General features: G+C 36.2%; 2 protein-coding genes across 7 annotated transcripts; one reads left to right on the top strand and one right to left on the bottom strand.

The window, feature by feature from the left end:
- Window positions 1-33,368: 33,368 nt before the first annotated feature.
- LOC131149866 (protein FAR-RED IMPAIRED RESPONSE 1) lies at window positions 33,369-40,516 on the bottom strand. Of its 5 annotated transcripts, XM_058100650.1 has the most exons (10): window positions 40,375-40,516; window positions 40,066-40,235; window positions 39,304-39,403; window positions 35,231-37,425; window positions 35,074-35,130; window positions 34,722-34,790; window positions 34,540-34,614; window positions 34,368-34,445; window positions 34,221-34,265; window positions 33,369-34,130 (listed from the first exon to the last, which is right to left on the bottom strand). In XM_058100650.1, exons 4-10 carry the CDS (start codon window positions 37,340-37,342, stop codon window positions 34,074-34,076), a joined length of 2,493 nt encoding a protein of 830 aa, XP_057956633.1. In that variant the 5' UTR covers window positions 37,343-37,425; window positions 39,304-39,403; window positions 40,066-40,235; window positions 40,375-40,516; the 3' UTR covers window positions 33,369-34,073. The 5 variants fall into 5 exon arrangements, with proteins under 5 accessions (XP_057956633.1, XP_057956634.1, XP_057956635.1 ...); XM_058100651.1 differs by lacking the exon at window positions 39,304-39,403; XM_058100652.1 differs by lacking the exon at window positions 39,304-39,403 and having other exon boundaries at window positions 40,066-40,169.
- A 1,172-nt stretch (window positions 40,517-41,688) lies between these two features.
- Window positions 41,689-68,430, top strand: LOC131149865 (cleavage stimulating factor 64). 2 transcript variants are annotated; one of them, XM_058100647.1, is made up of 7 exons: window positions 41,689-41,946; window positions 42,072-42,149; window positions 54,069-54,107; window positions 54,210-54,785; window positions 54,888-54,980; window positions 67,785-67,964; window positions 68,070-68,430. In XM_058100647.1, exons 1-7 carry the CDS (start codon window positions 41,854-41,856, stop codon window positions 68,193-68,195), a joined length of 1,185 nt encoding a protein of 394 aa, XP_057956630.1. In that variant the 5' UTR covers window positions 41,689-41,853; the 3' UTR covers window positions 68,196-68,430. The 2 variants fall into 2 exon arrangements, with proteins under 2 accessions (XP_057956630.1, XP_057956629.1); XM_058100646.1 differs by having other exon boundaries at window positions 54,195-54,785.
- Window positions 68,431-72,089: the final 3,659 nt, after the last annotated feature.

Here is a 72,089-nt window from a genome sequence, read left to right as displayed (position 1 = left end):
AATCAATTCTAACCACCTTCTCTGTCTCATATTTAATTCCTTCTAAGTGAAGAAATACTTTAAATTCTCGTGGTCGGAAAAAATCTCACACTGCTTGCCATACAGATAATGCCTCCAAATTTTCAATGCGTGTACCACTGCAGCCAATTCAAGATCATGGGTAGGGTAGTTCTTTTCGTAATCTTTCAAATGTTTGGATGCATATGCCACTACCCTGTCATGCTGCATCAATACACAACCAAGTCCCTTCAAGGACGCATCACTGTAGATAGTATAACCCTCACCCCCAGACGGGATGATCAGTACTAGTGTTGTGACTAGCCTCTGCTTCGATTCCTGAAAACTCTACCCACAACTGTCATCCTATTCAAATCTGGCATTCTTCCTAGTTAGTCATTTCAGAGGCCCTGATAAAGCTGAGAATCCCTTAATGAAACGACGATAATATCCAGCTAACCCTAAGAAACTCCTGATCTCCTGGACATTCCTCGGTCTAGTCCAATTCACTACCGCATCAATCTTACTGAGATCCATAGAAATTCCATCTCCTAAGATAACATGCCCCAAAAACACAACTTTCTCGAGCCAAAAGTCACGTTTACTGAACTTTGCATACAACTTATTTTCCCTGAGCATCTGCAAGACTTACCTCAAATGCATCTCGTGCTCCTCATTGCTCCTCGAATAGACCAGTACATCATCAATAAAAACAACAACAAACTGGTCTAAAAATGAATGGAAGATCCTATTCATTAAATCCATAAATATCACAAGAGCATTTGTCAAACCAAATGGCATAACAAGGAACTCGTAATGCATATACCTAGTCTTGAAAGCTGTCTTCGATACGTCTTCTGCTCTCACCTTTACTTGATGGTAGCCTAATCTAAGGTCGATCTTAGAATACACCAGTGTACCCTAGAGCTGATTGAACAAGTCATCGATACGGGGTAGAGGATACTTGTTCTTGATGGTCACTTTATTAATCTCCCTATAATCTATGCACATCCTCATAGACACATCCTTCTTCTTCACGAATAACACTAGAGCTCCCCATGAAGATACACTAGGTTGTATAAAACCCTTATCAAGTAAATCCTGCAACTGATTCTTCAATTCTACTAACTCTACTAGCGTCAATCGATACGGTGCTTTAGAGATCGGTGCTGTACCTGGAAGTAGATCAATAGGAAAGTATATCTCACAATCAGGTGGCAAACCTGGCAATTCATCTGGGAACACATCTATAAATTCTTTCATTACTGGCATGTTAATAAGCTTCAATTCATTCGCCGACATTTCCTTCACAAAAGTCACAAATCCCTAACAACCACTTAGGAGTAGTCTCTTCACCTGAATGGCTGAGACCATCTGAGGTAGATACTGCACTCGTGACCCTATAAATCTGAATTCTAGTCTCTTGGAGGTCTGAATATCACTTCTCTTGCACGACAGTCTATATTGGAAAAATTAGCTGCAAGCCAATCCATGTTGAAAATAATATCAAACCCATGCATGTCCGGCACTACCAAATCAGAAAATAGAATCCTCCCCTGTACATCAACTGGACATCCACAAAGCACCCTACTACATCTCATTGCTGACCCGATCGGTGTAGCTACTAAGAATTCAACATCTAATGTCTGTGTTTCAACCCCACACAATTTAATACGCCCAGAAGATACGAACGAGTATGTGGCACCTGAATCAAATAGTGTAATAACTTTAAATAAAAACATATTAACCGTACCTATCACCACGTCACTGGCTGCCTCATCATCACCCGGTATCAGAGCAAAGACCCTAGCTAGAGCCATATTTCTCTGCTGGCCTCCACATGGCGCCTGGTAGCCTCCTCGAGCAAGTCTAGGAGCAGGAGCAGTACCAATCTGAGCCTGACAATCCCTCATCATATGCCCTAGCTCCCCATACTTGTAGCAAACACCTCGCCCAACATGACACTCCCCTAAGTGTCTCTTCCCGCAAGACGGGCAAGCTGGAGATGGTTGCACACCCTAGAAACCGCAATTCCCGATCTCCTGCCTCCGATCTCTGTAGTAGCCACCTCTCTTCCACAAACCACGACTGACTCCGTACTAGGAACCAGAAGGTGTGGATCTCTTCTTCTGTCTCTACTCCTCAGCCTCTAACCGCTTTCCAATCTCTGCTATAATGGCTTTATCCACTAGCTCAGCAAAATCCTGCAACTTCAGAATCGACACCTGCTAATAAATTTCTCTCCTCGTACCTCTCTCAAACTTCTGTACCTTATTTACTTCATTTGGTATAATGTACGGGGCGAAGCGAGATAATTCGATGAACCTCGCCACGTACTATTGTACGGTCTACCATCCCTGCTTCAGATTCAGGAACTTCTCTATCTTAGCTTCCCTGGACAAAGCTGAAAAATACCTGTTGAAGAATGTCTCCTTAAACCACTCCCATGTCATCTCCACAAGTACTGTCATCTACTGCTCTAAAAGTTTCACCGCCATCCACCACCTCTCGACCTCTCCAGTCAATCTGTAGGTAGCAAATAGCACCCTCTGCTCCTCTGAACACTGCAACACTACAAATATTTTCTCGATCTCCTACACCCAGTTTTTAGCGATTGAAGGATCTATTCCCCCCAAGAAAGTTGGAGGATTCATCTTTATAAATTTCTCTATCAAGCTATCGTGGCCTGCTGATGGACTACCTTGTTCCCTCGAGCTTCTAGCAATTTTGGTCATGACTTGCTGTGCCATGCTACATAAAACTGCATCTAAATCTCCACCTACAGTGCCTGAGGGTCCAGCACCTTCATTCCCACTAGCATGGGCACTACTACCACCAGGGTCCATCCTGAAAAACAAATAACTTAATGCAGAACCCCTTCACTATACATATCACCCAACCAATATAGTATATACTCCTAATTAATTCATCTCTCTTGATCTTAATTCAAGGTTCAATCCTATAACCTAGATACCCAACCCGAGGATAGTTTACCGTGACTTTCCTAAAATCGTCACCTCAGGAAAATCACACAAACCACCACAGAAGTCCTGCATCTAGACTACAAAACCAGACCTCAAATTTATTTATCCTATACTCTGGTATTATTATTGCTGCATTATAGAGTCTACAAAACCTAGTATCCTAGGCTCTGATACCAAACTGTAACGTCCTTCTTAATGTATCATATAATAATACGAATTTAATAAATAAGTCAACTAGAACTCGTGGGTAATGGGGACACCTGTCATTCACAGCGAAACCTACGCAACAATAAATGAAAAACATCATCATCATAATCACAAAAGATATAATACTAGAGTTAACTATAATCCATAAATATGGTATTTATATACATCTCCCAAAATACAAAACATATATGCATATCTAGGAACCCACAACACACATCTACTGTCCCTAGATCAAAACTTACCCTCCTAGCGGGGTAGTACTACTAACTCAATAGCGGCCTCGCCCCGCCAGTTCTTTTGGGTTTCCTGAAAATCATTTAATGTTCGGGGTGAGATACTTCTCAGTAATGGAAAATAAACTAAATACAGCTGTGTGGCAACATGAATATTTAATGATAATATAGATATACAATACATTCTTCATACCAGAAAACATTAATCATTTAATAATTGCACAAACGTATACCTTCATATTTTAATAAATCATACTAATCATAATTGTCTGGTATAGCTAATAATACTTAAAACATATCCAGCATGAATAGCAAGTTGATGTCATGTATTACCCCCCATGACGGGTTGTGCAGCCCGAAGGCGGGACCCAACAATGGCTGGCCAACCACTTCCGAGTTAAAAATGTATGTAAGTACGATGGACCCACCACACCCTAGTCCGGACTGCCAGGTGGACGTCTACAACTCTACACTAAAAGCCACATCGACTATCCATCTCCCACCCCCTCATGGGGTGGTTAGCACCAATCTAAACATAGATATCTGATCTACATAGTTATGATACCGTGCTCCTAAAACTGAACTAAACTAACATCAGGGTTTTGATAACATATAATACATGATAATATAGCGTTTAACATAAATAGATTGATAGCATTTTCTATAATTCCATAAATACGACCTCGCGCCAAACATTTCATAAATACGGTCTCGCGCTGAACATTTCGTAAATACGGCCTTGCGTCGAAATCATACGTAAAACACGGCCTCGCGCCGGCTATCAATCATGGCCTTGCATCGAATATCTCATACATATCATTCTAAATAATAAATCAATTGTCATATATTTTCAAAATCATAATGTACTATAGTATTTCATAATTCCTAAAAACATGTTTTACTCGTAAAATTTTCTATAACATAATACTTATTACATAAAATAATATTTGTAGTAACTGAGGAAAAATAAAATTTTAAAAAATAAAAATAATAATAATAATAATAATAATAAAATAAAATAAATTAATTAAATTAACAACTAAAATGAATAGTATGAGAAGGAAATATATATATATATATATATATATAGAAACATATATATATGTGTATGTATGTATATATATATATATATATATATAAATAAGTTATTATGATATATATAATATATATAAGTTAAAGGTATATATATACATATATATATATATATATATATATATAAAGTGGATCAAGCTTCTCCAAGAAGCTTTACTTTAATTAGTAATTATTATTATATTAATATATATATATATATATATATATATATATATATATGATTGCACAAGCTTCTCCAGGAAGCTTTCTTTAATTTTGAACAATTCTCCCTCTCTCTCCTCTCTTTCCTATGACTCTCTCTCTCTCTCTCTCTCTCTCTCTCTCTCTCTCTCTCTCTCTCTCTCTCTCTCTCTCTCTCTCTCTCTTTTTGATTTCGGGCCAGTTTCACGTCGGATTGACAAACCGAAGCCACCACGACGCTCCTGGCGAAGTTCTCTACAAATCTGCCGGAGCGAATCGTCAGGGAAACGAAATTGGATTTCATCCCAAATCCAGGGTAAGGTTTTATACTCAATATTTGGATTTTTGACAGTTGAAGAAAGTGATATACGCGTTGAAATATTAAAGTTTAATACTGGGAGTTTTCATTTCTAGGGGTGTTGATTGGGAACGTTGGGAATCATCCCTAAGTTGAGGTAAGGCTTTTTAAGCCGAATTTGACTTAGTGGTAGTTATACAAAATGTTGTATGTACGAAAATACTGAACTTTAATTCTACGAGTTTTCATTTTCCCGGTGTTGAGTTGAGAACCCTGCAGGTGCAAGGGAAATTTTCTTATGGGCATTTCAAGAATCAAGTAAGGGGATAAACTAAGTTAGTTTTATTTTGAGAAAATGTATGTATATATATATATATATATATATATATATATATATATATAGTTAGCATCTGATTTGCGGAAAATGTATATATATTTATATCTATGTTTTATATTTTCAAAATACTGTGAAAATGATCGTATGATTGAATATGTGAAAATCCGTTTGTGTGGCATGAGTATAAAATGTATGAAAAACTATTTTCTGGGAATGTGATTATGGCACGGGTTTTTATGATGGGAAAACCGGTGTACGGGCCGAGATATTTTTATATGTATATGTGATTTGCCGGCGTACGGGCCATGCTACGTGGATGAGATTTGTCAGCGTACGGGCTGTGCTATGTGATTTGCCGGCGTACGGGCCGAGTTATGATAAAATGTGTAATTCCGGCGTACGGGCCGATGATTTTCATGAAATATGTATATGTGAAAAATGATATGATTGATTTCATAATTATTGATATGAGATATCCATGTATCACAATTTTTAGTATATGTATATGATATCAGAACCTGGTTGGCTTGGTCTACGCTAGCACTTGCACGGCACCATTGCTATGTGTCCATGGTCCTCGTGATCATGATATCTGTGTTAACGCCGCTGTATGGAGTGGTGTGAGATTGGATGGTCGATATGGTTATTTTCAAGAAGTGAGTTGTTATCGCCCCAGGTGTACGGACCAGTCTGGGTAGACCCATCGGACCTATAGACTACTGTTTGACTTGGCAGTGGTCGGCCAACCATTGTTAGGTCCCGCCTTTGGGCCACACAACCTAGTCATGTGGGGGTAATACATGACAACAGTCAGCTAACCTACTAGGATTGTTTTATATTATTATTATTATAAGATGAGATATGTTATGAAAATGCAGTATGTTCTGCCATGTTTTGATTTATATATAAGTTTTCCTAGATTTGATAAATAGTACTGAATATGTTATGTATGATATATGTTGAACACAAAATACTCATGTTGCCACACACTAGTATTAGTTTATTTCCCTTACTGAGAGGTGTCTCACCCCTAAATTTTACAAACTTTTCAGGAGCCCCTAATAGGCAAGCGGGAAAAGCCCCGCTGACCTAGTGCTAGATATTTTTCCTTTTTGAAGGGTAAGATTCTTTTTGTAGGGACAGTTAGATTTTGTGGAAAATGTCCCTAAATATGATTTTTGGGATGTATATACTAGGATACGTGATTGTAGTAACTCTGGTGTTGTAATACACATTGTGATGTATGATATAATGGTATGTATATGATGTATGATATAATGGTATGTATCCCTGGTACCCATGGGTCTAGGTGGATTGTGACCTGCTGAGCTAGAATGTGAGATGTGTAGTATTGATTTTATGATGATATTATAATAATAAAAAAATATGTGAAAAATGAGCAGGTCGTGACAGCTTGGTATCAGAGCCTAGGTTGCTAGGTTCTGTAGACTTTTGAGTGCAGCAGTAACAATACCAGAGTTTAGGAAATGATTTGAGGTTTTGTTCTACAGTCTAGAGGCAGGACTTCCATAGTAGTTTCTGTGTTTTTCTTGGGGTGACAATTTCAGGGAAACCATAGTAAGCTATTGTCGGGTTGTGTTCCTAGAATGTAGGACTGGGGATTAGAAATGAGTTAGAAATGTTGAGATAAGTGGTGAGGATAGGTGGGTAAATTATGAGGATAGGATTACTAAATTGCAATTGCTATTTTCCAAGATGGATCCAGAAGGAAATAGTGCCCATGCGAGTGGCAGTGATGGAGCAGGACCATCAGGTGCAGCTGGAACCAACTCTAACGCGGTATTATGTAGCGTGGCTCAGCAGGTTATATCTGAGATTAATAGGAGTTTGAGGGAGCAGAGTGGTCCATCTGCAGGCCAGGGGTGCACTATAGAGAAGTTCACGAAGATGAATCCTCCAGCGTTCTCAGGCGGAGTTGATCCTATAGCCGCTGAGAACTAGATGTAGGAGACCGAGAAAATCTTGACTGTACTGCAGTGTACTGAGAAACAAAGGGTCCTCTTTTCCACCTATAGATTGACAGCAGAGGCTAAGAGGTGGTGGACTGCGATGAGACTATTGGAGCAGCAGAGGGTGACTCCAATAGCTATGACATGGGACCGGTTTAAAGATCTGTTCTTTGACAGGTATTTTCCAGCTACTGTGAGGGAGGCTAAGGTAGAAGAGTTCTTGAGTCTGAAGCAGGGACAGCTATCCGTCCAGCAGTATGCAGCACATTTTATCGAACTCTCTCGATTCGCCCCATACATTGTTCCTGATGAGGTGAAGAAGGCGAGGCAGTTTGAGAGAGGCTTGAGGCGGAGTATATTTAGGCAGGTGGTGGTGCTGCGGATCTAGGACTTTGCTAAGTTGGTCAACAGGGCGGCCTTGGCAGAGATTGGTGAGCGTCTTGATGCGGATGAGCAGGGACAGAGGAAGAGATCTGCATCTACAAGCCACCAGCAGGGTCACAGGCCGGGTCAGTGGAGAAGAGGTAATCATGGTAAAGGGCGGAGACTGGAGACTGGAGGATGCGAGGTGCAGACAGGGCAGGGTCCTCCAATTTTTTAGACTTATGGTAGGAGGCACTGGGGAAAGTGTCGAGCTGGTGGTGTAGTGTGCTACCGCTGCGATAGATCGGGACATATAGTGCGATATTGTCCTACCCCGCCAGATACAGCTCCAGTGTGTTATCGCTGTGGTAAATCGGGGCACATGGTACGAGACTGTCTACTCCACCAGATGCAGTTCTAGCTCCTAGACCATACGGGGGAGGTTATCAGGCGCCACATGGGGGCTAGTAGAGGAATACTGCTCCAGCCAGAGTGTTTACTTTGATGCCAGGTGAGGCTGAGACGGCGGGTGACGTGGTGACAGGTATGGTTGTTATGTTTTCTTTTAAAGTTATTGCATTATTTGATTCAGGAGCTACACACTCGTTTGTATCCTCGGGGTGTATTAAATTATGTGGGGCTGAAACATAACTATTAGATGTTAAATTGTTGGTATCTACACCGATTAGGTCAGTAGTAAGGTGTAATAGGGTGCTCTGAGGTTGTCTAGTTGATATTCAAGGGAAGGCTTTGTCTGCCGATTTGATAGTGCTGGACATGCACGGGTTTAATGTTATATTTGGCATGGATTGGCTAGTAGCTAATTTTTCCAGCATAGATTGTCGTGCACGAGAAGTGATATTCAGATCTCTGGGGAAAGCAGAATTTAAGTTTGTAGGGTCGCGAGTGCAATCCTCGCCTCAGCTCGTTTCAGCTATTCAGGCCAGGAGACTACTGTTGAGTGGTTGTCAGGGGTTTGTGGTTGTTGTGAAGGAGATGTTAGAGAATGAATTGAAACTTTCTAGCACGCCTGTAGTAAAAGAGTTTACAGATGTTTTTCCATACGAGTTACCAGGCTTGCCACCTGACCGTGACGTAGATTTTCTTATCGATCTACCTTCCGGTATAGCGTCGATTTCTAAAGTACCATATCGAATGGCGCCAGTAGAGTTGGTAGAATTGAAAAACCAGTTGCAAGATCTGCTTGATAAGGGCTTCATATGACCCAGTGTATCTCTGTGGGGAGCTCCTGTTCTATTTGTGAAGAAGAAGGACAGGACTATGAGGATGTGCATAGACTACAGGGAGATTAATAAAGTAACAATCAAGAACAAGTATCATCTACCCTTATCGAAGATTTGTTTGACCAGCTCCAGGGTACACGGGTGTATTCGAAGATTGACTTTAGATCCGGCTACCATCAGGTAAAGGTGAAAGCTGAAGACGTCTCAAAGACGGCCTTCAGGACCTAGTACGGGCATTACGAGTTTCTCGTTATGCCATTTGGATTGACGAATGCTCCTGCGCTATTTATGGACTTGATGAACAGAGTCTTCCACCGATACCTAGACCAATTTGTTGTTGTTTTTATTGATGATGTACTGGTCTATTCGAGGAGCTATGAGGAGCATGAGACACACTTGAGGCAGGTTTTGCAGACACTTCGGGAAAAGAAGTTGTACGCCAAGTCCAGTAAATGTGAATTTTGGCTGGAGAAGGTCGTGTTCTTGGGGTATGTTATCTTAGGAGATGGAATTTCTGTAGATCCCAGTAAAATCGAGGCGGTAGTGAATTGGGCTAGATCGAGAAATGTCCAGGAGATCAGGAGTTTCTTGGGGCTAGCTGGCTATTATCGCCGTTTCGTTGAGGGATTCTCAGCGTTGTCAGGACCTTTGACACGATTGACGAGGAGGAATGTCAGATTTGAGTGGGATGATAGCTATAAGCAGAGCTTTCAGGAGTTGAAACAGAGATTAGTCACAGCACCAGTATTGGTTATCCCGTCTGGGGTGAGGGGTATGTCATTTACAGTGATGCGTCCTTGAAGGGACTTGGCTGTGTAATGATGCAGCATGGTAGGGTAGTGGCGTATGCGTCAAGACAGCTGAAAGAACATGAGAAGAACTACCTTACACATGATCTTGAATTGGCTGCAATAGTACACACGTTGAAAATTTGGAGGCATTACCTATATGGCGAGCAGTGTGAGATTTTCTCCGACCACAAGAGCTTAAAGTATTTCTTCACGCAAAAGGAACTGAATATAAGACAGAGAAGGTGGTTGGAGCTAATTAAGGATTTTGATTGTACCATCAGTTATCACCCAGGGAAAGCAAACGTGGTAGCTGATGCGTTGAGCAGGAAATCCAGGGAGCCAGTGTTGGCGGCTATGGGGATCCAGCATCCGATCATGATGGATCTGGAGAGACTCGACATAGAATTAGTAGAGAGTGATCTCCCACTATGTATTGCTAGCCTAGTGGTACAGCCTACTCTGTAAAAAAGAATTAAAGCCACTCAAAAGGAAGATCCAGTATTAGCAGAGGTGATATACAGAGTGCAGATGGGTCAGGGGGAGGATTTCAGTATTGCAGATGACAGAGCTTTGCGGTTCTGTTCTAGATTATGCGTTCCTGCCGATACTGAGATCAGGAAGACTATTTTAGAAGAAGCTCATAGATCTTTGTATACCGTTCATCCTGGTAGTACGAAGATGTATAGAGACTTGCGTGAAACATTCTGGTGGAGTGGCATGAAGAGAGAAATCGCCGAGTATGTAGCCCCATGTTTGACGTACCAGCAGGTAAAGGCTGAGCACCAGAGACCGGTAGGGCAGTTGCAGCCGTTATTCGTCCCAGAGTGGAAGTGGGATCATATATCGATGGACTTTGTGTTAGGACTGCCGACGGCATTACATGGCCAGAATGCCATCTGGGTGATTGTTGACCGTTTGACTAAGACCGCTCACTTTATACCTATCAAGATCAACTACTCCCTCAGCCGTTTAGTGGAGATTTACATTCAATAGATTGTACGTTCTCATGGGGTACCAGTATCGATTGTGTCGGATAGAGACCCAGGATTTACATCACGATTTTGGAGGAGTTTGTAGGAGGCTCTGGGGTCTCAGTTATCGTTTAGTATGGCATTCCATCCTCAGTCAGATGGGCATACTGAGAGGACGATACAGATATTAGAGGACATGCTTAGAGCGTGTGTACTAGACTTTGGGGGTAGTTGGACTCAGTTCATGTCGCTAGTAGAGTTCACGTATAATAATAGTTATCAGTCTAGCATTGGCATGGCACCATTTGAGGCTCTGTACGGTAGGAGATGCCGCTCTCCTTTGTTTTGGGATGAAGTGGGTGAGCGGCGTGTTGTGGGGCCAGAGCTTGTGCAGCAAGCGCGTGATAAGGTTCGGCTTATCAGAGATAGGATTAGTGCAGCTCAGAGCTGATAGAAAAGTTACGCTGACTATCGCCGCAGGAATTTAGAGTTTGATGTGGGTGATCACGTATTTTTGAAGATAGCTCCAATGAAAGGGGTTATGCGCTTTGGGAAGAAGGGTAAACTTAGTCCTAGGTTTATCGGTCCATTTTAGATTCTAGGTAAAGTGGGACCAGTAGCTTATAGGCTAGCTTTACCTCCGGTGTTGTCCAGGATCCACGACGTATTCCATGTGGCTATGTTGAGGAAATACGTTCCAAATCCTTCTCATATCATCAGTTATGATGAGTTGGAGCTTAGTGATTCACTGGGATATGAGGAGGTACCAGTACAGATTCTAGATAGGAAAGTATAAGAGCTACGTAATAAGAAAATTCCTTAGGTAAAGGTTTTATGGAGGAATCATGGGGTAGAAGAGGTTTCTTGGGAATCCAATGAGCAGATGAGACAGAGATATCCGCGTCTATTCCAAGAAAGTTGATGGGATAAAATGCAAGTAGTTAGGTAGTTTCTTTTGCAGGTACATGTAATGGTTTAATTAGTGTAGTATTTTAGTTTTAGGAGAATGGTTTTCTTTTGTATATGTAATCTTCCAAGACTCGAAATGTAACCAAGGTATTCCTCCGCCATAAGTGAGGGTAGGTAATAAAATGAGTAGACCCTTTCTCCTAGTTAAAGGATGGCGAGTTATGGGAACAGTAAATTTCGAGGACGAAATTCTTTTAAGGGGGGAGGAATGTAGTAACCGGGGAAAAATAAAATTTTAAAAAAATAATAATAATAAAATAAAATTAATTAATTAAATTAACAAGTAAAATGAATAATATGATAAGGAAATATATATATATATATATATATTGAAACATATATATATATATATATATAAATAAGTTATTATGATATATATATAATATATATAAGTTAAAGGTATATATATATAAAGTGGTAGAAGCTTCTCCAAGAAGCTTTGCTTTAATTAGTAATTATTATTATATTAATATGTATATATGATTGCACAAGCTTCTCTAGGAAGCTTGCTTTAATTTTGAACAATTCTCTCTCTCTCTCTCTCTCTCTCTCTCTTCGATTTTGGGCCAGTTTTACGCCAGATCGAAAAATCGAAGCCACCACGACTCTCCTAGCGAAGTTCTCTGCAAATCTGTTGGAGCAGATTGTCAGGGAAACGAAGTTGGATTTCATCCCAAATCCAGGGTAAGGCTTTATACTCAATATTTGGATTTTTGACAGTTGAAGAAAGTGATATACGCGGTGAAATATTAAAGTTTAATACTGGGAGTTTTCGTTTCTAGGGGTGTTGATTGAGAATGTTGGGAATCATCCCTAAGTTGAGGCAAGACTTTTTAAATCGAATTTGACTTAGTAGTAGTTATACAAAATGTTGTACATACGAAAATATTGAACTTTAATTCTACGAGTTTTCATTTTTAGGGTGTTGAGTTGAAAACACTGTAGGTGCAGGGGAAATTTTCTTAGGGGCAGGTAAGGGGATAAACTAAGCTAGTTTTATTTTGAGAAAATGTATGTGTATATATATATAGTTAGCATCTGATTTGCGAAAAATGTATATATATTTATATATATGGTTTATATTTGCAAAATACTGTGAAAATGATCGTATGATTGAATATGTGAAAATACGTTTATGTGGCATGAGTATAACATGTATGAAAAACTGTTTTCTGGGAATGTGATTATGGCACGGGTTTTTATGATGGAAAAACCAGTGTACGGGCCGAGATATTTTTATATGTATATGTGATTTACCGGCGTACGGGTCGTACTATGTGGATGAGATTTGCCAGTGTACTAGTTGTGCTATGTGATTTGCCGGCGTATGGGCAGAGCTATGTGATTTGCCAGTGTACGGGCTGTGCTATATGATTTTCTAGTGTACGGGCTGAGCTATGTGATTTGCCAGCGTACGGCCTGTGTTATGTGATTTGCCAACGTACGGGCTGTGTTATGATAAAATTTGTAATTCCGGCATACGGGCCAATGATTTTCGTGAAATATGTATAAGTGAAAAATGATATGATTGATTTGATAATTATTGATATGAGATATCCATGTATCACGATTTTTAGTATATGTATATGATATCAGAACCTGGTTGGCTGGGTCTAGGCTAGCACTTGCACGGTACCATTGCTATGTGTCCATGGTCCTCGTGATCATGATATTTGTGTTAACGCCACTGTACGGAGTGGTGTGAGATTGGATGGTTGATGTGGTTATTTTCAAGAAGTGTGCTGTTATCGCCCCTGGTGTACGGACCAGTCTGGGTAGACCCATCGGACCTACAGACTACTGTTTGACTTGGCAGTGGTCGGCCAATCATTGTCAGGTCCCGCCTTCAAGCCACACAACCCAGCCATGTGGGGGTAATACATGATAACAGCCAGCTAACCTACTAGGATTGTTTTATGTTATTATTATTATGAGATGAGATATGTTATGAAAATGCAGTATGTTCTGCCATGTTTTGATTTATATATAAGTTTTCCCATATTTGATAAACAGTACTGAACATGTTATGTATGATATATGTTGAACACAGAATACTCATGTTGCCACACACTAGTATTAGTTTATTTCCCTTACTAAGAGGTGTCTCACCCCTAAATTTTATAAACTTTTCAAGAGCCCCTGATAGGCGAGCGAGAAAAGCCCCGCTGAGCTAGTACTAGATATTTTTCCTTTTTAAAGGATAAGATTCTTTTTGTAGGGACAGTTAGATTTTGTGGAAAATGTCCCTAGATATGATTTTTGGGATGTATATACTGGGATACAGTGATTGTAGTAACTCTGGTGTTGTAATACACATTGTGATGTATGATATGTTGGTATGTATATGATTATACATTTTCTGCTATATGTTCTTATGTATCCCTAGTACCCACGGGTCCAAGTGGATTATGACCTGCTGAGCTGGAATGTGAGATGTATGGTATTGATTTTATGATGATATTATTACAAAAAAAAATATGTGGAAAATGAGCAGGTCGTGATAATATTCATGCCACACAATGCTGAGTAAAATCATACATTTCATTCTAAAATTTCGTTTCCTATATAACAACAGTATTTTCCCAAATATACATTTTCTCAATAATATTCAAATATAACACATGCTTTCCTTAAAATTAATTTTCTGATAAATAATACTAATTTTCATGGAAAAATAACTGCTTTAGTTTATTCACTTACCTGGTACTGAAAAAAAACCCCTACAAATTCCACTCGTCCTGCACCCGCAGGGTTCCCCATTCAACACCTTGTATTCAACAATTCCCAGAACTAAGCTTCAGTATTTTCACATGAATATCATTTCCTATAACTATGAAAAGACCAAATTTGGCATAAAAAGTCTTACCTTAATTCAGGGATGAATTTCAACTCGCTTCCACCAATGATCCGCTCCGGAAGATTTGGAGAGAACTTCCCCAAGAGCGTCGTGGTGGCCTAAGATCGTCGATCCGGTGAACGACAGAGCCGAAATTGAAGAGAGAGGAAAGAGAAACTATAGGGAGGAGAGAGAGAGAGAGAGAGAGAGAGAGAGAGAGAGAGATTTTCTGATTTTCTACGTTAAAAATCCAAGTTTACACTATTTATAGAGCGGGATTCATTGATGAGACACGTCACCTCGTCGACGAGTCCCTAAAGAGTTTCATTGATGAAATTCAGAATTTCCAAAACCCTTCTCGGTATTTTCTCATCAACAAGACATACCCTCGTTGACGAGCCCAATTGCTGCATCGTCGATGAACGCGAAGCGTTCGTCGACGAAGCCTGCTGCACCCTCTTTTCTATTCCCATTTCTCTCTCCCTTAATTATTTTTTAAATACCATTACACTTCGGGTCATTACAAAGTGAACTTGGGGATCAAGTAAATTCATTTTATCAAGTCTATAAATAGCCTCAAGATCAATGATTTTAAACACCCAAGCATACTATTCAACTCTCAATCTCTCTCAATTGCTCTCATCATTCAAAGACTCTCTTACTACCATATTGTGCACGAATTCTACTTAGTATTGTTGACTTTCAATCACTAATCTTGTGCTTCAAATCTAAATCTTTCAATCATTGAAAGATTAATCAGTGATAAACTTCCTTGAGCTTCAATTTCAATTCCATATTGATTTACTTTGAAGTATATAGTTTTGAAATTGTACTAATAAGCTCTTTTGTGAGTATCTTGTGTACAAAATCTCTTGATTATTTTCTTATAGATTGTTGATGATTCCAAGATGTTGGGATCATTGGACCGAGTGAGGGGAATCTGTTGATTAAGGGGTAATCCCAAAAGGGTGGGGGTGAATTGGGTATTTTAAAATTCTTTGAATCTATTTATCACTTAATCCCTACTTGTATATTTAGTCCCTACAAATTCAATTTACTAATGAGTTCTTATTACCTAACTACTTGTGTGCAATGTTATTCAGCCTACACATTAAATACGAACAATTAAAATGTAGTATTGAAAATGAAGAGTAAAGGGAAGAGAGAAGACAAACACAGTTTTTACAAGGTTCAGCCAACTCAGTCTACGTCCTCGCCTTAAGTAACCACTCAAGGATTTCACTAAAATCCTTGTCCTTAAATTGGGATGGAGCTTCCCTTACAATCTACTACTTACAAGAGGTACAACTCCCTCTTACTCCGCTACTTACAAAAGATACAACTCTCTCCTCAAACACCGGTCCACACACCGAACTGTGAATACAACAGAATCTGTAAAAACACTCAAAAATGCTTCCAAACAAAAGCTCGTGAGTACAATTCAAATTCCTAATACTAATACATACGATTAAAACTTGTAGCTCAGAATGTATGAAACAATACAATCGTTTATGTATGATATGCTTCAACACACAATTCTATTTTTATCAAATATCCCAAAATGTTTGTATGAATCAATACTTTGGAGAAACTTAGGTTAAATCTTTAAATACAAAAATAGTTTTGAAGATTGCAAAGATTTGACACACACTTTGTCAAAACAATATTTCTCTCAAGAGTTCAATCTCAATGTGATCTTGGTAGTATTGCCTATATATATATATATATATATATATATATATATATATATATATATATATATGTATGTATCTATGTGATGAGAATACCAAGTATCAAATACTTAATATATGATTTTCAGAAAATATCCTTCAATATGTATAGATCTAGTTATGCACTTCTTAGGATATCTAAATAACTAGTTTAGAAGTAACCAAAAAATCACGTCTTTAAATTTGAACACACTTGAACGATTACTCTTTAAACAATGGTCAAATAAAAGCTTTCTCAAGTATTCAACTTGTCAAAAACAATCTTTATATGAATATGAAAAGACTCAATATCAAACTTCTCTAAAAGTATTCAATATCAGATGTTGATATGAGAATCTCTTGGAAAGAACTAAATGAATCAACCAAACCTCAATACCAAGATGAACGAAAGATGTACGAGTGAGATCCCTTTTGGTTTTCTGACTTGATTAGCACAAAGAAGATGAATATCGGTTGAAGTGCAGGCAATCGTATCACAATCAGCTCAAGTTTCTCAACAAGATGTGTTCTTCTCTTTTTGTGTGTGTTAACTTTTCACGTTTCTCTTTTCTCCTACGAACTAGGGTTTAGATATGAAGTATAAATAGTGTCTTACCCTTAGAATTGATCTCAACCGTTGGATCATAAGATAGCATGCATGTTTGCTCAATAAAAATTAGATTTTTAGTCTTTCCTGCAAGTTCAGATGACTGAGGTCAAGGGCCCAGACGACTGAAGTCATTTTTATCCTTCAAAAAAATAGCCTGGAGATAGAATCAGACAACCGAGGTCAAGGGTCAGACGACCGAAGTATCCAGTTTAGATGACCGAAGTCAAAGTTCATTCATCTGAAATGCTTCTGTCAATTTCTGTTTTTCACCCATAAATCTTCAGACGACTGAGCTTATTCTTCTAACGTCTGAGGAAATTCTTTAGTTAATCGAACTTAAAGTTCAGTCATCTAAAGTTCCCAATTTCTGCATATTTATTTTCCACTTCAAAAATTTGTTTTGCTTTCTTTCTTGGCTCTTTTATAAAAAAAATTTTTAGGGTTTTGACATTATTTCTAAGTCCATGAATGTCCCTAATGATGTTCATGAAATGCAAGAGTCCTAAAGACATTCTAAGGTATATGTTGAGCTTCAAATTAAATCATACGAAAATGTAAATACATGAGGTCTAAGTACCCTTTCCCAAGATGTTCTTGAACTTTGCCGCTTGCATCTTGATTCTCGTACTCTTTGAGTTCCATGGATCTTGCCAAGATATGTATGCTTTACTTTAAGGCTTCCATGACTCGTTATCCTTCCATGCATGCTTAATATGGTTCATATTCACAAACTCAATGCACATATCAAATACCAAGTGACTTGTCATTATCAAAACTGGATTGGACTCGTAGAGTCAACAATTCCCCCCCCCCCTTTTTGATGATGACAAATACACAAGCAAAAAATATATATAATGGGTTACGCCTGATAAGGCTCCCCCTCAATTAATGCATCAAATATTCAATGAATGACAATATGCTCATGTTCATACGCAAAGTGTTTAGCCTGAATCAAAATGAAATATGAAATATGCTCATAATGAATATGCTCCTGATGTTTCAACCATGACATCAACAACAGTTTCTCCCCCTTTGTATATCTCACCCTTTGCATAACATCAATAACAGTTTTTGCTCATTCTACTTTGCTTCTGATTTGTTTTTATTATTTTTGATCCCAATTTAGATGTTCTCTCCCCCTTTTGACATCAACGAAAAGGTGTATAATAATAAGACATGAATGGGCATACCTTTATGTTCTTTTCCCCTTTGAAATCTTAAAGTTTTAATCATGTTTAACCATTAGATTTTTAACAAACTTTACTTCTCCCCTTTTTACATCAACCATCCCCTTCGCTAATGCTTCTGTGAACAAATGTTGATTGATTTTATACCAAATTTGAATTAATGAGATACTAAAAGATGATTGATTTGACACCAAGTGATTACATCTTATGTGACATTGCTCCCCCTGAAGTATGCTATCTAATATAATTCTAAGCAATCTCTCGACTATGCATCAGGCCTAATTCACGCCTAATTTGGATAAACCTATCCTCCGCAAGTGGTTTCATGAATATATCTGCCCATTGTTCATCTATGCATACAAACTCAAGTGTCACATCCCCTTTTTGTACATGGTCACGAAGAAAATGATGTCGTATTTCTATATGCTTAGTTCGTGAATGTAATATTGGATTCTTTGAGATGTTTATTACACTTGTATTGTCAAATCTTATAGGGATTGTTTCATAACTTAATCCAAAATCCTTCAGTTGTTGCTTCATGTATAGCGTTTGAGCGTAACAACTACCTGCTGCTATGTATTCAACCTCAACTGTGGAAAAAACTACTGAATTTTGTTTTTTGGAAAACCTAGAGACTAAGGAATGTCCTAAGAAATGACAAGTACCACTAGTGCTCGTCCTATCCACTTTGCTACCCGAAAAATTGGCGTCTGAATAGTTGATAATCTCAAAAGATGTGTACTTAGGATACCATAATCCAATTTCCACGGTTCCTATTAGGTATCTAAGTATTCGTTTAACGGCTAACAAATGTGACTCTTTTGGTGCAGACTAAAATCTTGCGCACAAACATACGCTGAACATTATATCAGGTCTACTGACAGTCAGATATAATAAGCTACCTATCATTCCACAATATAGCTTGACATCTACTGGTATACCTTGTTCATCTTTGTCTAATTTCAATGAAGCGCTCATAGGTGTACCTAGTATTTTTCCATCTTCCATATTAAACTTTTTGAGTCGGTCTCTAATATACTTCGATTGATTTATGAATATTCCATGTTTTTCTTGTTTGATCTAAAGTCCTAGGAAGTAATTTAATACCCCCATCATGCTTATCTCCAATTCATTTTGCATGGTATTGGCAAATTCATTACATAATTCTTTATTCGTAGCGCCAAATATGATGTCATCTACATATACTTGCACTAGGAGAATATCATCTTTCTTAGACTTTATGAATAGGGTTGTATCTATCTTTCCTCTTATAAATCCATTTTGTAATAGAAAACCGCTTAGCCTTTCATACCAAGCTCTAGGAGCTTGCTTTAAACTGTACAAGGATTTTGTCAATTTATACACATGATCTGGATTCTTAAGGTTTTCAAAGCCTAGGGGTTGTTCTACACACATTTCTTCATTTATGTAGCCATTTAAAAATGTGCTTTTGACGTCCATTTGATATAACTTGAAATCCTTAAAAGCTGCATATTCTAAAATTATTCGAATGGCTTCCATTTTAGCTATAGGTGCAAAGGTTTCTTCAAAATCTATACCTTCTTCCTAGTTATATCCATGAGCTACTAATCTAGCCTTATTTCTCACAACTACTCCATGTTCATCTTTCTTATTCTTATATATCCATTTGATTCCTATGATTGACTTATCCTCAGGTCTGGGAACTAATGTCCATACTTTGTTTCTCTCAAATTGATTTAACTCTTCTTGCATGGACAACACCCATGATTCATCATCTATAGCTTTACTCACATTCTTAAGTTCTTCTTGAGATAGAAATGCAAAATGACTAATCATATTCCTAAGAGAGGATCGAGTGGCTACTCCACGTAATGGTTCACCTATTATTTGATCAATGGGACGATTCTTTATATATTTCCATTCTCTAGGTGGTTCATTAACCTTATGTTCAGTTTGATCAATTTCAATGGATGGTTCCTTAAGTTCATTCTTCTTTTCTGAATTATTCTCAATGGATAGTTCTTCAAATTCCTTGTTTAATTCAATTTTATTTTCATCAGTTCTTTTGGAGAAGGGATTTGTCTCATCGAACACTACATGAATAGATTCTATGACCGTCAATGTTTGTTTGTTATATACTCTATAGGCTTTACTATCTAATGCATACCCTAGAAAGATACCTTCATCAGATTTCACATCAAACTTTCCTAGGTGTTCATTGTCTCTAAGCACAAAACATTTACAGCCAAAGACGTGAAAATATGATATGTTTGGTCTATGGCCATTCCATAATTCGTGATTCTTATTAAGTGATGGTCTAATCAAAAATCTATTTAGAACATAGCAAGTGGTATTCACTGCCTCGACCTAGAAATACTTAGGTAGTTTATGTTCGTTAAGCATAGTAATGGCCATTTCTTGTAAGGACCTATTCTTCCATTCAACTATACCATTCTGTTGTGGTGTTCTAGGAGCTAAAAATTTATGGGCAAATCCTAATGAATTACAATAGTCTTCCATGCCTTGATTTTTAAATTCTCTACCCCTATCGCTTCTAATTTTAGTGATTGTATATCCTTTTTCATTTTGGATTTTCTTGCACAGGTTTATGAATTGTTCACATGCTTCATTTTTGTGCCCTAAGAATAATACCCATGTGAATCTTGAAAAATCATCAACTATGACAACGGCGTATGATTTTCCTCCTAAGCTCTGAATTGGGTTTGGACCAAATAAGTCTAAGTGTAGCATTTGGAGTGGCCTAGTAGTGGAGATTTCTTTCTTCTTCTTATAACTTGTTCTTGCTTGTTTTCATAGTTGGCATGCATCACAAATTTTATCTTTCACGAATTTAGTCTTAGGCAGTCCCTTAACTAATTATTTCTTAACAAGTTTTGAGATTAAATCCATGTTTGCGTGTCCTAGTCTCCTATGCCAAATCCAACTAATTTCATTCATAGTAGATAAGCATGTCACACTCTGTGAAGTTAAATTATCAAAGCTTGTGGTATATACGTTTTCATGACGCTTAGCAATGAACAATATCTTATTATCAATTTTTTATTCAACTATGCACTTGTCATGTTCAAAAGATACTTTGTAACCTTTATCACATATTTGGATTATGCTCAATAAGTTGTGATTTAAACCTTCAACTAATAAAACATTATCTATAATAAGTGAGAAATCATTACCGACTTTACCTACACCTGTGATCCTTCCCTTAGCATTATCTCTAAAAGTAACAAACCCTTCATCCTTGGGTGTGATGGATGTGAACTTCGCTTTATCCCCGATCATATGATGTGAACGTCCGCTATCCATATACCATTTTTATCTTTTGAGGATGCTGATCTTAAACATATCTCAAGGTCATCATATGCCATTAGACACAGATTGGCAACCTCATCATCGTTGGTTTCAGATTCTGAATAACTAGTGTTGTGTGTATCCCAACCGACTTTTAGCACCTTCTTCTTTTTCTTTGAGGCTTTCACTAGTTTAGGACACTCAGGCTTGATGTGTCCAATCTCTCTACAGTTATAGCATATTGGTGGATCCTCCTTCTTTTTCTTCATGCTAGACTCTCCTCTTTCCAATTTAGAGTTCCAGAATTTTTTGTTGAACTTCGTATTCTTTTTCAAGGACTTTACGAACTTATTTGTAAGCTAGGCCATCTCATCATCCGTTTTAGATTCACTTCCTTCACTTGAGTAGCTTGATGATGCCTAAAGTGCAGTGACCTTCTTCGCTTTGCTTTGCTCATTCTTTCTCTCACTTATTGCCAGCTCATAGGTGATAAGCGATCTAATGAGTTCGTCTGCCGACATCTCCTTGAGATTTCTCCCTTCTACTATTGCTATAACTTTCGCTTCCCACACTGGAGGTAATCCCCTAAGTATTTTCCTAATCAACTCATAAGTAAGGTAAGTTTTTCCAAGAGCATTTAAAGAGTTAATAATGTGTGTGAATCTAGTGTACATGGATTGAATAGATTCATCTACAGTCATCTTAAATGCTGCATATTCACTGGTGAGCATGTCTATCCTACTATCCTTGACTTCCTTAGTGCCTTCATATGTAACCTATAAATTTTCCTAAATTTCTTTAGCCGAGTTACATACCATTACTCTATTAAATTCATTGACATCTAATGCACATAAAAGCAAGTTCATGGCAGTAGCATTGATTTGTACTGATTTCCAATCTTCCTCTGTATACTCATCTTCAGTTGTAGGTACATTAATCTTATCAATTACTTTCATGGGAATATGATTACCCTTAGTCACTATTTTCCATAGCTTCCAATCTACGTTCAATAGATATATGCTCATCCTATGTTTCCAATAGGTGTAATTTACACCACAGAAAATGGGTGGTCTAGTGGATGAGTGTCCCTCACCGAATGGAGTTACATCGATATGTATCATGTGATATTTTTACAAATTGACTATTAAGTCTATGTAAACCCACTCTGATATCAAATGTTGATTAAGGTATAATCCCAAGTGGGGGGGTGAATTGGGTATTTTAAAATTCTTTGAATCTATTTACCACTTAATCCCTACTTGTATATTTAATCCCTACAAATTCAATTTACCAATGAGTTCTTATTACCCAATTACTTGTGTACAATGTTATTCAACCTACACATTCAATACGAACAATTTAAATGTAGTGCTGAAAGTAAAGAGTAAAGGGAAGAGAGAAGACAAACGCAGTTTTTATGAGGTTCAGCCAACTCGGCCGATGTCCACCCCTTGAGCAACCACTCAAGGATTTCACTAAAATCTCTAATCCTTAAATTGGGATGGAGCTTCCCTTACAATCTGCTACTTACAAGAGGTATAACTCCCTCCTATTCCGCTGCTTACAAGAGATACAACTCTCTCCTCAAATACCGGTTCACACACCGAACTGTGAATACAATAGAATCTATAAAAACACTAAAAAATGCTTCCAAACATAAGCTCGTGATTACATTTCAAATTCCTTATACATTAACATATGATTAAAACTTGAAGCTCAGAATGTATGAAACGATACAATTGTTTATATATGATATGCTTCAACACACAATTCTCTTTTTATCAAATCTCCCAAAATGTTTGTATGAATCAATACTTTGTAGAAACTTAGGTTAAATCTTTGAATACAAAAATAGTATTGAAGATTGCAAAGATTTGACACACACTTTGTCAAAACAATATTTCTCTCAAGAGTTCAATCTCAATGTGATCTTGGTAGTATTTGCCCATATATATATATATATATATATATATATATATATATATATATGTATGCATGTATCTATATGATGAGAATATCAAGTATCAAATACATAATATATGGTTTATAGAAAATATCCTTCAATATGTATAGATCTAGTTATGCACTTCTTAGGATATCTAATCAACTAGTTTAGAAGTAACCAAAAAATCACGTCTTTAACTTTGAACACACTTGAACGATTACTCTTTAAACAATGGCTAAATAAAAACTTTCTCAAGTGTTCAACTTTTCAAAAACAATCTTTATATGAATATGAAAAGACTCAATATCAAACTTCTCTAAAAGTATTCAATATCAGATGTTGATATGAGGATCTCTTGGAAAGAACTAAATGAATCAATTAAACCTCAATACCAAGTTGAACGAAAGATGTATGAGTGAGATCCCTTTTGGTTTTCTGAGTTGATTAGCACAAAGAAGATGAATATCGGTTGAAGTGCAGGTAATCGTATCACAATTAGCTCAAGTTTCTCAACAAGATGTGTTCTTCTCTTCTTTTGTATGTTAACTTTTCACGTTTCTCTTTTCTCCTACGTACTAGGGTTTAGATATGAAGTATAAATAGTTTCTTACCCTTAGAATTGATCTCAACCGTCAGATCCTAAGATAGTACGAGTGTTGGCTCAATAAAAATTAGATTTTTAATATTTCCCGCAAGTTCAGACGACTGAGGTCAAGGGCCAAACGACTGAAGTCATTTTTATCCTTCGAAAAAATAGCCTAGACACAGGGTCAAACGACCGAAGTGTCGAGTTCAGATGTTCGAAGTCAAGGTTCAGTCATCTGAGGTGCTTCTGCTAGTTTCTGTTTTTCACCCATAAATCTTCAGACGACTGAGTTTATTCTTTAGACATCTAAGGAAATTCTTCAGTCAACCGAACTTAAAGTTCAGTCATCTAAAGTTCCCAATTTCTTCATATTTACTTTCCAATTCAAAATTTTTTTTTGCTTTCTTTCTTGGCTCTTTTATAAAAACATTTTCCAGGGTTTTGACATTATTTCTAAGTCCATGAATGTCCCCTAATGATGTTCATGAAATGCAAAAGTCCTAAAGACATTCAAAGGTATATGTTGAGCCTCAAATTAAATCATAAGAAAATGTAAATACATGAAGTCTAAGTACCCATTCCCAAGATGTTTTTGAATTTTGCCGCTTGCATCTTGATTCTCGTACTCTTTGAGTTCCATGGATCTTGCCAAGATATGTATGTTTTACTTTAAGACTTCCATGACTTGTTATCCTTCTGTACATGCTTAATATGGTTCCTGTTCACAAACTCAATGCACATATCAAATACTAAGTGATTTTTCATCATCAAAACTGGATTGGACTCGTAGAGTCAACATAATCGCTTGGAGAGGGTGCTCTACCCTTAAGGAGGGAAAATTGTAAAAGGTTTGCTCCACTCAGAAAAGAGCATTCATAGTGGAATCCTTTGGTGGTATTAGCCAAAGGCGAGGACATAGGCTGGGGATAAGCCGAACCTCGTAAAAATGTGGTGTTCTTATTTCCCTATTCTTTTAAATTTTAGTACTTCATATATTGTGTGTGTATGTGCTAAGTGTAGGCTATAGGGCTCAAACAAAAAGAAGACTCTTAATTCAAAGAAAGTAAGTTTCAATTAACCGTTTGCAGAAACCCACAAGGGAGTACATTGGTTAATTTTAGGAAATCTTAATTAAGAGAAAATAATATAAATCAACTCAAAAACAGGACTTGCATAACAATTTATAAGGCTACTAAACAAACGCTGAAAGTGCACAACATGTTGCATCATTTTGGTTGGTTTGTGATTGGTTAAATTATTGTTTGTTTAATTGTTTGTGGTTTGTTTTAGTTGTGAATTGATTGGATGCTTAAGCTTTTTTGTGTACATCAAACAAGTAAGTAAAAAAATTGAAAAAGGAACTTAAAGTTTTAATAACCCAATTCACCCCCCTCTTGGGATCACTATTCCACTTTCAATGTATATATCTTAATGATTGGTTAAAATATGAAATTATTGGCTACACATGCAAGCTTTGAACTAAAAAGGAATGTGGTAATCTCTACTTGAGTGAGGCATCAATCTCCACAAAATCCACATCATTCCTCTAATTGGTTCAAAGTAAAGGTTGAGGGCTTAATTGGCTAAAATATCTGGAACCTTTCATTTCTGAGATGAATAACATAAATTCATTATTGCACAATATCTCAGAAGCTTGCTAAAGTAAAATCCATTTCCAAATGGACAAAGATAATTTCACTTGGTAAATAATTCTAAATGCTTAACCCATGCTTAAATATGAAAACCTTAAGTTAAGCATACTATGTCCATTGCATAAGACTAAGCTTTAGGAAATGAATCATATATTAAGTAATATCTAATCCTAAGATTATCCTGGAGCCTTAAATGCTTAATCAAAAATTAGTCATCACTCAAGTCATAAGCACTAATGATAATGAATTCCTAATATTCCTAGTGCTTATCATAGGACATCCTTTTATAATCAAATTAGGGAGCATCCACTAAGGAATTCAAGTTTTTCACTAAGTCGTATTAAAATATTCCTGTTGTGCTAAAAATGCAAGCATTCCCTAATCTTGGTTCGCCTTCTTCTTTAGAGGAAAACTTTACCAAACCACGATTATATCCAGTAAAGACTCATCCTTTCAGTGGTTCATATCCTTGCTCTAATTTGATATCATATCTAGAGGATACCCTCCATTTGTGGCAAATTAGAAATTGCCAAAGAACGGTAGTCAAGAAAGTTCATATTCTCCTAATTGCTCTTTGCTCAATCTGTTAGGACATATTTACCGAAACAAAAATATTTTTGAATATTGTTCTGTTTCTCCAAAATACTCTTCTGAACTCTTTAATAATTTAAATTTTAAAAGTATTTTTCCAAACTCCCTTCATAAGCTCTCATCCTTAAATCTGATCAATTAGAGCTTCATGTCCTTAGAATGAAATTGAATGGCTAAGACAGTGCATTAGGTTTAAATCTAGACGAATGCATAAATTTCAAGAAGACCTAGGCACATATAGTTAAAATACAAAGCCATTCAAACTTGAGCCACTCACGTGTTGCGATTCATAAGAAAAGAGGCAAAATAGGCTTAGTTCACCTAAAGAGATATTCATTGTGACTTTTTGATCCTCTAAGCCTAAGCATTCAAGGCCAAGTATTAATTATTGAAAATTTAGAGCACTTGGCTAAATTTTTGAAGAATGAATAGATGAGAAAGGAATAAGTTGGTGATTGTGCATAACTCAGGGGGAGCATTTATCCTTCATGGCTATATACATTAAATGCTTTCATGATCATACTTTATGCCAATATGCCTTTATAAGAATAGCATTGCAGATTACTATCCATAATGTACTAAATGATTAAATTCCTTTGATGGATGGTTTATATTTTGTATGAGTTGTTATTGTATATACTGAATTGCATGCTACTTAATCTATAACGTCACCTGCATGGCTGATGCAGTGACTTGTGTATTGCATGCTGGTAGATACTTTTAGGTTATTGCATGCTTAAAGTGAATTACTTGCTGAAAACAACCAGGTTTTGGTACATTTCTTTATGGGAAATGTTCTATTTACATATGACATGCTGCCAAAATTTTGCTAGACTTTTCCCAAAAATAATCAAAATGCATAAATCACATGCTAAAATGATTATGATTTTATGGATGCATGTGTGAACTGCATATCTATTGCATAATTATTTGAGAATAGCCTTGTTGGCTATCAAGTGCTAAATTAGAATGCAATATGGTGTTATCTTTGTGCTAAATGTCTATAACATACTACATGTTAAATCTCTCTTGAAGCATAATTGAATAATAAAAGTTTAAATAAAATATCTTCATCCTTAGCTGAAAATGCTTTTTCATGTGCCTTCAAGGGAGCTGAGCTCCATCTTTGGAGAAAAAGCATTAGTTTAAATATCTTGAGGACTCATTTGCATCACACGTGTTTAGCTTTTTGAATATTAAGGCTCTTCTAAAAACTGTTGAACATCATATCCAGTTTTTGTGGCTTTATGAGTATATATGGATTGTTCTCGGTTATGAGCATTATAGTATGCCTTAGTATTTATTTTATGATGCATTTGTGATCTATAGGAATGATTATACTAGTTGCATATTAAGAATAAATTAGCTTTTATCTAGTATATCTGTCCTAAGGGATTTAAAATGATTGCTTATATGGCTTGGCACTCTTAATGAATGTAGTCCTTGATAAGTATAAGCAGGTCATTGCATCTAAGTTAGGATTCAAATCGAAAGGGGAAGCACCTAAAAATAAATTTCTATCTTATTTTGCTCACCAACATTTTTGGCTTAGATCTATTTTAAATTCACTGTGGCTTGTACTCAATTATGATGATTGTATTGAATATTTTAAATTGACATATCTTGCTTACCCACAAAGTTTTTCAAAATTTGTCATATGATCTTGTATTTAAATTGTCTATCTTTAAGATTCATATGGTTGCTTTTTCTGGTTATATTATGAATTGCTCTTAAATGCTTAATTAGAAAAATAAAGCTTACTTGAACTTTCATGTTAAAGTTTCTTTTTCAGCAAACATAGTCCCTAATACTCTTTGATGATATCAAAAGGGGGAAATATTTTTGTTTTATGGAAAGAAATGTTTTTTAAACTAAAATTCTTCTCTTTCATCAACAGATTCATGACAAGTAGTTCTTATTTTTATGAAATTCAAATGTTTGTCAGGAAGTTTAAAATTTTTTAAATGCTTATTTTTTTTTTATGATTTTCTTGAAAAGGGCATTGCCTACCTAGTTCATTGATTATATGAAATGCTTGCGAACTAGTTAGACTGATCTTATGATCAAGCCTAGACTTGCTGTCATATGTAGTATGTTTTGAACTCAAATATTTTTACGAGTCTCATGAAATGTTTAAATTGCAATGGTTTGTGGATATTTATGGTCTGACCATGTTTAACGTGTCATTTTAACTTTGTATGGCCAGTTATATTGCTTTTTGTGTGCTAAATTGCCAATTCTTTTTCAAACCAGTAGTAAGAATGCTTTTATATGCCCAAAATGTTTATCAAATAAGGGGAGTTTCTATTTTTAAGCTGAGTTCCTTTTAATGCTCAATTTATTTTACACTTAACTTAACCCTTTTTGCTGATGCCAAAAGAGGGAGAGATGTTTTGAGCAAAATATTGTGCAAAATGTTGTTAATCTTTTTATACTCCCTACATTTTTAATTTTTAAATTGGATGAGTATATGAGCTTTAATGTTCTTTAATGCTGAAACTAAATGCATAATTAAAATGTCTTCTTTCTAAAGCTATGCTTGAACTATACTGTTTCTTTTTAAAGTATGCATATTGTAAGAGAGAGCCTTTTTAAGGCTGAACCATTTTTGCTCGCGTGTATTTGCTATCATAAAAAAGAGGAAGATTGTTGACTTTTTGAGTCCAATCCTTGTTTTGATAATGACAAAATACAAGTATCTCATGTGTGTGCTTAGTACTTGAACATGTTCATATTTCAGCTCACACATAAGGAAAAAGGAAATGAAACCATAAGGAACTTAAAGACCATTTCAACTTGGCATATTCCATGAAGATTGAAGAGAAAAGGAATGAAGACATAAATTATTTGGCTTGTAATATATTTGGATTTGTCTGTAATAATGCATGTCTTGCATGGTATGATGATAAGCTCAAATGACCATAGACTGACCTTAGGGGACTAATGTTTTCACAGAAAACCTTTTCATAATTTACTAAAATTTTGCAAAGGTTTTAAAATGATTTTATGGTAAAAAAAAAAAAAAAGGGGGGGGGGCCAAAACTCAATTTTTCATAGTGCCTAGTCGATCGGCCATTAACAGCACACATAGCCCCCAATCGATCGGCCATAACACTTGGCTAGAATTTCAATTCTGTGAAAGCCCAGTTGACTGACCCTTACGTGTTCTGTAAGCCCCAGTCGACCAACCCAGACTTTAGGTTAGAAATCAAAATATACAAAGCTCCAGTCGACCATCCCTTCAATGTTTTACAAGCCCCAATCGACCGGCCCATTCATTTGGCCTGTAGTGAGTAGCCCCAGTCCACTGGCCACCAAATGAACTAAAAATGCCCAGTCGACCGGCCTTCAAGCCCGGTGAACCAGATCATTAGGGCGGCAGACTGATTCTTAGTGTTTTAAAAAATCATTGAGGACCAGCCAACCAGAACTTTGTCTAGTTGATCAGGCCCCTCCGATTTTTGAAAATAGCCTAAGGCTAGTAGATCGACACCTTCGCCATTCGACCGGACCTCTTGGGTTGGACCATTTTTCAGGGCAAAATGGTCATTAATTTTTTAATTAAACAAATTAATTAATACCCAACATGTCCTTAATGATCATATTTTGAAAGAGTCTATAAATATCCCTCTCATAACTCAATTCTTAACTATTGATCATATTGAAAATCCTCTCAAATATTTTGTGCTTTAATTTATGCTCTCTTATACTCATTCCTTTGAAAAATTTTCTTTAAGAGAGCTTTATATTTTCTTCCACTCCCTTATTTGCAAATCAAATTGTTTTTAAGGGATTGTTGGAAGGAGCATTTATTTTGAGGTATTTATTTTTTCATCCAAAGCATTTACTCTCATTTTAATCCTTCACTTTGAAAATCATTTCTAGAGAGTAAGACTTGAGTTTCTCCCCATATTTTTCTTGATAAATATTTTTTTTGGAGAAACTTTATCAACCTTGTGAATCTTTGTGCACATCCATTGCAAGATTCAAAAGCTTACTAGTATTTATTGTAAAAATCATTTTGAGCAAAAACCCTAACTTTCTTTGAATAAGTTTTTAAATATCTTTTTGAAAAAAATCTTTTGGGGTTGAATCTTTGAAATATTCATCATATACATTTTATTCAAAGATTCCAAAAGTTTCATTGAGAAAATTACCATCCTTTACTGAACTTATTTCATATCATTTAAGAGTGCATCTAAAGCTTTAATTTGTACATCTTTGCTTATCTTAGAGAAGCACTTTATTTGTACGAAAACTTTCATATCAAAGAACAGGTTTGACTGCACCCGATAAGTGAGTTAGGGAGACTCTGCCATGTAAGGAGAAATGATTTGGCTTCTCCTAGTAAGTGAGTTAGGGAGACTCCGCCCTAAAAAAGAACCGGTTTGGCTCCACCCGGTAAGTGAGCCAGGGAGACTCTGCCCTGTAAGGATAAATGGTTTGGTTTCACTCAGTTAAGTGTGCTAAGGAGACTTCGCCATATAAGGAGAGGTTGTAAACAGTGTCGCTCCGTCCGATTAAGTGAGCATATAATGAATCCTCAAGCGGTTTGGTTTGAGGCGAGGACGTAGGCAGGATTGGCTGAACTTCGATAATAATATTGTGCCTACTTTCTCCTTCCGTACGCTATTTAATATTTGCACATGTATGTTTAATTTATTATCGTATTGATTGTTTTACATACATGCGTCAACAATTTGTGGTATTTCTAATTGCTTAGAAAGATTTTAAGTTGTGTAATACCGATTGTGACTTAAAGTTAGACACACTTAACCTAAGAATTTTGAAATACCCAATTCACTCTCCCCTCTTGGGAATACACCATAATTGTTAATAGGGACCATCTGGCCTTCATAGAAGAGCAGTTAAGATCAATACAGGGGTTGCCAAGACATAGAAATTAGGGACTTTGGAGACCTATATTTCACCCATGGTGCTCAACTTTGACAAGTACAATGGGACAGGGTGCCCCAAGAAGCACCTTCAAATGTACATTCGAAAATTGGCGGATGAAGAATTAAAAAGATGTGATGCATGTTTTCCATGAAAGCCTCACAGGGCCAGCCCTCTGTTATGCACAAGAGTATGCAATGATGTGAAATTTTTGAATTTCCAAGAAACTAATTGCAGTTAGAAATAATTATTCTATAAAAATATAAGTATATTTACTGTACATATTTTCTTTGTCTATCTTTGCATATGCTTTTTAAATAAAACAATGTTGTAAACATTAAAATATTATTTTACTATGCTTAAAAAAAAAGAAACTAGTAAGTGTTAGTTTAGAAAATATTAAATCTTGAATGGAACTACTTAAAAATAATTTGTACCTACTCCAAAAAGTATTTAAAATAATACTTATTATATTTTTTAAAAAGTACTATTTGACTTGTACCCAAATAAGTATTTAATGTAAAAAAAAAAAAAACTCTTTTCAAAATTATTTTAGAGAAAAAAAATAAGTACTTTTGAGAAGTAATTGGGGATTGCTTTTAAATACTTATGAGTAGTTATTATAAAAAAGCAGCAGCAAACCTATAAAGTTAAATAATTAATGAGCATGGGGTCATTTAGTTAATTAAGAGCTAAGAAAAAATTAATAAATATTTTAAATTAATATTCTTAAAAATATAAAACAAAAATTTTATTTTAAGTAAAAAAAAAATATTGTTTTATTTAATAGAAAATATTGAAGTTGCAATTAAAATTTTAAACTAACATAAATTTTATTGTTATTTAACTACGAAATATTTAAAAAATGTTTTTTAAATATATTAATCATAAATCTTTTATTAAAAGGTTAACTAATTTGTTAAATAATACAAATATTAATTAATTTTTTAATTAGAAAAGATAATGTTAATTAAAAAATTAATTAGAAATATTTTTAATTAACTTTTCAATTAGACAATATTTGAAATGTTTATTAATATTTTTTAAAATTTTTAATTATATAATATTAAAAGCATCAATTAAATATTCAATAAAATTGTTAGTTAAAAATATTGGTTGATAATTCAAATACCTTCTATTGAAAACGTCAATTAACATAAATATTAAATTAAAATTTTGATTAAAAATATTCAAAATGTTAACTATAGACATTAATTAGAAAATTATTATTGAAAACATTATCACACTTAAAAATTTATATATTGATTATATATTTGAATAATAATATATAATTATATAATATTAATAATAAAAGTGAATATCTGAGAAGCGCTTATAGCTTTCTTTTAAATTAAAGACGTTGGTTTTGTTCACAAGTTCCTTTTTTTTGGCCTTTCAAAGCAAAAATTGCTTTTGGAATGTGGGAGTACTTTATAAATGAAAAATTTTGTAATAAACATTGTGTATGAGGAGGATATTCACTGTTTTTCTCTTCAATTTTTAGATTTTTGTTTTGAGGGGTAGTGAAAGTGATAGGAAAAATTTAGCTTTCAGTAGTAAATTTTATAAATAAACAATTCAAAGGATCTAAAACATTATGAATTATAATTATAGACACAAATAAAAACATCCATATATATATATATGGGGCGCTATGATAGTTTAAGAACTACTCCAAAAATTATGGTAGTTATGCTAAATACATGAACTGGAATATGGTGTTTTTGATCTGAACCCCACGGTGGTGGATCCTTTTTCAAGAGTTTGCATGACTGGCGAGTGCATTTGCTCACATGGGAAATAAAGTCTCTGATGAAATTAATAATGCAATTCTTAAATGTAAAGGGCTCGTTAGCAACTAATCTTTTCAAATTTTAATTCTCTTTCCAAAATTATTTTGGCCAACTGCACCATGTATTCATTATTTTTTTGTACAAGGTTTAAATTTTTTATACTAACTTTACTACTACTTTGATGATATTAAAACTAGACTGTTCTCGATGCGAACAAAAATAATTTGCTATTAACCTCTTCACAATTGACAGATTTTCTATAAAATGAACCCAAAAATACTAGCACCATATCAAACAACACTTAGAAACTCTTGGAATTAGAGGGCTCTGAGTTTTGTGTTTTTGATTTTATAAAGTTTTGAAACTAGCTCAAGTTCTATGATCAGGATTTGAGGGAGATGCCCGTTGCTAACTTGTGTTTTTTCTTCTTATAGAAGTCATTTTTTGGTAAATAAAATTCTATGAGCTATAAATCTTGGTTCATTCTACATTTGTTGTTGATTTCAGTGCACATACTACAAGAGAAACAGATGCATATGTTTACAAATTCGCACATCAAATATAGTTTTAAACTACCAAAAAACAAGCAGGTCTGTGCAATAAACAGATTCAATTAGCACAAATAACATGAACAAGTTGCACAAAAATGAATCTTCTCCTATATAACATTAAAACAGTCTACACTAGTACTATTAGCAGTTTCTTACTATCAAAATTAAAAAAATGTTAATTTGCTAAGCAGCAAATGGAAAAGGAAAGAAATCAAAGAAAGGGAAAAAATTGTCACAGCAGTAATTCTATCATCTATCATGCACGAACAAAAGGTAAACCTCTTGAGTTGGCTCCAGCACCAACAAATATTTGCATCCTTACCTGCAAGACGTATAAGATCTTTTTTTCTTCAAACACCTCCATAGTCCCAACTTACAAATAGCTTGGCTGCATTTGGTACCCCAGCAAGACATATCCATGAATTGAAACCAGAAGAAGTCCAGCAGCCTTCAAATTGTATTGCCGTCAAGAGTACAGTATGAATCACATGAAATATGTTCGGATTATGTGTAGCAAGTGCATATTCTGGGATATAATTCCCAACTGAAAGGAAAAGAACTGATGAATTTGTGGGAGCTTTGTGCACTGAGTGTAACATCTTCTGTTTTCCAATTCTTTTGTGCACTGGGTGCTACGTCCTTCATTTTATAAATCTTTTGCTGCTCTTGAAACATACCAGAAGGAAGCAATTCAGGAATCACATCCTGGATATACCTTTTCTATTTACCTCAGTGGGCTAAAGCATAAACCACCCTAGAGAAGATTATTAGTGTACTAGCCGTTGAGATGTCATCCCTGTCTCGTAACATTGTCATGCAACTGCATGGATCTCAAATTGGGTTCATCCTGCAAACAGATGTCATGTCATAAAATGCCATGCGGGTTTAAGTGCCATTGCCTTGAGTGAAAAATCAAATACCATTCTCACCAACTTACCTGCAAGCTGTAACTGAAACTAGTTGGTCGGAAATCTAAATGTCCCTGCATTAATGTGACTGATATTTAGAGAAATTTTTTCATCTGAGCCATAACAGTGAACCAAAAATTCTCTGTAATTATGGTGTGCCATTAAAAATACTATACCAGTCCATGCATGCTTTGCTGAGTACCAAAAAAACTATCATGTCCGGGTGCAAGTGAATTTAAAGAATTTAGTTGCCCCTACACATATAAAAAGCCCACATAAGAATTGTAAAAATTCAGCAACTATTAAACATATATGCATATTAATTTCAAAAGTTCATGAATGACATACAAGCCCTTGCATGCTCTGTTGACTAACATAGTAAGCATCGCGGGGTGGCTCCATCAAGTTCAATTGTACCTGTACCTGCAACAAGCATCAGTTTAAAATTATTAGAACTTGAACTACATTATTTTACACTACTGCAAACCTTAGCAAGTAGAAAACAGGTCCAAGATTATGTAATGCCATACCAGTCCTTGCACATTCTGTTGGGTGCTGTAATAGCCATTAAGGGTTATTCCCTCTGAGCTTAGATTTTCCTACAAGCATGGATGTCCAACTTTGAATATAATAACAAAATATAATTATCCAGATTGAACAGCATTTAGATTTAAAAAATCCATTTTAATACTTTCAGGTCATCGCCGTGACACATACCCCACATTTCTCTATTATAAAAATTTTTTTAAAAAAAAACTAGGTGTTTTCAACACAAACTGAGCTCTATTTTGCTGATAACAATCTTATCATAATAATTCAAATCCCTCCATCAGTTTAAAAGATTTCAATTAACTCATTACTGGGATATAATAGAGCACAAACCATTTGTTGCAAGCTCTCTGGTGGCTCAGCAATCATAACATCCGTCTCAGACTGAACCTGAGATAGAAAGAGGAGATCTTCAAGAACACCCTTCATGATTATGTACACTGAGATAGAAGCACAATATACAAGCACTATCATTTATTCCAGAACCAACCTTTCTTTTCTTGTTTGCACACTTCTTCTTGGCAGTTTTATTTGCAAGGCTTCCCTGATTCTCCTCCACAATTTCACGAAAACCAAGAGTATTGCAGCTAGATCCGACTGCGCTTCTATTATTCACATTTACACAATTTTTCAGTGCTTCTACTAGTGCCCGAAATGCAATATTATAGCTCTCTTGAGATAAAGAGCCTTCTTCACCCAATTCAATAGCCCGTTTGCATAAATCATTGTAACGTTGAACCCTACTTTGTCCCCGCTCTGTTGGTTCAACCATTGATTGCCTGATCTTTGCATCTTTTGTCCACCTCTTCAAAATGTAATGAGATGGGATACTTGTAAGACCACATATTTGGAGAACAATCATTGCATGTCTACAAAGAAAACCTTTGTATTCAAAAGAACGACACAAACAGGAAACCTCTGACTTAGTTTCATCCCAAGCAACCATAAATTTTTCCTTCTTTTCACAGTCTTCAATTTCAAATGTTGCAGTTGTTCCATCTTCACCTAGTTTCTTAAAATGGCAACCAACTACACCTAGAACCTCAACTTGGAATTTCTTGAATATTGCATGTGTATAAACTGTTGACATTTGTTTTTCCCAAGGTGAAGGAGACTTCAAGGCAGGCTGTTTGTGCCATGTGTCAAAATCTGCTATGGCTTCCTCTTCATACCTATTTTGTAGGATTGTTCCATATTGTTTCAGAAACTCTTTCAAAGTAATTTTCTTGTGAATGTATTTATCAAAGAAAGAGTTTATACTTTCAGAACGCTGGGTTGTGGACATTCCAGCCAAAAAATAATCCTTCATGTAAGTTGGTACCCACTTTTCACGATCCTCATACAATGACTGCACCCATTCATCCTCTTGAAGTTCAAATCTACTAACCATTTTCCACCATGTCAAGTCAAACTCTTCATCTGTCCAAGACTTGAATATACATTTGTTAAATTTGGCCACAAAATTTTCATGCTGTTTGATTACATGAGCAAGAGTTTCAGGGATCTTTTCAAATATATGCCAAAGGGAAAAGCAATGACGTGCATTTGGGAAAGCTTCTTGGACAGCTGCTTTCAAAGCCTTGTCTTGATCAGTGATAATTACTTTTGGAGCTTGTCCACGCATTGCCCTAAGCCATGTTTTCATCAACCAAACAAATGTTGCTCTACTCTCATCTGAAACCAAGGCACACCCAAGCAACATGGACTGAAAGTGATGGTTCACTCCAACAAAAAGAGCAAATGGCATTTTATCATTGCTTCTAATATAAGTAGTATCAAAAGAAATAACATCATTGAAACTAGCATAATCATTCCTACTTTTGGAATCAATCCAGAATAAATTTCGCAGACGTTGTTCCTCATTCAAATCCATGGCATAGAAGAAGTTAGGATTGTCTTTCTGGACATGCTTAAAATACTCGAGCATAATTTGGGCATCTCCCTCATCAAGAGCCAAATAAAGCCCTTTCTCAACTTGATAATCTATGTCATTCCTAGGTAACCCAAAATTTTGATAGCCACTGAACTGTCTACACATCTCAACATACATCTTTCTTGTCCGCTCACTTACAGCATGCAAAATATCAATATTATTCTTCTCAGTTAATTTGGCATTTCTATGAATTCGAAAATGATATGCCAGGGCTGGTAAAAGCTCATGATTGTGCTCCTTAATAAATTCATGAATGTACCACTTCCCATTTGGCCTTCTCTTCACATGCATACTTGATTTGCAGTCTGTCTTTTTCACGCTGGGTCGTCGACTACTGCCACTTTCCGATTCAGGTGTAACTCCATATCTTGAACATGCAAATTTGGCATCAATAAATTCTTTTGATTTCTTTGATCTCCGGCTGTTCTTTATTGAGGTGGTAAATCCCATCGTCTTCGCATATTCTTGATAAAATGAATATGCTGCTTCATGGGATTCAAATTCAATACCTGCATGTGGCTCAACATCTGTATCCCATTGAAGTCTAGGGGAATTAACAACCACCCTGTCTCTATCATCATCAACATCAACTAACTCCCCACCCACCTGATCACCACTCTGCCCATTGTCTCCATAATGCACCATGTTGGCACAATTCAGTTCCAACATTTCCCAATCATTTCACCATAAGGTAATTTAAGATCCTAGACAAAGAAAGTTCATTATTTCCAGAAAACCATTTACCATAGTGCCTGAAAAAGAAAGAGAGAAATAAATTAAAAAAATAAAATATAAAGATAAAATTACACAAGAAATCTCAATTCCCAATCCATACCACAACCTTGGAAAAATTTGACATGTAATGCACTCAAGTGAACTCAATGCTCAAAAGTTTATTCCCTTTGTAAATGCTTGAGTTTTTACTTCCTCAACCTTTCTCTCAGACTTATTTAAAATTAAACAAAGCCAGTCTTAAAATTCCATTAGAGCATTCCAACACTCTTAAGTGATGCAGGACCAACATCCAAGAAATTTGTCTTTTGGAGGGGTGATTCCTGATGTTGTCAAAGATGGATCAAGTGGAGATGGCTGCATTGGCAGTGGCAGGGGAGGTGAATTACGTTGAAGTCACGAACCCATGAGCTTAAGTGGAAACTCGTAGACAACCCCATTAAACATTGACAGTCATGGCAACTTGAGTTGAAATTGCTAATCCTGTCAAATAATACTGACAGTGTCTAATTAGAGTCTGCCCCAGATACTGCTGGATGCAAGACATAACATCCAACAATGTTAAATCTCAATTCCCCTTTAAACTAATACATAAGAGCGTATTTATAGGCTTACAATGCTTGGAAGATAAGGGAACTAATTTGAGAAACCTAAATAAACTAAAATGCTAGTTTCCTAAGGGGGCAGCCTGGTGCACAAAGCTCCTGTGTATGTGAGGTTCGGGGAAAGGGCGGACCACAATGGGTCTATAGTATGCAGTCTTTCCTTAATAAACTAAAATTACTAAGAAACCTAAACAAACTAAAATACTATAGGAATTGTTTGGAACCACTTAAAATACTTATCTAAAAAAGTACTTATCTAGAAGTAGTTTAAAGATTACTTATTAGTTATAAGTACTTCTGCAAACATGTACTTTTTTCAACCAAAAAAAGACAAAAAAACAAAACCTTTTCAGAAAATACTTATTTTCTTTAAAAAAAATAATTTGGAAAAGTACTTATTTAAAGTATATACCAAACACTACTTATTGATATAAGTACTCAAAAAAAGTACTTTCCTGAAAAAAAAAAAAAAAAGTAATTATTTTTAAGGCATTTCAAACAGGGGCTAAATCCTTAATTAATAATGCCCTAAAACCTTGCTTGCTGAACTATAATCTCCTACAATCTTGAATATCCTCAATAAAATAAACAAAAAAATACAATAGAATTAGGAAAGGAACTCTTTCTTGTGTGCTGCATCACTAGGTTGCATGGCAAACCTAATGGCTACTAAAATGGAACAAGTAACGTTGACAATATGCATGAATTTAGTGGTCCTATATATTCAAACCAAAAAATCAAAATCAATTAGCTAAGTTCCATCAGTTAACTCCATAACTCAACGGACAAGTCATATTCCTTCCGTTGTATATTTCTACACAATATGTTGGGCTAGAACAAACAAAATAAAATAAAATAAAATTCTAGAAAATGTGTATTGACAATGAATCTGAATTCCATAAAATGATCATTCCACAGCAGATGCAAATTGTATGTCCATGAAATTTACCATTTTTATATATTGCATCGGATCGTCCCACTATTACTATGTTAAATTAGAGTAGCGTGCACTTGTTCTCTAGTGCAGATCACTAGAAGATAACTCCATTTCAGCACTGAGAAAGAAAATACACACACACGTGTGTGTTCACAATTCAAAATATATCGAACAAACATATCTTCATACAGCCTAGAGAAATTAACATCCCTCTTTCTTCTTCTTCTTCTTCTCCTTTGGAGGAAGGAGGGGCGGGGGGTTATAGATCTAGCAACAGCATACTAGACTTACACGCATTTTACTCTCAATATATAATTATACCATTTCCTTAGCAGTGATTACATCAAAGTGATCACCTGAGGTGACTGCTTGATAAAGAAGAAACAAACTTTCGTGTTCCATTATTTTTTTTTTATCCATGGTAACATTTCCCCTTGTTCAAGGCTGCATAAAGACCTGAATTAAAAAAATTCAATGAATTAATAATGCTTTTCAAGCAAGCAAGGTATCAAAAAATTGAGGTCCCTCCTTGATAAAGATTCTTAAAATGCAGGGTAGAAAGGAGGAAATGTGGAGAACACCAATGTTTAGGTCATTTAGAATTATAGGCAGATCCCCTTCTTTAGAAAAACGCTTCTTGTCATCTCCTAAAAATGGCCTGAACAGTTTTGATAAATGATTTTCAAAAATCACTTACCTAACGTGTTTTTCTGTGGCTTTATTTTTCCTATTTTTGAATACAGAAAACGAAAAATAAAATGGCTGCCAAATGAGCCTTAACTTTCAGATGTTGGATGTTTTTGAAACTCAGACAAACAAATTTACTTCCATATTAGAGAAATTTAATACAAAAGCAGGTCTTGTTGTCTTTTATGCGTAGAAGCTTCAAGCAGCAAAGCACTTAGTCTCCGACAATAAACTCAATTCTCTCACAATTAACTCAAAAGATAAATTGTCACTCATAATGTTCCATTTAAAGATCAACAAGCAAACATCCCCCAAAAAATTAAAAACAAAAAAAAAAACAAAAAACGTAACAGTTTCAAATTGAACACATGCTTACAGTGTTGTTTGGATTACCAGCCCACTTATTTCAAATTTAAGAAAAATAAGCCTACCTTAAATCCTCAAGAAACACCAATCGTATGCCCAATGTTGACAAGATTACAGAATGGAACCCAGATCACAAACGTATAAGCGCAGTAGAAGATTGATAATCCTCCTGAAGAACAAACTCAACCCAAATCGAATGGTTGCAGCGGGTGAAACCAAGCTTCATATATTTAATCTGAAATCTCTAAATTTTGGTAAATCTTAAAAATTGTATTCAATTTAGGGCATTCTAGTTTGAAGAAGAAGAGGAGGAGGAGGTGGAGAGGAGAGGGAGGAAGAAGAAGAAACGACGACGATGAAAAACAGAACTCAACCTGTGTCGCTTTTTCCGCAGAAAGCGATGTCGTTTCTTATATCCACTTTCTCCTTCTACTGCCAGTTTTCATCGCTGAGGAAGTCCGAGCGCCACACATACTTCACATTTGCTACGACGCCTTAATTTTATTTCAGGGAAAGGATAAGTGGAATTTATTTTGATCCTTTTATATTTTCTATCATGCAATTAAGGACAAGTATGTTTTAATTTTATATAATTATTGTGATAAAATCATAAAAGTTTAATAACTATCACTCATTCCTTTTTTCACCTTAATAAATGCTTTGTTATGTGCCCCATGGGTATGACACAGTGGAAAAACATCAACACGTAAGAAGAAGTATCGGGGGTTCAATTTTAGGTAAATACATTCACGGAATTCGCAGTACTTGTGGATGGTATGAATTTACTTTGTGAGCCAACGGATGATGAGAGTTCTCTGTGAGCTAGCGGAAACTGTGAATGGTAATGAAAATGTATCCCAGAGGTTGGGTTGATCGAATGTCCAATTGATGCATAGAAGCCGTCTTCGCATTTTGGATTTTACCTGATCAGTGAGATCTAGGGGGAGGACGCCGATCCGTAAGTTTAGTGTCGCACCAGGGGATCCGAAGGGTTTATTGGTAGCTGGAGTTCCTATGTAATAAAAAAAAAAAAAATGCTTTGCTATGCTTATTGCCTTATATAAGGAAACCATCTCACTCTCATTTGGAACATATGTCTGTATGCACATTTGCCTGTTTGAAATTAGTAGACACATAGAAAAAATAGGAGAGATAAAGAGAAAAAAAAATATCTTGCATAGGATCAGAGATATTTTGTATAAGACCGGTTCCAATATTTTGTAAAATGTCAGTTCCAAATCATCTTATGACTCTTTCTGAAATATTGAAGTTTTTTATTTCATCCGTCCATGGAATAGATATAACTGAATTACATAAAATTCTACCTCATCTCTATTTATTTTTTTGCATATTTTATAACACGTTATCAGACTCTAACTATTTGAGGTATTTTTTTAATTTTCTTTAAAAAAATTATTTATATGAAATTTTTTAAATTTTTTAAAAATAAATAAATTATATACTTTAAATAGGTGATTATTTATTAAACAGAAAGTTTAAATTTACATAATAGTCATCCGTTAATAAACAAGTCTATCTGAACTCGTTCATGACTTGTTCGAACATGACCATGAACGTGCCCCAAGCTTTTACTTAAAAGTGGACCCACAATTTTTAAGATGCATTAATTTGGGGTAAAAATTTTTAATTCATATTATTTTAAAATAATTTTTGATAAAAAAAATATTAAATTAGAAAACACTCTCTGTAGTCCGGGCGGGGATACAATCTAGACTCTGCGCCCAATTAGGTTCGGCCTCGGTTCCCGACGCACACAAAACACACGCACGCCCCCAGCGTCGTCTCTGACCTCTCCCTCTCCCTCTCCCTCTCTCTAGTTTCCAGCCACTGCAATGGCGGGAAAGCCGGTCGCCGGCGACGGTTTTTCGTCCAACCTTGCTGGGATGTCCAAGAACCAGCTCTACGACATCATGTCTCAGATGAAGGCAATCTCTTGTTCTCGCATCCTCTCCGCCGCAGCTTCATTACTTTTCTCGTTCTCCATCCAACTTTATCATCGAATTTATCTAAATGTCTATTTCGTTTTTGTATTGGGACCTCTCTGATGCAGACACTGATAGAGCAGAACCAACAACAGGCCCGACAGATCCTCATACAGAACCCTTTCTTGACGAGAGCTCTCTTTCAGGTCTTAAATTAGAATTTTGGAACCTTCTTTGTTTCTATGTTGCACCAAACCTGATTTTTTTTTTATCTGTTTTGATAGTCTGTTCAAATAGGGTTTAAATTTGCACCCTGATTTTGGGCTTTAGTCAATGTATAGACATAGTAAATTGAATTTATTGATGCCAAATTTGTGCCTATCTGTTCTGCTTTGTCCTGTACCTCTTGTATTTCCTTCATTAAATTGACATATGGTTGGTTAAGCCCCTCTTAAAGCATGCACAATGGTTTGCTTGGTAATAGTTAGCCAAAACATAAAAAATGAGCCAACCTAGGACAGATCTATTTTTCCTAACCCAGAACTAGCTTCTAGAGTAGACACGAATCAATCTATGCCAGATTTGATTTGTTCTCAACCTAGAATCAAACCAATCAGCCACAGAATGCTATTTATACACGCACAATGAGTTGTTGAACAAAATTCATTACTCATGTACTGCAAAAAGTAGTCATCTATAAAATATTAGTGATGATGCACGTATCCATATTAATTTAACTGCAAACCATATTAAACTTGTAGTCTATATTGAGTCATAATAAATTTTTGTTTGTATTGGTAGATACATCTAATTTTTCATAATGACTAGTTCTCTTCCATGATTTAGAGTGGCATCATTTCAATTCATTGACCTTGAAGTGATTAGCTGACTGTCACATAATATAATTGTCTATCAAAATGTGTCCTTTATGGACATTCCATAGTATATATATTTTTTTATCAAAACAACCATATGTTCGATCCATCATAATACAATAGATAACATTGTAAAAAGAGGTTTGATAGATTGACGAGGAAGCATCATATTAAGATCCGTCAAGCTTGCGATGACACCTTGCGAATGCTGTTTAGATTCCATTATCTTCTATAGTTCTTCAACCAGTTTTAAATAACATTCATATTACATCTCAGTGGACGTATTATCTAGGAAGTCCAATAATATATCCGCATCAAGTCAAAGATTGTTACATACATTAGGAATTTGGGATTACAAACATAACTCACACGTCCCAATTAACATAATCCACTAATTGCCAAGAGTGAAAGAAAACAAGATATTAAAATTGTAAAAAGAACACAGAAATATGCAAAAAAAAAAAAACCCACTTTTGGTTCCCTATGATGCATCGATTACAAAAGCTATAAGCAGGCACCAACTTATAAGCCTTTCTAAATTTCCAAATCTTCCTGCTTCTTAAAATATTGTGATGAACATGTCCACATTCAGTTCAACTGAATCGATCTTTCACAAATTTACCTTTAAAATGAATACAATTATAAAAGAACAAAGTTACAATAAAAATTCTTCATGAGATAGTAACAAGGAAAAAGAAAACAATCTAGATAACCTTAATTTTGTCGTTGTCTTTGAGGTAAAGTTTAGTTGTCTGAGTGTAATTTGAAATTGTAAATCCACTATTTCGGTTCCAAACATAACCCTAGCATATTGAAAAAGAATTATTTAATCACTATTGTTAGATTACCACTTTACCTAAAAGCTTTAGCTGTTAGGTCGTGGGCCAACAATGTCTATCAAGCTTCAACACTCCCCCACACGTGCAGCCCGACAGCACGTGGAGAGATAAAGACACGATAATATCACCTATTATAGGGAATACAATAATTTTTTAAATACCACACAATAAACATGGGCAACAAGACTAGAACCCAGGACTTCCTAGTAACCAGTTTCGATACCATGTTAGATTACCACTTTACCAAAAAGTTTAAGCTGTTAGTTGTGGGTTAACAATGTATATCAAGCTTTAACAACTATCAAACACAATTATTTGAGAACAAATTCAAAAGCAGTGTTGACATAAGGGGAAGAACTAAAGCAACATTCACTATAAGAGGAACCTTCCATTTGTAATCTTAGATGTCAACATCTTTTCCCTTGCTATCCTACCCAACCTTTGGGCTCCAGATCTCTCACAAAGAGAATTTGGATGAATCAGAGAGTGCATTGTTGATGGATATTCCTTTGGGCTAGATCATTTGAAATTTAAGGAAATTGAGAAGCTGGGAGTTGGAGAAAGAATTGGAGAGACAATGGTTGAGGAATTCAAAAGACCAAAAAAATGAATTAGTGAGATGAAGAGTTGATGCATATATCACATAGGGAGGAAAGCTGCAAACCAAAGTGATTGTTCATTTTACTCAGGGACACTGTGGGGATCAAACTTTAAATGAATATGTTTATAGGAACTAGAACTACCTTGAAATGTGGTTTTGGATTTTAGGAGTAGCTTAATTATAAATGGCTTGAACACAATGGAAATTTGCAATTGAAATGAATAGCCTTTGAATGGATGCCCTCATTCTAAAAAACTCATCACATGGGAGGATTACCATGAAAAATAGTTTGCTTTTTAGGAGTAGTTTAATATGCCTTAGAAAAGAGAAAAACAAATTACACCGTAGAGAATACTGTATTTTTATAAATGAAACTTTTTAAAGAAAATCAGTTCTTCATTTTGCTTGCTTACACATGATATTTAATGTTTATAGTTCTATTCTCTTGAACCAAGATTGAGCCGTATGCCCATATGCTTAAAGGACCTGAAACAAAACTGATCTTTGTTCTTCTGCTGTACTATACCAATTTGCACCCACTGTTGTTGTTAAGGCAGCTAGGCAGTATTGAAAACTTGGGCTATGGAGGGAAAAATACCTTTGCTTGATGTGGGAATTTTTGCAACTTCTGTTTTGGAAGGATGAGTGGATTGGAAAATTTTCCCTTTGAACTTTCTTAACATGTTCAAACTAGCATCCAGTTGTGAGGGTTTGATGGTCTCTTCCATTAGAATAGATAACTGCTTATGGACTCGTTTGAGAATGATTCTAATCTAGTTCATGGCCCATTAGAAATATAAGGTGCTCTCTTGTCTAGTACATTGCAATTAAAGGGGACATTTGGTCCAGGTGCCCTTGGTGATCTCCATGAACTTCTTTATAAAACAAATATTGGAGGAGGGGGATGATAAAATGCTGAGGAATCATAAAAAATGATGGTTGTTTTGAAGTTTTATCAGTTTTTTCTTATTATAAACTTCATCACAGCAAGATGAAAAGGATTTCTGAGGATGGAATATTTGGAAAGTGAAAGCCCTATTTAGAGCTTCATTCTTGCTTCGTGAATTCTTTTAAAAGTGCATTTTGACTATTGAAAATTTAAAAGTTGGACGGAATATTGGTGGTCAAAGTTTGTCTTTGTTGAGGACAGCAAAGTCTGTTTATTGCCTTCTGTCTATTATCATTTTTTCTGATAATTGTGGAGTGGGTGGATTTATGCTTTATTTGGCATGGTCAGTGGGTACCATCTGGCTCCATCTTCTATTAGTTGAGCACTTGGAGAGGGAGGAGATGGGCAGGCAGTAATATTCTGGGTTGAGTTTGTACACCATTAGCAGTCTTTTTGGTTGGAGAGTACTTGAGCTTATTAAAGCTTAGAACTTTGTATTCTTGGATGAAGTGGTACTGTGTTCACTCTTTTAAGTCTTTTTGGATTTTGTGGAAGTGGTTTCCTCTTGCTTTTGTTTTCTTTGCTTTGTTGTTATTTTTTGTATACTGCTAGTTAGATGCCTGTTTGTTGAAAATATTGACCTTAGGACAGTAATTATTCTTTAGTTTATATGGTGGTAGGACTAAGATGTACTGTTATGGTTGCATGTAAAGTATATGCTGATTGGGCTTCTCTATAAAAGGTTTGCACTCCGTTGTTATTTGCACCATCTAAAAAATTAAAAATGGGCAACAGATGTGGGAAAATAAATTGTACTGTATTTTTGCTAAGCACCCAATATAGCAAACCAACTCACACAATTTATTTTTTATTCCAAGAATGTCATTAAGGAAATCCACATTAACTATGTCGGTGATCACATCATAAAAGTACAATATTTCATGGCAAGAACTTTTTCAATTGTTTTTAAGAAGTCTAAGAGGCTATCCTTCAAGCATATTCACTCAAGCTCACTTTATTTGAGAAATTCTATTTGGCATAGCAAAAACTCTTTTTTCTTGTGGCATAGAACAATTTATAAATTGTAATGCTTTATTTTCTTATTAGTATTAGTTTTCATGTCATTGGGGTTGACGATATAGTGTCAGTGCCCATAATATTTGTAGTGCATGATTAAAACTTCCATCTGCCATCGAGCCTCCTTAATTCCTTGGAATGTTTCAATTCACAATAAAAATGTAAATTGAAAAAATCTATTGTCAAAAGCAGAAAAATGGTCTATACTAAGCACCAATTGCATGCATATGTATTAAATCTGTCCATAAAAGTTATTTTTCAGTTTATGCATTAATATTGGTGTGAAATTATCTGTATAGGACCAAAACACATTTAAAAAAATAGGTGAAATTGACTAATCTTTTTCCTTGCAAGCACATAGGGTGGTATAATGTGGCCAGAAATTTATGTTTCTTTTTATTTTTAAATCTCACCCTAAAGTCAACACTCTCTAGTTGTTTGAGAATAATGTTTTGTTTTGTTTTGTTTTTGAATTTTCATGTTCCTATGATATTGCATAATGTTCCTACAGTATTTTACTATATTCTGTTTGTTTGCCAGTAAGAAATTACAATGTTGAATTGGCATAATTTCTGATTTCAAAGGTATCAATGTGCAAAGAAATACAAAAACTCATGCTAGGATGGTGGCATAATTAAGAGTAGGAAGGAGAAATGGGAATTGGCTAATTTGTAGTGTTCCACCAATCATGATGGGAAAGGACTGAAAAGAGGTTCTCTTAGGTAATGTTTTATTTAGGTTTAGGTAGGGTTTTGGGTGGCGGGTAATAGTGGTTCAGATTGTGGGCAGTTATGGTTTGGGTGGTTTTTAAACTTTGTTTTTATTTTCTTTGAGGTTTCCTTATCTTCTCTTGCTTATATCGTCTTTCTATATTAATAGATCTTCTTTGATTCTTTGTTTATCAAATTTTATTTTATTATCTTTAAAAAAAATAAAAACAAAAACGGATCATCTAAACTTCCAAATCTAGTTTTCTCAAACTTGTTAAAAAATAATTAAATGGAAAGAAAATACAGTTACAATAACATAAAAAGGATTAAAAAAAGTGCTGAGGCAACTAAATTGAAATTAAATAAAGAAAATAGCTTAAAACCTAAACCGATGAAGTAAACAGCATCACAAAATCAAAAAAGCACTAAAGTAGTGTAGTAAAAGAAGTGAAATTTTATCTTAGTCATTGATCTAATGCTAGCTATTTGAGATAGAGACGAGCAACTTAAAAGGAGTAAATTTTTTTTGAACATATCTCGTAGACTTCCCCAATCCCCATTCTAAGCCCTGAATGATGAATTTTCCTAGTTCAAATTTGAAGCTATGGTGACATTGCCTGATTGTAATTCCCCTTGTGAGTGTCCAAGATCATGCAGAAGAACATGCTGCATATGCACTCAGATTTGCTGAATTTGCAAACCAAAATAAGCAACACAAATAGATAATAAGAAAAGCTCAAGAATAGATATTGGTTGAATTAGAGCTCAAATACACAAACTTCTCATCCGTCTGGAAGAAAGAATGCTCACACCTTCTTGATGGTCCGGCTGTGCAGTTCCATAACTGCCAAGGCAAGCTCCTAGTATTACCAAATTGTAGTCCAGCCACGAGCAACTATAGAAATTTATCTCAAATTAGAGAGAGGAAGTAAGTAGGAAAAATTAGGAATAGTAAAAGATCTGAACAATCTATGATATATGGGAAATATGGGGACTGTGAAAGGAGGGCATGTGGGGAACAATGGCATTGAGAATGGAGAAAAACGAAAATTGAATTAATAGCTTTGTGAATGGTAAATGGAATAACCTACAAGCTGAAAAAACAAATAAGTGATGCACTGCGGAAGGAGTACTCCCATTTTTACATAATTATTACTCATAGAGATGTGCTCTACAGTTGCACCCTCTTGGCTTTGCATGGCCTCAGAAAGGAGTTGTTAAAATGGATTTGATTCAAGTTAATTGACTTATTGCAAAAATTGTTTGCCCCTAAGTGAGAAAAGAGCTGGTACAAAGGAGTTATTGCTTGAATGTTTGCAAAAAAAGGTTATAAACTTGCTAGAATGTGTCTTAAATGACAAAAGCTGACACTTTTTTTTTTATTTTATATATATATATATAAATTTGCATGCATATTTGAATAGGAAACTCTTGTAATATTTTTATGAAAAAAATTTAAGGATGAATTACCCAATTGTTTGAAAAAGGTTAATCTTTTGCTTTTAAAAGCTTCAAATTCTTAACTTCAAAAGCGCCAACTCCCCCACTGCGCATGCGTGCAATAACAACATAAAAAGGAATCCCTGTTATTACAGGTCAAACATTCCATACCACGTGAAGGGCCTTGCGACTAGTTAACAGAGAGTTAATCTTAGATACATGCACACGGTATGAGTGCTTTCACAAAGCATCGAATACAAAATATGCAGTATGTGGTGAGCAAGCAAGTAGTAAAATAAGAGTTATGTGGTAAGCAATGAAGCAACATAATTTATCTTATTACATACACCTTCATAGCAATGTATGTTTAGCAAGGGATCAAGATGGCAAAGCACATTTACAGTAGTTAGTGAGTGTTACAATGATTAAACACTCACCCTCCCTTAAAGAGTTTTGTATAAAGTTCCTACTGTTAATAGTTATTTAGTCATTTAGCATTATTATTATGTGTTAGAGTTTTGTTAATAATAAGTGTGAGTTAGTAAAGGTATTATGGTCCTTTTGATTGTACTGGACATACATCATAATAGAGGGAGAGACCTATCATTGAAGTTAGGTCTTCCATTTTACCCAATTATTCAACATGGTATTAGAGTATGATTCTGAAACCTAAACCCTAATTGTTACCACCACCATCAAAATTGAACCTAAAACCCAAAATCCGCTGCATGTTTACCTTCATAGAAGAATTTCCAGCAACACTGTAGCCCTAGAAAACAGCTAGCAGTTGCTGGAAGTCAGACCAGTTGCTGGAAATTTCCTAGGGGACACTGCTAGTTCAGGAACACAAAATCTACTATAGATTTTGCAAAACCAACACCGTAGTCACCCACAGACACTGCCAATCTGCCCCTCACTGAAATCCCATCTCCAGGAAGTGTCCCATGCAACTTCCTGCACTGGTCGAAAACTGCCAGGGCTGACCACACCCGCCGATGCGTGAAGCTACTTTCAGGCATGTTTTTGACCTGAAATCATCCAACAGTGATCCAATCCCTCTATTAACATGTTGATGGAGTTTTTCGTGATGTTTTTTTGTCCAAAGATCTCACCTTTTTTAATTGCTCATGTGTGGCACCCAAGGAATGGTTGTTTGATGCTTCATGAAGCTGTTTATCAATGGTTATTGAGTTCATTGGGTCCGAAACAGTGAGATTTACTGTGTTTTTGTTGATTCAATGTTCTAATTCCTTCCATATACCAAAATATCAAGCTGTTGGGCATGTGTTTTGCTCAAGGATCCAATCTTTGTTTTGACCATGCACTCATGGTAATTCGTTAGTTGTTGTTTAGTGTTAGTAAAAGTCACTGGTGACTCTCTCGGAGCAGTGGCAGTGTTCAAAACCTGCTTTTTGTGAGGCTGTGACCGTGTTATATAAAAATCTACGTCAAGTTACCCTTGCTGATGGGTCCAGTATTGCTGTTAAGGGGATAGAAATAGTAAATCCTACTCCTTCCATCTCTCTTTCTTCTGCTTTATACATTCCTAAATCTCCTTTCAATCTCATGTTAGTTGGCAAGCTTACAAAGTCACTAAATTGTTCTGATACTTACTTTCCTGATTTTGTGGTTATTTAGGATCTGAAGACGAGGAAGACATTTGGCACAGGACGTGAGGCTTGTGGACTTTACTATTTTGAGTCGCCTTCTCCTCCCATTGCCTGCATAGTCGCAGCTACACCACTTCAAATCTGTTGTCGCCTTGATCATCTGTCCTTTGAAAAAGTTGAAACGGCTAGTTCCTACATTGAGTTTTGTGTCTAATCTTGAGTGTGAGTCTTGCGAATTGGGAAAACATCATTGTGTTCCCTTTGCTTCTTGGGACAACAAATGGGTGGTTAGTCCTTTCATGCTAGTACATTCTAAAATTTGGGGTCCTAGTCATGTCACGTCAAAGTTGGGGTTTTGGTACTTTGTTACATTTGTTGATGACTACTCTAGGATGACTTGGTTATATGTAATGAAAGATGAGTTGTTCGATATCTTTTGCACCTTCTGTTCACAAATAAAGACTCAATTTGGTATGCTAGTCAGGATACTTCGTAGTGATAATGCTAAGGAGTACTTCAGTACCCAATTCAATACCTATATGACTAATTTTGGTATGATACACCAGTCCTCTTGTGCCCACACTCCACAACAAAATGGAGTTGTAGAGCAAAAAAACAAACATATTCTTGAAGTCACTCGTACCCTATTGTATCAAATGAATGTCCCCAAAGTTTTTTGGAGTGATGCGGTGCTCACAGTTTGCTCCCTCATCAATAAAATGCCATCCTTTGTCCTTGGCGGTAAAATCTCATATTTAGTTATCTTCCCTAAGGCTCCTTTGTTCTCTCTTCCTTATATATTCGGCTGTGTATCCTTTGTCCTTCAGTTAACTCTAGGAACGGATAATTTGGATCCTTGTGCTATCAAATGTATTTTTTCTAGGCTAGTCCTATACTCGAAAGGGATATCAATGTTATAGTCTTACTTTACATTAATTCTTTGTCTTTGCTGATGTCACCTTTTTTAAGTCAACACCATACTACTTTGATTCCTTGAGTTCTATTGACCTTGATGAGTCCCTTCCTTGGCCTTGCCTTCCAGATCCATACCTATTATCTGAGCCCAATCCTCCTACATTTTCATCCATTTTGAGTCATTCTCATTGCTTGGATCATCCCAATTTGCAGGTATACACATGGTGACTCAAAGGAGGAGTGCCTCCTCCAGCTTCTACTAATGTGCCTCTAGTTCCCTCATCAGATGATCTTATTTCCCATGATGTTGATCTTCCTATAGCTGTTCGGAAAGGTAAAACACACTTGTGCCCAACATTCAATCTCTTTTTTTTGTTACGATTTCTTGTCACCCTCTTATTACTATTTTGTTAATACTTTGTCTTCTGTTGCTCTTCCAAAATTTATTTATGAAGCCCTATTCCATTCTTGGTGGAGGGCTGCAATGGTTGAAAAGATGTGTGCACTACATGATAATGATACTTGGGATTTGGTACCTCTTCCTCCTGATAAGTCTGTGGTTGGTTATCGCTAGGTGTACGATGTGAAAGACAATCTTGATGGTTTTGTAGCTCGTTTGAAGGCCCACCTTGTTGCTAAGGGATATACTCAGGTGTATATGGTTTGGATTATTCAGACGCATTCTCTCAGGTCGCTAAACTTGCTCAGTATGTTTATTGTAGTACTTGAGTTTGGCCTTCGTCGGTATGTAGTAGATCACTCTGTATTTTGTCATCATACTCCATCTAGCAGGATTTTGCTTATTGTGTGTGTGGATGACATTGTGATCATTGGTGATGATGATCGAGGAATGCAGGACCTAAAACTTTTCCTACAGGGTAAGTTTCAGACCAAGGACTTGGGACCATTGAAGTACTTCCTGGGTATAGAAGTATCGAGATCTCGTAGGGCTTGGTTTTTCATAAAGGAAATATGTTCTTGATCTTTTAGATGAGATGGGGTTGTTGGGATCCAAACCTATTGATACACCCATGGATCCCAATAGTAAGTTAGCGCCAGATATGGGTGATTTGTTTCTTAACATAGGTTGGTACCTGAGACTTGTTGGAAAGTTGAATTATCTCACAGTCACTTGACTAGATATATCCTTCGCAACATGTGTTGCGAGTTAGTTTCTTAATTCGTCGAGAAGAAGTCGTTGGGATGCAGTAATTCGCATTTTGAGATATCTCAAAGGTGTACCAGGGAGAGGTCTCCTATATCAGACCGGGGTCACCTTCGTATTCATGGATATACAGATACAAATTGGGTTAGGTCACCTCCTGATCGAAGATCCATAACCGGGTATTGTTTCTTTGTTAGTGGTAATTTGGTGTCTTGGAAAAGTAAGAAACAAACTGTGGTGGCCAAGTTGAGTGCTGAGTTAAAAGCATAGGATTATGGCGCACACTACATGTGAACTTGTTTGGTTGAAGAACATGTTGAAAGAACTAGGTTTTCCACATTCTCCGCCTATGGAGGTGATGTGTGATAGTCAAGTTGCTATTCATTATTGCCTCCAACTTGGTTTTCTATGAACGGATAAAGCACATTGAAGTTGATTGCCACTTTATTTGGGAGAAACTTGTACAAAAGCTCATGGCAATTGCTCATGTGAAATCTGAGTTTGAGCTTACTGATTTGTTCACTAAAGCCTTGGGAGTTGCTCGCGTGAAGTTCATTTGTATCAAGCTAGGAGCATATGATATATACGTTCCAGCATGAGGGGGAGTGTTAATGGTTATTTAGTCGTTTAGCATTATTATTATTATGTGTTAGATTTAGTAATAAGTGTGAGTTAGTAGGTATTATGGTCATTACAATTGTACTTGACATATATTATAAATAGAGGGAGAGACCTATCATTGAAGTTAGGTCTTCCATTTTACCCAATTATTCAACACCTACTTTAGCACAAGGAACTATTAGATTCCTATGTCACCTAAAAGCTTAGACTGGCCAGCAATACATACAAGCCTTGACACTTGCCTGCACGTGCAGCCTGATTGCATGAGGTGAGAGAAACAAATGATAGATAAAGAGAGAGAGAACGAGAAGTGGCGGTCGCTAAAAACATCAATTGGTAGATCAGATTTAAAAAATTATTATGGAAACAACAACATTTGTACCTAGACTTTAAAATAAATAAATAAATAAAGAAGGAAGTCTCAAATTTAAGTTCATTATTTTTCGTGTTTATATTCATACGAGCATGTGCAACCCAAGTGCTCCGTTGCTAGTATTATTAATAAGAGTATTGATGAGGTGGCTAAAATTAAAAGCATATTTTAAAATTGTGTAAAGACTTTGGGAGTTTCAGACATGTGCCCATAAATGTTATGTCTGATGTGGGCATGATGGAGAGTCAGAGACATAGATGTGTAGAAGTGTCCATTCTACTACATTTTTGGATGGCAATTTAGCTAGATAAATCCCGACACGGTGTTTGAGCTTTATTATATTTTCCTGCTTAATAATTTATGTCATCAAAGATCCTTTTTGTTTCTCTCTCTGAGAGGGGTTCTGATAATGCATGCATTCAGCGACTCAGGCGTGGCTTGCTTTTAAAGCTATTCAAGTTAAAAACTTCTACAAATTATTGTGGAGCTGTGCCCTCCAAGCCTGCCACAGGCTCAATTCACTGGAACAACCTCCCAAAATTGTGGGGGTATGGCTGTATATGTAATGCCTCCACAGAGCTCTGATATGGCGTGGGAACCTTGCGCACTAGGTGATATGTTAGTTGCTTTTGCAGTAATAAAAATATGTTATTTCTTGTCATAGCTAAGTGGGTGATGTTATGGTAGAGAGAATTGTAATTAAGTGACACTCTTTGAATCCTAGTTATATTGATTTCTCTTTTTTAATTACTGAAAATGACTTAAATCAAAATAATTTGTAATTTAGACATAATTGTAGTGAGGGGAAGAACGTTTACATTGTAAAGACTATTTTTGATGCATTGCGTATGGTACTTGCATTGTATGTAGTACTTCATTAGTTTAGCAGGTAACTGATGCTCAATCGATTCCCACTTTTAACGGATGCATGGTGAAGCCTCTTTGGGCATTACAGTACTTCTTTTGCTGGTGTTTGTTGTTGACCATAAAAAGTTGTATATCTCATCTAGGCACAAATTATGCTTGGAATGGTGCAGCCTCCTCAAGCGGTATGTTTTTTATCTTTTTGAAATTTGTCTCTTTGTAGATTTACCTTGGTACATCCTTGTAAAATGCTGGTTCAAAATTCTTTATAGATTCCAAATATGCAGCCACCAATGTCACAGCAGCCACAGCTATCTGCACAAGCAGCTCAGCCACCGCCAAACATTCAGGCTACTCACCAATTGCCTGGTCAAGTCAGTGTGCAGGACCAAACAAGTGCATCTCAGACCCAAATTCCCGCAAGAAAGCAGCACCAAAATCAACCAGCAAACCCAATCTCATCTTCTTCTGTCCCTACCGCAAATCTTCAGTCCCAACCCATGCCTTCGCATCCGCTACAGACAGTACAGCAGCCTAAGGGACATCTGAATGCCCAAGCAACTCCAGTTTCAATCCCACAATCCACTCAAATTCCTAATATATCTCCTCTTCCCCCTTTTCATTCTGCTTCACAGTCACCCTCACTTCTTCAACCCCCATTGATCACCGTTTCTGGTCAGTTGCACCAGCCATTGCAGTCAGCCAGCATTCCACAATTGCCTCTGCAACCCCCATTACCGCCACAGCCCAGGCCACTTGTGATGCAGACCTTGCCTCATCACTTCCACTCACAAATGGGTCCAAATGTGGGATTCCAACACTCTGGTGCACCTCAGCTGCACTATTCTCAGCCTATGTTTCATGTAAGCTGACTTACATACTTGCAATTATAATTTAATTATTGGTTGTAATGTTGTATCACATGTTATTTTATTTAGAAATGATTCCAGTTTTCATTTTAACAGTCAGGTACCAAGCCTCCAGCAAGCATTGGGCCTTCATTTCCCCAGGCACAGCCTCCACTTCCAAGTCAGTCACAACTTCAGTCACTGTATCCGGTAGGTTTGTGCGCTTTGCAGTTAGATTTAATAATATTGGACATAATATGTTTTATGGATCGAAGAGGACTGTTTGGCCTAGTGCATTCCTCTCTTTTGTTTCTTTCACAAGCTTTATGATGGATGCTTTAGCCTGTCCTTCGCAAGGCCTGGAAAAGAAAGTGGTTTGAGTTTTATCCTATTACGCAAATCTTTGCCTTGTGCTTCATCTGGGTTATTTTTTGCAAACTGATGGAACTTGATGGGAAATGTTGATAGCTCAAATTTTGTGCTTATCATAAAAAAAATATGTAGGCTGTTTTATTTTACTGGTATATCTAATAGCAATATTTATTTTATAAATATGTCGAGGTGATGTTTTACCCAAAGTTAAAAAAAAAATAAAAATATTTATTGTAATGAAATTTGTTAAATGATACATTTTTGCTATCACAAACCATATGCAGAGCGAGGTTGTCAGTTGTCTGCTACCTGGCTCTAGTTTGCCTCAACAGCCAAGCAGTCAAATGTTGAGCTCAATACCAAAATTCATTGGGTGTTTGGCTTGCATTAAATACTTACCTGCTTTGCAGGGTGTCAAAAAAAAGGCAAGAATTACAAGTGAGTCAACTAAGGACAAACCACTATGCCCTTTTAAATTCTCATTTGCTGACAACAAAAAAAAAAGTTTTTGGTTTGTGTTAAGTTTCCTTGCTTCTGATCAGTTTGTAACCTTTTTGTTGGTATATCTTGTGTCTCTATCATACCAAATTGTGATGTCCCGATTTCGTACAATTTTTTAAAAAAAATAATAAATAAATATCCACTCGTCATCCACAACATCCATAAATCGGCCACGTCAACAATCCTATTACCATTCAGATGACCCAACCCGCATTGTGTACCGAGTAAAGAATTATTCTATTTATATAGCCTAACAGCGGAAGACAGTATATCTATTACATCCAGAATACAATACTTAGAGTATCAACATACACATATACACAACACTATCTCATATCCAAAAACCATACAACCCTAGGGAATCACACTTCCCTAGTCCAAACACACCCTGTATATCGGGATCCGAGCTCCCTATGATCACGGAGCTCTATCACCCGATCTATCCCTGTTCCCTGAAAAATTTAGATAATTTGGGTGAGACACATCTCAGTAAGAAGGAATAAATTATTTACAGTGTGTGGTCATATGAGTTCAGTTATAACATGCTTTATTTTTCAAAAGAACATTTCATCTGAGAAAATATACTGATATTCACATTCTCATAATCATATAGATATACAACACAAGCTTTTATAAGCTTTAAAGTCATTTATCAAATTCAATTATTTCCCACACATATTTACCTGCGAAATTCCTAAGAATAAGGAAGATTGCCCGCCCATACATATAGCTTCCCTCTGCCCTAACACGTTATGCAGCCAAGAATGGCCACATTTGATACCTATCAGGGCACTTACCTTACTCAGTAAGTCCTCAGGTGGAGAGTTTCACTTCGCCTCAATTATTTATTTTATAAAACACACACTCTTTTATTTTTCATAATCATTTCCCATTTTAACTCGTTACATATTTATGTATACATAAATTCACATTTATGTACTTTACATAATACATTAAATCACATAATTCCAATTCTCAACACATTCACGATTTCCATACTGAGCATACCTCCCCAACGGCATCAGTAGGAATCTTACACACACACACAGTCTCCATATTGAGCATACCTCCCCAACGGTATCAGTAGGAATTTCACACACACACACACAGTCTCCATATTGAGCATACCTCCCCAATGGCATCAGTACGAACTTCGCATACACACACAGTCTCCATACTGAGCATACCTCCCCAACGGCATCAGTAGGAATTTTACACACACATACAGTCTCCATACTGAGCATACCTCCCAAACGGCATCAGTAGGAACTTCGCACACACACACAGTCTCCATACTGAATATATCTCCCCAACGACATCAGTAGGAACTTCACACACACACACACAGTCTCCATACTGAGTATACCTCCCCAACGGCATCAGTAGAAACTTCGCACGCACACACAGTCTCCATACTGAGCATACCTCCCCAACGGCATTAGTAGGAGCTTCACACACATACACAGTCTCCATACAGAGCATACCTCTCCAACGGCATCAGTAGGAACTTCCCACACACACAGTCTCCATATTGAGCATACCTCCCCAACAGCATCAGTAGGAACTTCACACACAGACACAGTCTTCATACTGAGCATACCTCCCCAATGGCATCAGTAGGAACTTCGCGCACACACACAGTCTCCATACTGAGCATACCTCCCCAACAACATCAGTAGGAACTTCGCGCACACACACAGTCTCCATATTGAGCATACCTCACCAACGGCATTAGTAGGAACTTCGCACACACACACAGTCTCCATACTGAACATACCTCCCCAACGGCATCAGTAGAAACTTCATACACACAATCTTCCTACTAAGCATACCTCCCCAACGGCATGAGTAGGAACTTCACACACACACAATCTCCATACTGAGCATACCTCCCCAACGGCATCAGTAGGAACTTAATACACACAATCTCCCTACTGAGTATACCTCCCCAACGGCATCAGTAGGAACTTCACACACACACAATCTCCACTCGCGCATAAATATCACATTTCATTATTTTTCACTAATCACATCAATCATTCTCGTTTCAATATTTTTCTTCGAAAATACACATTGTTATATTTCACATTTTTCAATATAAGTCACATACCACACAGTTTTCATTTAATATTCACAATTTAATATTACTCACATGCCACACAATTTATCTACTAATTATATCATAATAACTTTCAGGTAAAATATCATATGCTCAAATTCACATATTAATTCACACAGTAATTCTAAAAATACTGTTATAATTTATTCCCCTTACCTGACTTACTGTGAGTCTCGCTAGAACCCCAAATCCTACGCCCTTGGCGCTCGAAATTCAACTCCTGCAATTTGCATTTTTTTCAGATTAATTAATCTATTTCTCCAAAATAATACCCATCTAACCTTCCTTAGACTCCATATACCTCAAATTAATATTTAAACTAACATTTAACAGCCCCACTTAATTTTCTAAATTTTGCCTGCGGGTTCCAAAATTACCCCAAAATTTTCTAAATTTTGCTCACCTAGGCCCTAAATTTCAGAAATCCTATTTCAACCCCAGATGCTCAATATTTTAGTATTTCCAAATTAATCCTAATTAATTAAAAATAAGTCCCTTAATAACTCCCGTACCCTAAATTTGAGGTTTTGCCCACGACGACCCACGAGAATTCCGTCCCGCTAGACTTGTAGAGAATCATCCCTAGATTCTCGTGGTGGTGTCCGTTCGTCAATCGGACTTATATTTTGCAAGAAATTAAAGAAAAATGAAAAATTGACTTACGTTACGCCGCTTCTACCACCGATCCGCTCTGATAAAAATGACGGCAGCGGAGAATGGAGTCCAGCGGTATCTTTCGATTTTTATCGGGCGAAAATCTGCCGCAAAATCGAGGAGAGAGAATGAGAGGAGAGAGTGTCTGCGTGCAGGAAAAGAAGAAGAAGAAGAAGAAGAAGAAAGAAAGGGGCGCAGGGTCTTCTGAGAGAGAAAAAAAGGAACCTCCTGAAGCTTCTGTAAGCTTTAGGAGAGTATAATAATAATAATAATAATAGTTAATTAATAATAATATATTTTGTTAATAAAAATTAAAATAAATTTTAATTAATATTATTTTTTTTCTCTTTTTTTTTTTTTAAATCCGATTAATTAATAAATAAATAAATTATTATTATTATTATTATTATTATTTTTTTTTTGGAACCACTCCACTAATCTTCTATATCCCTTTTTGGGGTTATTATATTCTCCCCTCTTTATAAAAATTTCGTCCTCGAAATTTTTTATTCCCTGCTTCCCATCCTTAACGAAAATACTTTCAATTTTATTAATTACCTTCACTTATGGCGGAGGAATACCGTGGTTACAACGAGGGTTCTGGGACGTATTTCCTCAGCATAGAAACGTGGAATACGTCATGGATCCTAGATAGGACCGGTGGTAATGCCAAACGATAGGCAACTGGACCTACTCTTTCAAGAATCTCGAATGGTCCAATATACTTAGAGCTCAGCTTACCTTTTCTCCCGAACCTCATAACTCAGTTCATCGGTGTCACTTTCAGGAACACGTGATCTCTTACGTCAAACTCCAATTCTCTCCGACAAGTATCAGCATAACTCTTTTCTAGCTCTGCGCTGTCCTGATCCTGTCTCTGATGAGTTTGATTTTATCCTGAGTCTGCTGTATCAGCTCTGGCCCCAATATCTGTCTCTCTCCAATCTCATCCCAGTATAACGGGGATTGGCACCTCCTGTCATAAAGCACCTCATACGGTGCCATCCCAATGCTGGCCTGGTAGTTGTTGTTATAGGCAAACTCGACCAATAGCATATACTGTATCCAACGACCTCCAAAGTCCAGCATGGATATCCAATGAAGATGTCTATATTGTTAGAAACATCTAAAGAAAATTTGAAATATTAAAGCGATTATATATAGATGTTGATGGAGATTGAAATTAATGATGTAATCCCAAGAGGAGGGGTGAACTGGGTATTTAAAAATTACTTAGTGAAATATGGATTTATTTTAAAACTTTTCAATTAATCCAATCACAACCTCACACCGAAAAGAACAAACAACTAATCAGCGATCGTACTATGCCAATTTGCAATCCTAGATATATATAAGAAACTGAAAAACACAATCCAATTTGTACTTAAGCAATTTTGTAATCAGTTTGTTCAATATCAAAATCTGAATTTCAGCGATAACCAAATATCCTCAAAGAGTCAGTAATCTAAATAAGATACGTGAGATGATTATACTTTGAACGATATAAACAAACACAATGGCTTTCACCTTAGTTAACCAATATGATTAAATAATTGGGAGTTATATGTAGCAGGTCTTAGGTTTGAATCATGGGACAGGTGAGAAGAGGTGTGGGATGGGAGATGTGCTACCTCCAATTGTGTAGCCCAGGCCTAATGTAGGCTTCCAATTTTTATGTATATGCCTACTGGTATCATAACCCTAGCAATACGTCAATAACAGATGTTGACCATTGAAAACTGTAGTAATCTTTACTGTACAAAATGAATTAGATAAACTAAAATAAAAATCCAGAAGTAACTCAAAATAAAGACCCACTAATCAAAATACCCTTAACCTAGAACCCATAGTGAAATAAAAATGGCCCTATGCTACCTTGTGAACACTGCTTGCGCTACACTACTCTGAACAGTACTCCACTTTAAAACACAGTTTAACTCCCTCTCCAATGTTACCTAGAATGCAGAACGTTCTGGTTTTTGGAGCAAGAATTGTATAGCAGGAAAACACATGCTCAAAATTGCGGAAAACTGGAACATTAGTGTACACTTGTATTGATTAATTGGTTAAAAATTCATAATGTAATTTGTACAGTTTGAAGAGGATGTTGAGGTGTTTCTGATATAAAAGGGATTTTCTTTTGTGAAGTAGATTAATAATGACTGAATATAGAATTAAATGCAATAATTATGGACTTTAACTAGTAAAAAAATATGTTATGTGAAAAATATTTAATTAAAACTTTGGATTGCTAGATTAGCATTCCAGAACAAAATTTATCATGTTTTGGAGCTATTTTACCAATTGATGGTTCACTAGGGTGTCGGCATTCTCTAATAACTGTACTTCTCTCCTTCCTCATCAACCCCCCCCCAATCAGTGCTTGTGGTTGCTAGTTTTGCCTTCTTTTCTTTCATCCTTAGGCTTCTAGTGTGCTGCTTGATTACCTATATTGCATGCATTGAGCTTTCTTCGCTTTCACTTTTGCAGTAGCAAAGCGTGGATGCAGTGGCTAATTTCTATTATCTCTCCCTGACTTGACAAAACTCAACTCCAATGAGCTCGAAACTAAATAGTGCTCGTACAAGTCTGGGTCAAGCTGTTGAAATTCTATCTTACTAATCAAAGCACAGGCTGACTTGGGCCTTCCTTTCCATTTGATGAGAACTTTTCAGTAGCCTTCACTTCTGGTTGAAACAATATGATCATCTAGCATATCTTCAATCTCTTCTTTCTACTTTGGAATTGCAGGAAGCTGAATTGGCACTTCTAACCCATCCATACCCTCATTGGTCATAATATTTGGTATGATCCTCTGCGTTGAAGATTGGACTGATTCCCATATCATCAAGCAGTTCCAACACATGTTCGTTAGTGCTAATCTTCCTAAGAATCTTGCAAAGCCCTGCACTTCTTGAGTGAAGCTTCTAATACTTTCCTTTAGGATAATGATTGGTCTTAATTCTCACCATCACCATGCCACATTCAGTAGACTCTGGAAATGATGGTGTAAATCAGCTAAAATTGATTACCAATTGCTATTTTCCACTTCACCTCATCATGTCTCTCCTTATTACGGTGGACAAGATTATCGACATTAGCATTGGCTCTTGATTTGATTTATAATGGAAAATCAATAGGCTTGCGAGATTCAATTGCAAAAACAATTTTGAAATGATTTTTTCTGATTTGGCTTATTAATTTAGCTATATGCAAACTTAGCTGTAGGCAGAATCTAATCCCAATTGGGCGCACAATCTCCCACCAAGCAGTATATCACCTTAACTTTGTTTCATAACTTCACTTTGCCCATCAGTTTGAAGGTGGAAATGACTCGAGAAATGAAGCTTTATATTCATTATCATCCACAAAATTCATCAGGAGTAACTCATAAACTTCCTGTCACAATTTGAAATAATGATATGTGAAAGACCATAAGGATGTAAAACTTCTTTGAAGAACAATTTTTACAATATGGACATCTAACTTCTTCCAACAAGGAATAAAATTGCACATCTTAGAGAACCAATCTAGCACAACAAATATGGAGTCATGACCCCTTATAAAGATGTGGGAAGGGAAGGCAATACCTAACGGCTGTCTTATTTATAGCTCGGATATTAATGCATATCCTTGAACTTCCATCTTTGGAGTCAACAAGGTGGGGACTGTACATGAGCTAAGGCTTTCATGAATGGCTCCTTTCTTTGGTAACTCATCCATTTATTCTTTGACTTCAGCATATTGTGTATTGATGTGCTGGTAAATTAGGAAAAAAAGAACCTGGAACCAGATCTATAGCTTGTTGCATCTCACCTGGTGAAGGTAGTTCACTTTTTAAGTTGCAACTCTTGTGGAATCAAATCTGAAAACTCTGACAGCAACGCTTCATAATCTGGCAGGTTTACTGGAAATTCTAAAGTTAGCTTGCTTGTATTTCTTGCCATCAAAACAAAGTCAATCTTATTTTCTCCACTTGCAGCTTCAAATTCCTTTCGACTGAGCAGAACACATATAATTCCATGAATGTCCAAGCAGAATATGGGACAGTGAGACCTTTTGGGGGATGGCATCAAACCAAACAGAATCTTGATATGTCTCAATTTTAGATGAAGCTGGACATTGTTTTCTTACTGGTATGGTGATATTGTCTGCCCAAGAATCTTTGCAAGGATGGTGGTGCTTTCTTGCAACTAGGAAATCTTCACCATATCCTCAAATGTGGCATTGCTGCTTCTTCTGTCAATTATCAGCGTACTAGACTTCTCCATGCACTTGTATAAGGAAAATTGCCATGTGAAGGTGGTGCTCTTGATCTTCCACTTGCGGGCTCATTAATATTCATTGTGCTACATTATTATAAGAATGATCAACTATGTCTTTATCAGATTCTTCATTCTCCAAATTCATGATCACACGCATAATATTCAACTTCTTCACTTCCATCAGTAATTGGCACATGTAAATTCCTTTTGAAGATATTTATATGCACACTTGCATATGGATCCTATTTATGACACTAAGAGTTCTTTGTGCGCTTGGGAGATTCACAGCTCCTTTTTCTTTTGCATCTTCCTTCTCAGTACTTCCTTTTAAAGGGCAAGAATTAGATGGTTTAAGTTTGGTTCAAGTTGTTCCCTCTTTTAGCACTTGTCTCCCTGGATTGAGTGCTCAACATTTTACTGGCAGGTTATCGAATGTGCTGCTTTATCTTCACACCCATTTGGAAAGCATTTTCAAGGCTTTAAACTCACCGGGTTTACTGCTCCCTTCTAATTTCAGATCTTAAGCCATTCTTATACCAGGAGAGGGTCCGTCTGTCATGTTCAATCTCTGCAAGCTGTGTAGAAAGCTTATCAAACATCAGGGTATATTCTACAACAGTCAATATTCCTTGTTGAATAGTTGTGAGCTGATCATAGAGATGTTCTTGGTGATTTACTGGATGAAACTTCCCCTTTAAGTTCTGTTGTATCTCTTCCCAGTCAACAATTGGTGGTAAAGGCGATCCTAACTGCTTCTCCCCCATTGTTTTGCATGCCTAATCAATTTCATCTTTACAAACCAAAAATCAAATTTACAACCTTTTCAATCTTTTAGTCATTTTGAGCCAATAAAAATAATCATCTACGGTGACAAATCACTCAACAACAGTTTAAGGATCAATCTTGTCTGCAAAATTAGGAAATTCTACATGCACCTTCTTAGTAATATCTCCTTTCAGATGCTGATGCTGAAGTATGTTCATGTACTTCATCTCATGTGCCATATCTCCCAGCAACCTTGTGGCTGGTTTCTTTCTGTAACAGGTCTACAGTTGGTCATAGGAGGAGGAAGATTATCTTGACCTTGAGTTGGTTCTTGTTGGCAGCCATTTTTGCTCTATTGTTGTATTCTTGCATCTTGGTCTAAAACTCCAGCTGTTGGTTTATCTGTTTGTTGCATATCATATATTTCCCAATCATTCACATAAGCTTCAAGACTACCCAAAACCAATTTTGAAATAATCTTCAAAAGAAAATGATCTTGCTGTTACTCAGTAAATATTCCCCTAAATGTCTTTCAGCTGCAAGTAGACATGTTCACCAACCCAAGTTTCCATAGAGAAAATTAGGAAAATTGATTTAGGTTGAGTTTGTCGAAAGAAATTGTCCATGATCGTATAAATTTGGTGGAAAAGAATTCATGTAGCCGACCCCACCTAGTGGACTTAAGGCCTGGTTTTGTTGTTGTTGTTGTTGATTTAGGTAGAGTTTGTGGAAGAAATTGGGCTAGAAAATTAGGAATTCAAATCTTGTTTTGAGGATGTTAATCAAAGTAACAGATATAGGGTCTCATAAAATTATTAGAATCATTATAACTGGTTTAAGGAATCACTCCTAAGAGAAGAATGTTCAGGACTTTCAAAGTTTCAGGTTTTTGCAGCAAATACAGACAACTACACATTAGTTATCCAGAATTTCAGATAAAATCAGTGCAACTATGATATATATATATATATATATATCCCACTTGACTGTTGAAACTAAACTAAGCTTGATCATACAAAATGAACTAGATAAAAGAAATAACTGAAAACAATGATTCAAAATCCCCAAACAAGAGACCCGTAGTGAAATAAAAACAACCCCAAAATAAGCTTGTAAATAGAACTGCTAAAGTACTCATGAACAGGCTCATGCTATGTTGCTGCAATTTTGTCTCTTTTTTGTTCCCTTATAGACTTTTAATTGCTGATTTATATCAGAAGTTATTTTAGTTGTAATTTGTATGGTAATATACTCTCTGCTGAAAGTTTACTCATAATTTATTAATTTCCCTGCAAATCTGCACTATCAATAGAAATGTTCATGTTTCTTGAATGAGAAATATTGAGGAATCAATAGAAATGTTCATGTTTCTTGAATGAGAAATATTGAGGAACTTATCTTGTTTAATTAAAGAATGAATCAACAATAACTAAGGGGTTATTTGGTATCATTTATGTTTGATGTTTTGCATTCTAATTTCATTGCGATACAATGAAGAGATGTGGTGGCAATGCATTTTCTGGGTTCCTAGTTTTGAGTTTATGTTGTCAATCTTCAGCCATTGTGGTAATAATTACAAATCTGCTTTTATTTTTATTTTTTATTTTGTATTTTCACTTCTTGAGGTGACCTATTGCCACCATATTTTATATCCAAAATTCAATTTTGTGAATCAAATTATTGTGTGCATAATTTTTAATGTATAAAAAAAATTGAAAGAACCTATTTGTTCGGGAGGTTTGGGGTTGAAATCCCTCACTTTCAATAAAGTCCTCATGAAGTGGTTATGAAGGTTCATGAAGTTGAAAGACCACTTTTGGTGGGATATTATTGTCTAATTATGGGCTTGAGCATAATGGTTGGACAGCACTCAACAGACCCTATGGGATGGGAGTTCGGAAATTCATCAGGAAAGGATGATATATATTCCAACTTGTGACATTGGCCAATGGTTTCTTGTGCATGCTATGTGGCGTGAGAATAATAATTTTAGAGCTGTCTTCCCTTCCATCTACAACTTGTGACAAAAATGCCCTTATCAGTCATCATCTCCAAATTACTGATGAGGGAATTTTCTGGAATATTCCTTTCACTAGGAATGTGGCAGATTGGGAGCTTCATGCATTCTCTGACTTTTACGGAATTCTCTGTAAATTCTGTTCCCAAAACATGCCCAACAGACACAAATGGGATTTTGGACAAAACTGGTGTTTCCACTGTTAAATCTCTCTACAAGAAGCTCTCTTTGATGGGAACTAATCGCAGCAATTCCCCTTGGATTCACATTTGGAGGACAGCAGCCCCCTCAAAGGTTGCCTTTTTTTTCTGGGAAGACGCTCATGGAAATATCTTAACCCTTGACAGTCTGCAGAAAAGGGAGCTTACGGTCACAAATAGGTGTTTTCTTTGTATGGCTGATGCAGAATCAGTCAACTACATTCTTTCTCCACTGCTCCTGGACAAGGAACTTGTGGAATTATGTTCTATCCTTGACTGGACAGCAGCAGGTTATGGCAAATTCAGTTGGAGGGGAGATTTGGGCTTGGAAAGGCATCAGGGCCACCAAGGAGAAACGTAAGGTTTTGAACATCATTCTTCTTGCCATCTTTTGGTGTGCTTGGGAAGAAAGAAATAAGAGAGCCTTCAAAGATACAACTTCTTCGCTTCAAATCTGCAAAGACCAGTGGTTTGCTGCTGTTTCCAGCTGGTTTAGTGGGCAAACTATTAATGATCATAATTTAATCCTTGATGCTTGCGACACTCTTTAGAGTTGATGTTTTGTACCATGAGTTGGCATCCCCTTTATGCCTTGCTAATATATTCTCTTTACTAATACAAAAAAATTGAAAGAAAAATTGTTATGTGAATTTAAAATAAAATTAAAATAACAATATTTTAAAATTTTTAAGAATTTGAAAAAAAAAAGAAAAAGAACTTTTACCAGTTTTTTGACTTTTATCTGCAAATAAGATTGCTTTGAACTACTAAAGAGAGTTTAAAATTATATTTATTAATTAAAATGGTTATTAAGTAATTTATTTCAGTTTTTGGAAATATAACCAAATAGGTTGCCAACTTTCAGTTTTTAGTTTCTATTCCCAGTTTTTAACTTTTGTTTTTGATTTTGATTTTTAATTTTTGACAATGATACAAAGGCCTGTAAATTTTACAAACGCTCATTACTAGCTAGTTGATCGGGCGATGCTTTCTTGTAAAATTTGTTTGGGTAAACTGGACAGATAGTCCTTGTAAGTTTCTCTCATTTACACCCGAATCCTTGATATTTTAATCATGGAATTCAATTCCTTGACATGTAATGTAGTCAGTGTCACCCCTGACCATCAAAATTGGCTAAAAGACGTTAGTCCAGTTGACAAAATTCTGACCATGACATTGCTCTTTGGTTGCAAGTTCGAGGAGTGAAATGTGAAAATTAAAATATTGTAGTACAACTGAGCACAATCTCATGGACTAGGTGTGTGCAACTACCCATTTTGTTGTTGGAATATTTGTTATTGTGGAATGTAGTCTTGGAATTTTGATCAAAGATGGGACGAAGGAAAGTGAATTTTGGAAGTGACTCTTGATGGAGGTGGATGTTGGCTATGTATTCATGGTTCAACTTTGTTGCAGTGTCTAGAATTTTGGAAGTGTTCTTGTTTAGCTCCCCATGTTCCTGTTCAAATCCAACAGTCACACTTGTCGGTCATAATTATTTAAGGCTTTTATGAATATCTTTTTTTCTTTTGAACTCTTGCCCATAAGCTTGTCAGTGTTTTGGTTCTTTCCTCTGTTTTTGAGAGCTTGGTTTTCTCGATAACTCTTAGAAACCCCTTTTTTCAATAAATATTTTTCCCAAGATCAATTGTTTATTATTATGTAAACATTTATTCTGTGGATGTGTACTTTGAATTTGCATGATATTGATGTATGTTGTGTTGGGTCATGACTCTTGACATTTACTTAATGCTATGGATCCAAGCAAAGTTTTAAATTTAAGGTTGGAAGTTGGGACTAGGCGTAAAAAGGTGGGTAATTTTCAGTTTTCTATGTAAATATCTACGCTTTCAATGATTTTACAGTCTGAGGCATTGAAGAGCTCCATGCATCCTTCATCAACTATAGAAGGTTTCTGGTTCAGATAATTCTGTGTAACCATAATTCATAAACTTGGGATGTTAAGAAAATCATGCCAACTTTTACATGGCGCTGAGTTTTATATCTAGGTTTTTTTTTTGGTTTGGTAAGGCCTGTCAAAATTTTGTCTCTTTTTTATCTAGACCAATTCCTTGTATGGCAACATTTGTGCTCACCTCATCTGATTCTTATGTTCCTCAGGGAGGGGGTTCACATTTAGGGTCAGAGTTCAGCAACCAAGTAGGAAACACAGGGCAAGCTGATAGAGGATCAGCTTGGACGCTGGGTCAGCCAGAGAATGCAATGGGAGTGCAGCTTCCAGCGCCACCTCCATTGGTTCCTCCACAGATTGGCCCTGGGAGTCAGCCTCGCCCTCCACCAGTATTTAATCTCCACTTTCTTGATTGCGTGCAGTTTCAAAATTTTATGGTTTAATCTAAGTTTTTCCCCATTAATGATCATAAGTCCCTTTTGATGATTGTGTAGTTGACCCCTGAGATGGAGAAGGCACTACTCCAGCAGGTCATGAGCCTTACACCGGAACAGATAAATTTCCTGCCTTCAGAGCAAAGAAGCCAAGTACTTCAACTGCAACAAATGCTGCGCCAATAAAATAACAAGTCAATTCTTCCGTCGAGCACCACATCTGGAAATTATTGCAGCAGCGAAGATCGTGGCATTTCCAGCCATCAGATGAAGTCTATATAGGAGCCCATTAATTTAGAATCCTAATTGAGACAAACCACAATCCTAATCTGCTTTCGCTACCCTATTGTTGTATTTGAGGCATTCCTTTGTTGAAGGTCTTATGAATTGCATTTCTTTGAATATATGCTTTTTTGAATAATTTCTTTGTTTCTTATTAAGTATGCAAGAATGGAATGTGATAACCGTTCTCATTTTGCTATAGTTGTAAACATAGAATGATACTAGAATGGAATGGAATAGACATTCTCATTCTCATTGCCATTTCCTTGTTAGGCATAAGTAGTTATAATAAAAAAATGGAATGCTCTTACTTTTTGAAAAGTTCCTTGAAAATGTAAATTTAACAAAGTGAACCTCAATAATTTCACTCAACAAGTTGAAAATACACGAATTGTTTTTCCCCACAGAACACACCTGTATTGGCTGCTTGGATCAATAATTTTGATAGGGGAAAGGAAAAGAAAGCAAAATAGGAAAGACCTTTATTTTTTATTATATTTTCTCTCTATACCAAATGCTAGTAAAAATTAAAAAAAAAGAATGTTCTAATAATTAAAAACTAGGAAAAATCAAATGTTCATAATGTGTAGAATTATATTTTTGTTTATTGATCTGGTATATTTTTCATTTTCATGAGAACCAACTACAAAAAAAGTTGATTTCTTCACATTTTATTCTTCCTTTACATAACATTTTTCAAGTTCCAATTGGAACATAAATTTTTTAAATGTTTGGAACAACATTAAGGATTTGTTTAGTTTTAGAAAATAATTTTCATTTTTTATTTTAATTTTTGTTGTGATATGTGATTCATATTGAGTGGAATGCATGTACAATGATAAAATATGGTAGAAAACAAGAAGTCGGTTTGCAGGATCAAACCGTCGACGGTTTGCCTAGGTGCAGTCAAACAGTTGACTGTTCTGAACTTGTTACTTCAACTGTTTGCTCTCGGTATTAAACTGTCGACAGTATGTCTGAATCCGTCGATGGTTTGGCTCAGGTTCTCAACATTGGTTTTCGAAGTTTGAATTTTGGGACATTAGATAGGTTGTGTCACGCCCCGAACTTGAAAATGGGCCATAGGGTGTAATTTAGTAACTTAACATGTCCCTGTATCATATAATCATCCATGATACTACACAATATAAGGGTTTGACCCCATAGGGTTCACATATACCCTATTTACATACACAATATACGCAGCGAAATAATTTAACCTATTACATCATAATATCATACCAGAGTCTATACAAAACCATAGTCTAATTCCCAAAATCTACAACATACCCCGGGCGTCTATATAACCTAAAATGACAACCCAACCAAAGATCAGTACTTACACAAGTACTTAGACAAGCTAACCAACCACCACGCTCCTGAAACGCTAGGATGCTAGTGTCGGCTACTCGAAGGACTCGAAAAATATTTGTATGATAGGGGTGAGACACCTCACAGTAAGGGAGAAATAGGTTATATTAGTATGGATACATGAGTGTTATTTCAATAGTAAAACATAAACATTTCACAATTCTAGTATTTTCACAATACAGTTCTAATATATCTCACAAAAACACCTCGATCTAGTGTCGTCACACTCTTCGGCCTAAGCCAACCACACGACACGGTGCCCCTGGTAACCTGGCGTAGCATAAGCCCCATAGCATTCAACCGGTGCAAACATGGCGAAACTCACACCGTTTGGTGACCAACCAGAATCATAGGTGGTATTTCACACCCTCAGCCTCAAGTCGGATATCTGAGCCTATGGTAGTTAACTAACTTGGCCGCCTACAATATTATTTCGGCATGACTCATATCTCAGCCTTCGATAGTTAACCGGCACACTTTGATTTTCCTCGGCCTTCGATTTTTATTCCGAATCGGAATTTTCAAAAAACCTGGAACATTTGGAACTCTAGTTCCTATATCTTATTTCAATAACTCACAACTTACGGTAGTTAACCAACACGCTTTTTCACAAAATACATTATTCAATACATTAGCTCATTCCACACTTATTTGGGTAAACAAATAATATTATATATGATATTTCAAAAATATAGTTTAACATAATCAAAGGTACAGTTATCTCTATATTACAATTTAATCATATATATAATTTTCTAAGAGAAAAGGAGATGATACCCAAAATCCCCAATTTCCCAAAAAAAAAAAACTATTACCTAAAAATCCCGTCATTTCACCCGACAGATTTGCCCAAATAAGTAACCAAAACATCCGTAAAATTGTAAACCGTAGTTTTACCAATTTAGATTTCGCAAATAACTGATATAAATAGAAACCCTTTACCTTATCCCGAATGCTGAAACACGAACTTAATCGGTCCAAAACAACGACCTGGGATCCCCAAAACCTAAAAACTGAAGAACAATACTTCAATATAATCCCAACCACAACATATCTACCAAACCAAGAACGAATTCAGACCCTTACCTCGATTTTGGAACAAAACCCAAAAATTCTCAAAATAAAGATATGATCCGCTATAACTGTAAAGATTCTCCTCTTGATCCATGTAGCAATGAAAGAGAGGGAGGGAGAGAGAGAGAGAGAGAGAGAGAGAGAGAGAGAGAGAGAGAGAGAGAGAGAGAGAGAGAGAGAGAGAGAGAGAGAGAGGATCTTAGTTTTCTTTTCAACTAAGTAATGAATAAGATATTTGTAACTTGGTTGACCCGGCCAACCTCATCGACGAGATGCCGCCTTCATCGACGAGCAGAAGTAGGGTGTTCATCAAAGACGGAAGATATTTGTAACTTGGTTGACCCGGCCAACCTCATCGACGAGATAGCACCTTCATCGATGAGCAGAAGTAGGGTATTCATCAAAGACGGAGTTGCCTCGTCAACGAGCCTGAGATTTGGGAATTTCCTAAAATCCCTCGATATCTCTTTTTTGACGAGCTCTGAATTTTGTCATCCACTGAAGAGACTTTGTCAACGAGAGAATGAGCCTCGTCGACGAGCCCTGCTAACTTTCCCTTTTTAAATCCCTTCTCCTTTCTTATTTATTTAATCCACATTTCTTGGGTCGGGTTCTTACAGCCTCCTCTCCTTACAAAAATTTTGTCCTCGAAATTTGCAATTTCTCACTCGTTAATTCACCAATATACCTAAACGCATACCCAACTCTAGGAAGAGCTGATGGCCACCCACACAGCAGCCCCATCCCAAATTTATTACATACCCTCACTTATGGAGGAGGAATACCATGGTTACATACACAGTGTCTCGGGAGCTCACAATATCACAAAACTCTCCCAAAGACTAACCACACACCACTCTAAATAATAGATACATCATATACTTACCAAAACCGTTCCTGTAAACATCACCCCTCAAAACAGATGTGAATATTTTCGGCATATTTTCGTCTCCAATTCCCAAGAAGCTTCCTCAACTACGTGATTCCGCCACAGTACTTTCACTAACGTTATCTCCTTGGTATGTAGCTTCTGAACAATTTGGTCCAGAATCTGAATGGGTATCTCCTCATACGCCAAAGCATCCCTAATCTCTAAAGATCCGTAACTAATCACATGTGACAGATCCGGAACGTACCTTCTCAACATGGATATGTGGAATACATCGTGGATCCAAGAGAGTGCTGGGGGTAGTACAATCTTGTAGCCTATCGGATCCACTCGTTCAAGTACCTTGAATGGTCCAATATACCTCGTGCTCAGCTTGCGCTTCTTCCCGAATCTCATCACTCCATCCATCGGAGTGATTCTTAAGAATATCTTACTCCCCTACCTCGAATTCCAACTCACAACAG

The sequence above is a fragment of the Malania oleifera genome, chromosome 2, assembly GCF_029873635.1.
Source record: "Malania oleifera isolate guangnan ecotype guangnan chromosome 2, ASM2987363v1, whole genome shotgun sequence".
Lineage (NCBI taxonomy): Eukaryota > Viridiplantae > Streptophyta > Magnoliopsida > Santalales > Ximeniaceae > Malania > Malania oleifera.
Note: the sequence above shows the minus strand (reverse complement) of the source record. Positions and strands in the feature narration are given on the sequence as shown.

Coding starts and splice junctions, on each gene's coding strand:
- LOC131149866 (XM_058100650.1), bottom strand. CDS start 37,342: ATGTTGGAACTGAATTGTGCCAACATGGTGCATTATGGAGACAATGGG. Junction 35,131..35,230: donor GTGCAAACAAGAAAAGAAAG/GTTGGTTCTGGA, acceptor TTTCTATCTCAG/GTTCAGTCTGAGACGGATGT. Junction 34,791..35,073: donor CAGAGAGCTTGCAACAAATG/GTTTGTGCTCTA, acceptor CCATGCTTGTAG/GAAAATCTAAGCTCAGAGGG.
- LOC131149865 (XM_058100646.1), top strand. CDS start 41,854: ATGGCGGGAAAGCCGGTCGCCGGCGACGGTTTTTCGTCCAACCTTGCT. Junction 54,108..54,194: donor TGGTGCAGCCTCCTCAAGCG/GTATGTTTTTTA, acceptor AATTCTTTATAG/ATTCCAAATATGCAGCCACC. Junction 54,981..67,784: donor AACTTCAGTCACTGTATCCG/GTAGGTTTGTGC, acceptor TATGTTCCTCAG/GGAGGGGGTTCACATTTAGG.